Source organism: Macrotis lagotis, chromosome 1 (assembly GCF_037893015.1).
Source record: "Macrotis lagotis isolate mMagLag1 chromosome 1, bilby.v1.9.chrom.fasta, whole genome shotgun sequence".
NCBI lineage: Eukaryota > Metazoa > Chordata > Mammalia > Peramelemorphia > Peramelidae > Macrotis > Macrotis lagotis.
Window position 1 is genome coordinate 41510667 of NC_133658.1, and position 60948 is coordinate 41571614.

The 60948-nt window shown below is 42.0% G+C and overlaps 2 protein-coding genes across 4 annotated transcripts in view; both read right to left on the reverse strand.

Annotated features, from left to right (window-relative positions):
• The window catches only part of CFAP20 (cilia and flagella associated protein 20), a 13038-nt gene extending 11102 nt beyond the window's left edge, over positions 1-1936 (reverse strand). Inside the window, exon 1 of the mRNA XM_074198907.1 lies at positions 1340-1936. Within this exon, the coding sequence (XP_074055008.1) occupies positions 1340-1423 (84 nt within the window). The 5' untranslated portion in view covers positions 1424-1936. The remainder of the gene's footprint in view (positions 1-1339) is intronic.
• Positions 1937-20127: 18191 nt separating this feature from the next.
• CSNK2A2 (casein kinase 2 alpha 2) lies at positions 20128-59943 on the reverse strand. Of its 3 annotated transcripts, none has more exons than XM_074198919.1 (12): positions 59804-59943; positions 59259-59370; positions 50417-50518; positions 48255-48305; positions 37060-37119; positions 34014-34097; positions 33417-33527; positions 33158-33259; positions 31349-31449; positions 30552-30700; positions 28672-28765; positions 20128-22154 (listed from the first exon to the last, which is right to left on the reverse strand). In XM_074198919.1, exons 1-11 carry the CDS (start codon positions 59905-59907, stop codon positions 28689-28691), a joined length of 1053 nt encoding a protein of 350 aa, XP_074055020.1. In that variant the 5' UTR covers positions 59908-59943; the 3' UTR covers positions 20128-22154; positions 28672-28688. The 3 variants fall into 3 exon arrangements, with proteins under 3 accessions (XP_074055020.1, XP_074055036.1, XP_074055026.1); XM_074198925.1 differs by lacking the exon at positions 20128-22154 and adding an exon at positions 22161-23805; XM_074198935.1 differs by lacking the exon at positions 50417-50518.
• Between the last annotated feature and the right edge of the window lie 1005 nt (positions 59944-60948).

Here is a 60948-nt window from a genome sequence, read left to right on the forward strand (position 1 = left end):
TCAACCAATGGATTCAACCCCATAGGTCCAATTACATACCTTTAAGCATGTCACTTTGGAGTGTGAAAGTCTGATGTAACTGGATGCACCTACAACCTATAAGGCAGGTCTGAGTCCTCTCTGTGAAAATAACATTTGAAAGGAGTCCAACTATATTGAACTAGAATACTCAGTGTCCCTAAATAAATCCCTATTCAACATGAATTTGCTAAAATCTATAGAAAAACAAGATTATTCTGCTTCAGCAAAATCAGAAACAATTAAAAGAAAAGCAAGATATTCAAGAGAGCAAAAGAAGTTTCACATTTCTGATGAGAAAACTTGCTGAGTACAATTACCAGGAACGTGCACATTCACCTCTCGGTGATCCCTGCTAATAGAATTGATACTGTTATAATCGAAGTCATTTTTGACTTCAAAAGGTTTATTTTCTATTTACATTTGAATATGCGTTTGATGTTTTGGGAAGACATATTCAAAAGAAACAATCCATAGGGTGAAAACTCACCCAAAGAAAGTCAGAGCTTAAAGACCGGCTTCTACTCCACCATCCTTCCAATATAATGGAATAAGCAGTTGCCATTAAAACAGGGTCTTCCATTCAGCTCAGAATGTATGGCCTGGGTGACTTTTTCTGTCACCGTTTTCCCTTAAACACAGTAAATGGAATAGTTCAGCCCAGATCTTAAAGCCTATAAAATCAGAGCTGGTAAGAGTTACCTAGTCCCCTCGTGTTAAGGATGAGGGAACTCAGCTAATGGACTGAAGAACTGGAGCCTGACCCCAGGTTTCCTGAGCCTGGCTCCCTCTCCCCAAGTTCACGCTAATTCCACTTTCCTTCGGTCTCCCATCCTCTACCACCCCTGACGGTTCTAGTCTGGGATTATTTGCAGAATCGGTGGAAAGCCACAAGTAGAGAGGAGTCTGACTCCAGCCTGTAATCTTACAGAGGCGGGGGGCTGTGCTGGCTCCGGGCTTGCGGGGGGAAGCCCAAGGAGTGGATAACTAAGAAAAACACTTGACCTTGCCGAAGTGCAAGGACCCTCCCGGGCCCGGGTCCGTTTCCGCGGGCCCGGGTCCGCTCCGGCCACAGAGCACTAAGGACCCCCGCAGGCTTCCCGGAGCCCCTCGGGGGGAGGGGGAGCGGGAAGTCGGGCCCGGGGGGAGCAGGGAAAGGGGGGCAGGCAGCCGGCGCCTCGGCTCACACGGGGTGACGCGGCGGGCCCGGGCCAGCCCCCGGACCGTAAGCCGCAGCAGACGCCGGGGCCCCGCTAAGGAGCCCACCTCCGCCCCCCCCGGCCGAGGACCCCCCCCCAGCGGGGCCCGGGGGCGCCGGCACCTTCTTGTCCCAGATCTGCAGGGGCTTGCTGCCGATGCTGTAGAGGATGGAGAGGAAGCCGCTCTGGAACGTGTTCTTGAACATCGCGCCCTCGGCCCGAGGCGGCCCCGCGCGGGGAGCGGGAGGCCCGGCGGGTCGGGCGGCCGCAGCTGCCAAGGGCCTGGGCTCCGGGCCGCGTCTCCTGCGCCGCGCCGCGCCGCCGCCCCGCAACCGCTCCGCGCCGCTGCGCACCGAGACGCTCCGGGGGCGCGGCCGCGCGCCGAGATCCTTCCGCCGCGCCACTTCCGGCGCCCGGCCCCGCCCCCCGAGAGAAGCCCGGTTGCCGGGGAACTACTTTGTTCCACTCTGCCCCCGCCGGGGTCCCCCGAGAGAGGGCGGGCTTAGTTTGTTGTCGCGCCTGCGCGGTGCCATGGGAACCAGAGCGGTGGCCACGCCCCCAGCGGGGGAGGAGAGGGGAGGAGCCGAGAGATCCTGCGGGACGGGGCGAACTGGGAAGGGTCCGGAGGCTGCGGGGCCCGATCCGGCCGCACCCCGGGGCGGCGGGGCCCACGGACCCGTCAGCTGGCGGCCCGGAGCACCCGAGTTCTAATCCCGTCCCCAAGCAGCGCCCGCGGCGGGCACGAGCCTCGCCCAGCCCCGCTCTCCTGCGGAAAATGACGGCGGCGGCGCCGCGCGGACGGCATGCTGCAGCCCGGCCCCGGCCCCGCCCCGGCCCCGCCCCGGCCCCGCCCCGGCCCCGCCCCGGCCCCGCCCCGGCCCCGCCCCGGCCCGGCCCCGCCCCGGCCCCAGTCCGGCCCCAGTCCGGCCCCGCCCCGGCCCCACCCCGGCCCCAGTCCGGCCCCTGTCCGGCCCCAGTCCGGCCCCGGCCCCGCCCCGGCCCCGGCCCCGGCCCCAGTCCGGCCCCGGCCCCTCCCGGCCCCAGTCCGGCCCCGGCCCCTCCCGGCCCCAGTCCGGCCCCGGCCCCGCCCCGGCCCCAGTCCGGCCCCGGCCCCGCTCCGTCCCCAGTCCGGCCCCGGCCCCGCCCCGGCCCCGGCCCCAGTCCGACCCCGGCCCCGGCCCCTGTCCGGCCCCAGTCCGGCCCCGGCCCCGGCCCCGCTCCGTCCCCAGTCCGGCCCCGCCCCGGCCTTCTGTTTGCCTTTCAGACACATCCCCAACGGATCTCATTATTGCCCCTCCCCCAATGGCACAGGCCCTTGGGGTCCCAACCGAGGGGTCCCGGCTGCCCCTCCCCCCCGGCCGCCCCTCCCAGGCTCCGCCCCGACCTTCCAATGGGTGCTGGTGGGTCGGCTGCAGGAAGTCTCCCCCATCCACCCTCCATTCCGTCCCAAAAAGGATTTTCCTACAATACAGATCCGATCATCCCCGCCTCACCTGCTCAATAAACGAGTCCCACCAAGCTGAAATGCCCCCCTTCTGCATCTCCACCCTACTTCGAGTCCCAATTAAATTTTCTCCAGAAAGCTTTCTCCAACCCCTTTTCTATTATTTTATTTTTCCAATTATTTGCACAATTTTTTTAATTTTTTTAAATTTAAATTCGAAAACTGTTCCTTCCCTCCCCCCTTATTGAGAAAGCAAGCAATTCTATATAGGTCATACTCGTGCAGTCATGCAAAACATTTCCATATCGGTCGCATAGTTAAGAAAACACAAGGTCAGTGAGGTGGTGACGTGAACAGAGCACCTGCCCTAGAATCAGGAGGACCTGAGTTCAAATCCGAACTCAAACGCTTAATTAAATTAAATGCTCACCTAGCTGGGTGACCCTGGGTAAGTCACTAAATCATCAAAAAAAAAAGACAAACCAAGAAAAATAAAGTTAAAAAAAAGTAATCTTTGATTTGCATTCAGACTCCATCAGTTCTTTCTCAGAGGATGAACAGCATGAGTCCTTTAGCATTGTCTTGTATTATATTGCTGAGAATAAGCACCATTTCATGGATATAGTATTGCTATCAGTGTGCACAATGTTCTCCTGATTTTGGCGCCTTCCTCCTTTTAATTTTGTCCTATTTATTTTGTATTTAGCTTACAGTTTTTGCTCGATTGCTGCTTCCTCTATCAGATTATGAGCTCTTTGAGGGCAAGGGACTGCCTTTTGCCTCTTTTTGTGCCCCCGGAGTTTTGCACAGTCCCTAGCAGAGTGCCACTTAAACAATGTTTCTTGACAGACTGACATTACTGTAAGGTGTGACCCCCATTTTATAGATGAGTAAATTGAAACAGAGAAAGTTTAAGTGTTTTACCCAGGGTCATACCACTAGGAAAGTATCTGAAGCCAAATTTGAACTCAAGTCTTTCTGACAACACTCTTATGCACAGCTCCACTTAATATAGTACCCACTTCACAATATTACATCACATAAGCTTTCTCAGGCCCAGTTTCCTCACCTGTAAATGGAATAATCAATCAATAAATTTATTAAGTGGTGCTAGGGACGATACTAAGCACTGAGGAAACAAAAAAGAGGAAAAAGGACCATCAAGAAGCTTATCACCCAATAACATATTTCTCAGGGCTGGGAAGTAAGATTTAAAGCAGTTTGCAAATTTTAAAGTCTATAGAAATGTTACCTCTTATTTTTACAGAGGAAACTGAGACTCAAATTAAACACCAGCCTTTAATTCAGCAACAAGCAAGTATTTAATCACCTTTAATAAATAAGGTATTGGGGCGGCTAGGTGGCACAGTGGATAAAGCGCCGGTGCTGGAGTCAGGAGTACCTGGGTTCAAATCTGGTCTCAGACACTTAATAATGACCTAGCTGTGTGGCCTTGGACAAGCCACTTAACCCCATTTGCCTCGTAAAATGCTAAAAAAATAAAAAATAAATGAGGCATTGTACTTGGTACTGGCGTTTCAAAGAAAAAAATAAAAATAATCCCAGACTTCCAGGGAATTTTTCATTACTACTGAGGAGATCCCCACACGGAAGCAGGTAAGTTAATTCTAACCAATTTGAGAAAGAGGAAAGTACTAACAATGAGAAGATAGGGGGATCAGGGAAAACTCAATGGAGAAGGTGGTGCTTGGCCCTATCTTTGAAGGAGTTGATGGGAGGCAGGAGGATATCTTCCTGGTGTAGCTGGAAGTCAAGAGCCCCAAGCTCTGACTGGTTGTAGAGGACCACCTTAACTCAATGCCCCAAAACTTTGTATAGAAAACAACAGAATAGAGTCCCAGCAATCCATCAACACCAAACACATTTCTCATCCAAATCAGGTCATTTGGGGTGGTCCTGTCCTCACTCTAGGGACTGATACTGGTTCAATGAACTTGGGACATGAATTAGAGGATGCCAAGAGGCAACCCTCCTTCTGTACTGTTTGAATAGCTCATGATCAGGTTTGCTTCCCTACATCATGGCTCTGTCCTTGGCAACATCCCTCAGCCCTGAGACCACATACTCAGTGGTCTGTCCCTCACAGCTCCCCGCTTCTGTCTCTCTTCTAGCCTAGGCATGCCCCCTTCTCTCTCTCTAGAACACTGGGTCCCAGAATTCTTGACACTTTTCTCAGAAGTCTGGAGGTCTGAGAAGTGCCCCCTTACAGGCAGGTTCCTGGCTCCCCACAGCTCAATCTGGGAATTTGAGGAGCTGAAACATCTGTTGCTCAATCATTAGCCCTGTCTGCTGCAGACTCACAGACTCACAGACTCTGCCAGGGCCTCTCCACAGCTGTCATGATGGACTGAGGAGGCGCCAATTGCAACTCAGCCTTCATCCCTAGGAACCAAAATTTGCTCTCATAATTCTGGGCTCAGCTTTCTCTGCATCATTCTAAATGGTCTTGTTTGCCCCCTTCTATAGAACGAGGACAAACCTGATACCCAGTCCATGGCAGTCTGAATCATTATCACATTATTCAATGGTGGGAAACTTGTCAACATTATTATTGCTAGTACTGTCTTTGATAATATCCATTGTTAACATATCCCTCCCACTTTCACATTAGGGGACTTTAATGGCTCTATATTAGTGCTCTTCCTCAAGCTTACTAGTCTCTTAATTCCTGAACCGACTTAAAAACCATGACCTCCAGCCCTCCTTTCAGCCTCAACAACATGGTGGGATGGTCCCATTCTAGATCTTATCGCTACCCATGGGCCTTCCACTGTCCATAATTACAGACTCTGACACAAGTCTCTAACTAGGGAAAGAACTTTCTGGGTAACTCTCCATTACTGCAGTTGGTTTCAGCTCCAAGAAACATTTTTCCCCCCTTATCTCTCCAGTCCTTAACACAATGACAGTAGTGTTCATTGAATCATCCTATCCCAATTTATCTGCCAAATTTCAGCCCTCAGTTACTGTCACCATTCTACTACCCTTAGTCCCCTTCACTTATTTTATTTCTGCCTAATTGATTCATCGCCAAAGAAGCTATTCCAAACTTTCTCTTCCCCCTAGCAACCCATCGTGGACTCTGCAGGAAGACTGAAGACTTTCTGTATCTGTTTCACTTAAATCCAATACAGTCCAACGTCAAGACATCATCCTCTTGATATTAGTGGTCCTCTTCAGGAATGAAGGGTGAATAACAGCAACACTCCCTCTTGCCTCTATCAAAACTGAGCACCTTACCTTTTTTTTTTTACTGAAAAAACGATTATTGTTTGCTATTGTTCAGTCACTTCAGTCATGTCCAGCTTTTTGTGACCCCATTTGAATTTTTCTTGGCAAAAATACGAAAGTGGTTTGAAACTGAGGTAAACAGGGTTAAGTGATTTGCCCAGGGCCACACAGCTAGTGTGAGGTTATATTTGAACTCCAGATCAGGTGTTCTAAAGAACTATGGTACCACTAGCACCTACATCCTAAATTGAACGTGTCCAAAACTAAGCTGATGATTTTTCTCCCCTAAACCCTCCTTTCTTCTATTTCTATTAAAGTCACCTTCTTGCAGTAATCTGGGCAACCTCTTGTCTGAATTATTGCAAGTCGTCTAATTGATTTCCCTGTTTCAAGTCTCTCTCTCACTTCAGCCCACCCTGTCCCTTCTGCTAAAGTCATTTTCCTTAAATGCAGATCTCTCAATCCACTCCAAGGGCTTCCTAGCATTTCTAGGTTAAAATGCAAGCTCTGTTTAGCTTTTAAAGCCCTAGATAACCTGGCCCAAACCTAATTTTCCAGTTTCAATAGACATTCTGGTCCTTTCCATATTCTGGGATTTAATCAAACTGGACTTCTCTTTATTTCTCACATATAAGACTCTCCATCTTTTATTTCTATGCTCCTCACCATTATCTCAGAGGGTTCTGCTACTTTCCCTCCTTCTCTCTCTCTCCCTCCCTTCCTCCCTTCCTCCCTCTCGTCCTTCCTTTCTTCCTTTCTTCCTTCCTTCCTTCCTTCCTTCCTTCCTTGGTCCTCCTTCTAATTACAGGGCTAGTGCTCTATCCATTACACCACCCAGCTTCCCTTTCTTACCACCAGCTGCCCTTGTCTTAAAAAATAACTCAAGCCTTTCTGTGCCTCCAACTCCAGATCTCTCCCAAAATCACCTTGTCCTGAAATCCTTTGTATGCATTTCTACTTCTTCACTTTAGATTTGTGCCATACATGTTTTACATAAACTTGTTGAATCCCCTATCAGAATTTAAGATCCTTGGGAACAGGGATTGGTTCATTAATAAAAGTTTGGTTGATTGTAACAAAGTTTTTTTTTTTTAAAGCAATTCAACAAAATGAACCCATTATTTGGTACTTTCTTCTCTGGATGGGGAAGGGGATGAATACTCTGTGATTTCCTCAGTAAAAGGAACTTCAGTTAGCTTCCTATACTAGGAACTTAGGCTGTCATGTTCTTTTCACTTTGTAGTGTGAGAGTTGCTTGGGGTCCTGAGAACTGAAGAGAGTGACTTTTGATCACCAATCAATATATATCAGAGGTAGGAAGCCAGATCTTTGTCTCTTCTTCCTTTGATATGCAAGTCTGAGTTACTGCCTCTCCTCAAGAATTGATTATTAGTGACTCCCTATTGCCTTCACTTGGGCAGGAGGCCTAAAGTCAGGAAGATTCACTTCTTGTGTTCAGATCTGGCCTGAGACACTTACTAGTTGTGTGACCTCGTTTGCCTCAGTTTTCTCAACTGTAAAATGAGCAGGAGAAAGAAACCATTCCAGTATTGCTGCAAGAAAATCTCAAATGAGGTCACAGAAAGTTGTACACAATTGAAATGAATAAATAATAAAATTGCCCTCAGCACCTAATTGTAGCCAGCCAGATTTATTTCAAATCTATTGCCTTCATGCACTCCCATTCCAAACAAAATGGTCTATTTAAAAAATGAAGGTGATATCAAAGCAAAAAAAGTCAAAACAAAAAAAAAAGAAAGCTATGAAAAACATTGATTTCACCTTTCAGTACATGTAATGTTTTACAACACACCCCTGATTCCCCACCTCTGCAATGAAGGGAGCAGGACAATTTTCTCTTCTTTAAGGTTAAGCATGGTCTTTCAAAATATGCAGCAGTCAGAGGTTTGGGGTAACTGTTCTTTCCATTTATATTCCAACACAGATTAGTCTTAAAGGCCCAAAGTTCTATCAACAGAATCATTTAAAAAAATTTTTTTTCTTTAAGGCAATGAGACTAAGTGACTTGCCCAAGGTCATACAACTAGGCAATTATTAAGTGTCTGAGATCACATTTGAACTTAGGAATTCCTGACTCCAGGGACAGTGCTCTATCCACTGTACCACCTAGCCGCCCCTAACAGAACCATTTAAAAAAAAATCCCAACATTTAGTGGTTTCTTCACATTAGTACTGCCCCAAGAGCCTAGAATAATTGGATAAGGGGGTTAAGGGGGCAGGGAAGGAGAAGAGGAGGTAGAACAGCTAAGTGGTGAAGGGGAGGAGAGCAGCTGACAGTGGAGTCAGGAGGACTTGAGTTCAAATGTGGCTTCAGACACTTCTTAGCTATGTTATACTGGGCAAGTCCCTTTAACCCTGATTACTTAAAAAAATTTTTTTTTAATTAATACTTACAAGAGACTTCAGAGGTTTGGCAACCTTCATTTTATAGATGAGAAAATTAAGGCTTAGCAAGGTGAAGTACCTTATCTCAAATCATGCAGGTAGTCATCCTCAAAGGGTGGGAACAGTTCCTCAGGTTCTAGCCCCATCCAGAAAATTTGGAGATCATCTCAGTGAGTGTGACAGTGCTTTCCATGGAGAGATGAAAAGTTGTGAACACCTAGTGGATCAATCCAGGGTGATGCGAGACCACTGTTCCTCCAGAGATGTTCCTATTATTGAAGAAGTAGGTTTTTGCCTATAACCAAAAGTCCAAATAATAGTTTTATCCCTTTAACCATAACTAGTCAATCTGTCTCCCCTCATCTGCCTAGTCACAGTCTATTCAAGAACAGAAGGTAAATGTTGACTTCAGCGAATAGAAAACCAGCCAGTTCTGTTGGACTGAAGTTAGTGCATTGATAGTCTAAAGTCAGCATGGGAAGGCCATAGGAAACCTTGAGCAGTAGAGTGATGAGGTTAGACTCATGTCTCAGGAAGATTATTTTGGCGGTGTGGGGAAGAGAGATGGGGAGAGGCGAGAAGTATAAAGATCAACTGGCTGCTGCAGCAGTCTAGACAAGGGGATAAGTCTGAATCAGGGCAATGACTCTCATGAGAGGAGTGAAGGGGACAGATGTGAGAAATACATTGGACGTAGGCTGGAAAAGATGAGGCAAATGGTTAGATGTGAGGGCTGAGGGAGAGGGAAGAGGCAAAAATGATTCTGAAATCAAGCCATGGTGACTAAAAGATGCTGGCACCCTCCTACAAACAGACAAGTTTGGAGAAGGAGAAGGTTTGAGAGGGAACATTTTGGATCACTTCAATTTAGGTCATCTTTGTATGTAGGATATCCAGCAAGCAATGGATGAAATGGGACTAGAGAGAGTTTAGGGCTGATAGGGTAGATGTGGTCATCACTGAAATAGAAAGGAAAACTGAACTCAGGGGAGCAGCCAAAATTGCCAAGAGAAGGAGGAGGAAGAAGAACAGGAGGAGAAAAAAGGAGTGAAAAGAAGGTCCAGAATGGTGAGTTGGGGGAACATCAAGAGGTAGGGATTGAGGTATGAATGAGAATTATTCACCAAAGCAGTTTCAACAAAAGCGTTTCAGATATGTAGTGAAAGGAAACAGAAGGGGGGGGGGAGGAAAAGGAGAGACAAAGATAGAAAAACAGAGAGACAGAGAGAGAGAGAGAGAGAGAGAGAGAGAGAGAGATAAGTGTCACAAAAGTACAGGGAGGGGGGCAGCTAGGTGGCACAGTGGACAGAGCACCAGCCCTGGAGTCAGGGGGACATGAATTCAAATATGACCTCAGGCACTTAATAATTGCCTTGGGCAAGTCACTTAACTCCATTGCCTTAAATAAATAAATAAGTAAAATATTTTAAAGTAAAGGGAGGAAAAAGTATTTGGGAGGCGAGCAAACAGTATCCAAAGCAGCAGAGATAATGTGTATAAAGTGGTACACAAACTTTAAGTAAGGGATAATATAAATTCTAGAGGTCAAGAGGGGAACTGGTAGGCAAATGAATTAGAACTTAAGTGTCCTTAGACAGCTAGTTCAAGGATCTTTCTATCATTTTATCTGAAACATTGCAAAATCACCAACATGAGTGTTTTGGCAAAATAAAGATAATTATTATTATTACAATTACAATTGCGATTATTATTATTATTATTATTATTATTATTATTATTACATTATCGGGTTTTTTTGCAAGTCATTTGGGGTGAAGTGCTAGTAAGTGTTAAGTGTCTTGAGGTCAAATTTGAACTCAGGTCCTCCTGACTTCAAAGCCAGTACTTATTTTTAAGGTCTATTATTTCCTCCCAGAAGTTTTCCTTGGTGGATCCTGACTTCAGAAAGGGGAAGAGTTCAGCAGAGAATTCCAAACTGAGGACCCTTTATTGTGTCCTCAATATAATTTTAAAAATTACTAGCTATGAATATTAGAAGCTATATATATGAGTTCAAATCTGGCTTCAGACAGCAGCTGTGAAATCCCCAGCAAGTCCCTTAATCTTAATTTTATCTGTAAAATGAAGTAATGGCAGCACTCTCCTCCCAAAACGTAAGGATCAAAAGAGATACTGGCAAAGCTCTTTGCTTATATTAATTTTTTGCCATTGTTCACTCATTTTTAAGTCCTGAATGACTTATTATGATCCCAGTATGTTCTTGGCAAAGAGAGACTGGAATGGATTGCCATTTCCTTCTCCAGGTCATTTGACAGATGAGCAAACTAAGGCAAGTAGGTTTAAGTGACTTGCCCAGGATCACTCAACTATTAACTATCTGAAGTCATATTTGAACTCAGGAAAGATGAGTCTTCCTGACTCAGGGCCCCTGCACTCTATGCCACCTAGTGGCATACTGTACAAATACTAGTTATTATTAATAATAGCTATGTATTTCTGTTGACTACCTTGTTATGGTCTCCTAGATTAATTTGGGTTCTCTGTGAAGGGGCAGAACCATCCTTTTTGCAGCCTAACAAAGCTCACTACACTGTTTAGAGAATAAACTACCCGGCAACTGTTAGTTAATTGGTTCAGGCTCTCATCACTTTTTTTGCCTCTGAAATGGTTCCCCTGCTTTCTCCTCTCTCCAATTCAGCCTCCATTCTAGAGCCCTGATCTGATCATGCCATCCCCCTCTTTCTAAGGAAGCTCCTATGGTTTCCCTTGGACCTCAGTGATCATGTATGTACAAACTCCTGTGCTTGCTAATTTAAAAATCTTCACAATCTGGCCCCTACCCACTTTTCTTGCCTTGACCCTCCTGCCCTCCAAGGTCCAATCAAACTGGTTTGGTTTAGTTTTCTATTTTCCTCAAACAGAGCACTACATGGGATTGACCCATAGAGTTAATAGAGTAGACAGCTTTTCACTATAGGATCAGTGAGTCAATTGAGTCATCAACATTTATGGGTCATTTATCATTCATTATGTGTCTACATATGTGTTCTAAAAGCTGGATCATAGACATTTAGAGCTCAAAAGGGACCTTTTTGTGTCATTTAGTCCAAACCCTTCATTTCAGAAAAGGAAATTGAGCCCAGCAAATATTATTTATCTAAGGTTATACAAATATACACAGTGGGGACCCGCTTGGAGTATACCCCAAGGAGCAGGCACAGGGATAGGCCAATTGGTAGAAGTCACCTTATGAAGTTCCCCTGGCAACATTCAGTGCTGAATGATTGGCACTTTGTCAGCAAATTCCAAATGGTCCTTTGCTCCTGGGACTTTGTTTTTGTTGTCGAGTTGTTTTGGCTGTGTCTATATTTTTTTTTAATTTACATTGTACATTTAGTACTCCCCCCCTTTTCAGGGGGAGAGACCCTAGATGTGAGCCAAACCTAAACCACAAATTATTTTCTCCAGGGTTCCAGAGTAAAAGTCTAATGATCTAAAGAAGAGAAGAAAAAGAGCTCACACATGCAATTCTGATTGAGGGGTTTTGTAAATGTCCAATTTTTGCAAACTGAATTGATACATTGCATAGTTTCCTATCATTTCTTTGCAATTTAATTGACACTAAGTCTGGGCTCCTTGAGGATAACCTTTCTACTATTTCTGGTAGCAGAATTGCTATAAGTAAATCCACATGATTAATCCCTTTGTTCAGGGCCCACAGGTAGCCTCTAAATGTATGCTGCAAGAAAAAAGAAGTGGCTGTTGAGTGACAATGTCACTTCAGCATAGCTTCTTTTTCCCTTTCTTCCTCTGCAAAATGAATTGCTAAATTAGATAATCTCTCTTAATATCTATCCTGCCTCTGTTTAGCTGTGATATTCTGTGAAATCTGTGCCTAGGCACATAACCAGTCCATCTGCATTTAAGTTTCCAAACAGTTTTACAAAATATAGAATAGAGTCAATTCCTTCTCCCTATCTGATCACTCCTTCCGGGTCTTCTTTGTGAGATCTTTGTCCAGGTTACTCCCACTGAACATGGCTGTTCCCCAAGCTCTATCTGGCCTCTCTCATTGCTCTTTTCACTCTACTTTCCCTAGGCTGTCAACTATCAGGTTTTGTGTACTCAACCATCATCTCTATTCTAATGTTTCCATATGTCTATATTTAGCCCTAATTTAATATACTAAGCTAATTATCTGCCTGTTGGACATCCTGAATTGACAATTTCAGTAGGTATCTCATGCTAAAACATCCAAACCAGAATTTATTCTTTCTTCTAAACCTTTTTTTCCCAACTTTGTCACCATTGTCAAGTGTACCACCATCTTACCCAGTCATCCATGCTTGTAATCCTCAATTTTCTGTCACCGCACAAAATTTATCATCCGCCCTTCTGTCTGCATTATTTCTTGCCTCTATTATTGTGGCCTTCTAACTGGACTTGTCCTTAAATCTCTCCCCACTCTAGGTCATCTACCACTCAGCTCTACATCACTACTTTCCCCCACATACCAGTGGCTCCCTATTACCTTACGATCAAATATAAAATCCTCTTAAAAGTCTTCATCACCTGATCTTTCCTTGTCATGCTCCCAGACCCTCTGTGAAACTTTCCCTTACATGGAGCCAAATCTGCCCTTTTTGTAGCTGCTGTTTGTGGATGCTAGTTGTCTTTTGGGAGCTGATCAGAATAACCACCCTTCTTCCAGAGGACAAGTCTTCAAATATTTACTAGCAATGATCACGGCCACTTTGCCCTGTTCTTCAAGCTAGTCATTTCTCAGATTTCTTTCAAAAAATTTCTTTTATTATGAATTTAACAAGTATCAACACATATGAACATATCAATATACATAGAAAAAGAAGACTGTATATGAAATAGAAACTTTTATTACATGAAGTTTATCTCTATTTTTTCAACTATTTCTCATATGACATGGTTTGAATCCTCCAAACAAATACTATTTTTCTATTTACTACTATGATAAGGTTCAGATAAGAAAAAAAAACACCCACAACAAGCAAGAAGTAATTGTTTGGGGCAATTTCATTAACAATTGCAACCTGTTCCCAATTTTGAAAATCTAACAGTTTCTATTAAAAAGAAAGCATTTTTTTTTCAGAAGGAGAAACCGAGATTGATGAACATTTGACAACCTAAATGAAAATTATGGCTTGAATGGATTGAAACAAAATGAATGTCTTTTTTTTTAAAGCATTTTCTGTGATATCCCAAGAAATTGCAAACAGTAAAACTTAATCCTGAGGGTAGTTTTTTCTATCAACAAACAGAGATCATTTCCTCTTCAATTATCTTTTATGATTTATTCTTTGTGATATTATCAGGATGATTGTGATATAAGAGCATGATGAATGACCTAGGTACTCTGGTCAACCTCATCAGCTCCCATGGGGTCTAACTATCATCTCGAGCACACATACACACACACACACACACACACACACACACACACACACACACACACAGACACAGACACACACATCTATCCACACCTGAGCATTAGTCTCCTTCTCACCCATTACCTACTGGATATTTTGAACTGGATGTCTCTAAAGCATCTTAAATTCAAAGTATTCAAATTGAACTCATCTTCTATTGCCCTCTTCCTCCTCTTCCAAACTTTTTTTTATTTTTGTTGAAATCTCTCATCTTTTTACCAGACTATTCTGCTGCCATGGGGAGTGAAGAGAGAAAAGGGAGGGTAGCAGAAAAAAATGTAAAATTCATAAATTTGCAAGTGGATAAATGTTGAAAAACTACCATTGCATATAATTGGAAAAATAAAACGTTGATTTAAGAAAAAAGAAGAAATCTCTCATTTTCTAGTCTCCCAGGTTTACAATTTCAGAATTATCTCAAACTCTTTTCCTCACTTCCTCATATCTGATGAGTGGCCCAATCTAGTCACTTTTTTGGGAGCCCTCATCCTCTCTTGCCTAGATTATTCCAACAACCTCCAAATTGGCTTCCTGGAAACTGCTACTAAAATAATTTCCCTCTAAGTTTAGCTCTAACCATGTAATTCAATCAACTCCAGTGTCTTCCTGTTGATTCTAGAATTAGATAAAAAAAAAACTCCCTGTTTATCTTTTAAAGACTTATACAATCTTCAAACTATCTTCAGGATCCTACACTCTAGTAAAACAATTGCTGATCCTTGTATGTAAGGCATTCTATCTTCATTTTCTAGGAATTTACACTGGTGGTCCCCTTTGCTTGGAATATGTACCCTCTTTTCACCTCCATCTCACAGAAATTCCCCTTTCCTTTGAGATATCACTCAAGTGCCACTTTTGCTGGAAGCCTTTCCTGATACTCCCTCCTGTTACACAAACCTTGTATCTATTGCAGCTTTCCATCAGTGTCTCCCACATTTGAGTAAGGTCAATCAGGTATCACATAAAGTCACAGTGGGAAGAGACCTGAGTCCTTGGACAAGAAATATGCAGGAATTCAAGTCCAGTCTTCCTTTGAAGACCCACAGAATTAGAGAAGCAGATTCCATTTTTGGCCAGCTCTGTTACACAGTATCTGTTGTATTTTCTACCCACCCTGTACTGACCAGCCCTTCATAACCTTGAAAACAGTAATCACATCCTTCCTGTCTCTTCGGGTTGTCATTGACTATTTCCCCAAACCCATATATTTATACTTTTTTCAAATAGAGCAAGAGATTTTGTCCATGACTTCAGTCAACCCTGGTTAAACTATATCTACTACATTCCCTAGAAAAAAGGATTCGAAAGGGGTTGAAAAAGGAAATGTGGCTTGTCTGGCATAATCTGTTGTTGAAGGCATATGGCATCTTTGTGAGTGCAGCTAGGCGCCAGTGTGTCAGGAAAATCAGGCCTCCGACATTTACTAGGTATGTGACCCTGTGAAAGTCACTTCACCCTTTTGGCCTCAGTTTCCTCATCTGTCAAATGAGCTGGAGAAGGAAATGGCAAATCACTCCAGTAGCTTTGTCAAGAAACCCCAAATAGGATTGTAAAAAGGTGGACATGACTGAAAATAATTGAACTGAAGCCCCTGAACCTTTTGTGTGATATGAATACCATTGGTGAGTGGGTGAAGCCTATAGATGTAATCTTTCTCAAAATTATGTTTTTCAAGGTATAAAATATATAGGATTGCAAAGAAAACCAGTTTTATTGAAATAGTTACAATATTGTGCCTGGCTTATCTATCAACTCCCTACTATTTTTGGTCAATTCTTTCCGGTCCAAAGGCCATTATCTTTGGAAAGAAAAACAAAATGCAAGTTGAGAGGTTTGGTTTTGTTCCAGTCATCTCTCATTATCCTGCTCACCCCCCAAGCAACAATCCAATTGCATCATTACTCCTCCTTTCCCTTCAATACAGCTTAAGAAAAAGAAAAAAGATAGACATAGTAGATAGAGCACCAGCCCTGGAATCAGGAGGACCTGAGTTCAAAGCTGGCCTCAAACACTTAATAATTACCTAGTTGTGTGACCTTGGGCAAGTCACTTAACCCCATTGCCTTGCAAAAACCAAAAAACAGAAAGACCATTTTTACCCAGTCCTTAAAATTTCTTTTGCCAGTCTTGGTTGTCTTTGAATTATAGGAATTCCGACAGGATTCTTACAAAATTGCCTGCCTTGGGCTCCTCTTCAGCATCTATCTTCTTCAGTCCTTTAACAAGCATGGGTGGTTGGGTTTCTTGTGCACTCACAAAAGACTTGAAGTTCAGACAACTCCCCTTGTACCTCCCTTGCTGGAATGGGCTCTTTGTGTTTTTAAAGTGCTCCTGCATCCTGAAGAAGTGATTTATTCTGTAGAATTTGGAATATGGGAACCTGCCTTTCTCTGAAATCCTAATAGTAATGATAATGATACAGATGATATTATCAGCATTTAAAAAGTGCCAGAGGGGTGGCTAGGTAGTGCAGTGGATAGAGCACCTGGAGTCAGGAGTACCTGGGTTCAAATCTAGCCTCAGACACTTAATAATTACCTAGCTGTGTGGCCTTGGGCAAGCCACTTAACCCCATTTACCTCGCAAAAACAAAAACAAAAAGTGCCAGAAATTCTTCAAAGTGCTTTTTACAAATATTATTCCTTTGATCCACATAACTATCCATTTAGCAGAAGAGAAAAGGAGGTAGGCAGAGGTTAAGTAACTTGCCTAAGGTCACACAATGAGTAAAATGCAAGGAGGATCCAAGCTTAGGTCCAGGGCTTTGTAAACACCTCCCCACCAGAGCATTAAATCCTTAAGAACAACAGCAATCATTCATCTCTGTAACTCCCCAGTGTCTGGTGCAGGCCACATTAAGCACCTGGTGTTTGCTGATTCTAACTAAAATTGTGGAACTAAATACAATCTAGAATAGTGGAAGATGCAGGTTCATATCCTGCTTCAGACATTCCTTAGTTGTGGAACTGAAAGTATATACTTTCTTGCTTGGAGCCTCAGCTTCCTCATCTGTAACATGGGAGAGTCTAACATTGGCCGTCACTTACCTCACTCTGGTAGTAATGGGAAAAGCAAAACTGTGTAAGATTCTCATTACCACAATTGTCAAAGGGGGACCCTCGATTATAGTTGGTTTTTCAATTTTACTGAAAAATGCCAGAAATCATATAGGCCTTTGAGTTCCATTTTTCAACAAAGAATTGTAGGAGGATTGTATGTAAGCAACCTACCTACTCTCACAACTTATTTTCTATAAAAACTGAGAATTTTGCTGATGTAACTTCATTTGTCACTGACCTTAGCAAAAAATTCTTCATTTTTTTATCTAAGGAATCACAAAGGTTTGGGTTTTTTGTTTTTTTTTTTTTACCTCCAAACATCATCAGGCATATATTTTACTCTCCTCTTTATAGAATGAGAGGTAGTTTGGTAGTTGTAGCTGATAATGCTGAACATGGAGTCAGGAAGACCAAATTTTAAATCTCATTTGGACACTACCGTGACTCTGAGTAACTCATTTGAACCTTTGTCCTCCTCAGTTTCTTTATCTGTAAAATTAGAATAATGTGAGCATTTATCTTCCAGGGTTGTTATGAGGATTTAATGAATTAATATACACAATATAATGAAATAATAAGTCTTAAAGTGCTATATGTTTGCTAATTTTGTGATAACCAATTATGGGCAAAGTTGGGATTGACTCCCTCCCTAAATGGGATGATCCTAATGGAAAAGTTTCAATGGAATGAAGGTGGAATTGGATGATGACTGGGTCATTTGATCTGGAAGTCAATTAAGTGGCATTAAATGATTGTGGTTCTCCACTGCTAGTCCTAGGTGATTTATTAGCAGGGGACTCTGAGTTTCTAAGGATTTGTAGACAGGTGCTTTTAAAACTTGCAGCCCTTAGCCCTCTCTTGGGGAGTATGACCCCCCCCCCAGGTAATCTCTCACGTTCCTATGCCTTTCCTTACTTATCATCCTCTCAAGGAGGCTTATATTACAGCTGTCACTGATACAGCTGCTAATCCCCCTTAAGGGATCAATGGTTTCCAACTGTCTTTACTTCCTTTTCCTTAGTTTTGGCCAATCACAGTAATATTTAAATAAACCAAAAAATCCACAACCTTAAAGTAATGATGCATTTAAGTATTCCAACACATCTCAAATCAGCAAAATCCTCAGAAACAATTGAGTTTTAAACCTCAAACTTACTGTGTGACATTAGGTAGGTCACTTAACCTGTGGATCACAGTTCCCTCATTTATAAAATGGAGTTAACAATGGTACCTATCCCCAGGGTTGTTATGAGGATTAAATGAGATATTTGTAATTTGCTTTGCAAACCTTCAAGTTCCATATAAAATGCAAGCTATCATATTAGCAGTGTTGGACCTTGAAGTTAATAAGACCAGGCTTTGAATCCCACCTTAGACACTTATTATATGACTCTGAGGAAATTGCTTAATCTATTTTCTATCTCCTCATCTTTAAAATGGAAACAATGCAAATAGAATCTAACTCTCCAGGTTCTTGTGAGACCAAAAAGAGATCTATCTAAAGAGTTTTGCAACCCTGAAAGCTTAAAAATTTTGTTTTTATTGCTATAGTGATATTGTGTAAGATATTGCTCACCCAAGAACTTTTCATCCTCTCATTTCATTCATCCTCACCAATTCCTTGGGACAAGGAGATCAGTAGCTCTTATTCATACTGTTACCAATATCTGGACGGTCCCACTTTTCTCCCTCTTCCCCTCTTGAATTCCTATCAAATTTGTAAAGCCCAACTCAAAGGTCACATTCTCCAAAAACCTTCCTTGAATCATTCCAATGGGTAATGACCTTCTCCCACCTCCAGAGAACACTTTGTTTTTGTATTTCGGTAACACTATGGTTGTATGTGGTTTGTGCTTTCTGGCAAGACTCTGAGTTCCACAGTGACAAAGATTAAAGTATTTCTCAGTTTTATCTCTCCCCTAAGACCCAGCACAGTTCTCTGCATAGAGCCAGGGACTTAATAAAATGTTTAATGGATTGACAATATAACAGGAATTTAGGAAGAAATTAAAAGTTGTTGCAAACTCTATCAGTAAGGTTACCAAATTGAAACTTGAGGGAATGATGGGATTCCTTTTCCCACAGTCAGGAGCATGCCTCTTTCTTAAAAAACAAATAGGAAGAAGTGCCTTTTATGTTCCTGTTCACTTGTGGTTGTTTGAGCATGGATCTGGGGAGATTTGATGAGTACTAAGTGAAGGAACCCTATTGAATGACCAGCTACCTGAACAAATAAACCTCAAGACCTCATTTTCAAGCCAAAAGACCAAAAAGGTAATTGCTCTTACTAATAAGCATTTTCCCAACCACCTGAAATCTCCCCATCTGACATCTGCCTTCATGTCAACATGGTTCTCTGATACATCTGGGCTTCCAGGAAATGGAAGTTCAAATTCAGTGAACTCTAACTCTGGAGGGTCTCTATTACCTCTAGAACCTGCTTCCTTCCTTTCCAATCTTCTTATACCATGCCATGTCTGAAACCCTTTCCCCTCCTAATCTGTTTCCTAGCTTCAAAAAAGTCTTATTTTCTGCAAGTTGTTCCCAAGCTATCTTAATGCTAATCCCTTCTCACTGATGATTATCTCCAATTTATCCTGTGTGTGTGTGTGTGTGTGTGTGTGTATATATATATATATATATATATATATATATATATATATTTATATATAAAATCTTATTTGTACATGGTTTTTTGTATTTGCCTTCCCACATTAAACTGGGAGCTGAAAGCAGGGACTAGAACTTTTATTTTTTTTGGTCTATCTTTGTATTTCCAGGGTTCAGCACACTGATAATCATGGCCCAGACTGAAAAGTGATCGTGGGGCCATAGAATGTTAGGGTTGAAAAAGATCATTTAGTTCTAGTGGGAGATTGTTTAGTTCAGGGGTTATCTTTTATTTTATTTTTCATTTTTTTTAATGTGAATCATTGGACATTTGGGTAGCCTGGTGAAGCCTATGGACCAATTTCTCAAAATAATATTTGTAAATAATTTAATAAAATACTAAATTTCAGTTTGAGATTAATGAAAATAAAGACATCATCCCCCCCCACCCAAGATCATGGTCCCACTAAAATCTATTCATGAACTAAGGGGTCTTAGAACCTTAGCTTAAAAACTTGTGATCTAAACCAACCGCCCCTCCATTTAACAGGTCCAGAAGCTATGAAAGACCCTGACCTGAATTAAAAGGACAGAGTCTATATTAAAGATCCACATGGTGCTTAAAAAAAAAAAAGACAACCCATAAGCTATACACGCCAGCTATAACAGTATTCTTTGGATTGATACATATATCCACACACAGGCCAACACACGGATAATAAATACATGTTTTATATATACACGCATATACAAAGAACCACATCTGTAAGGTTTAGAAGGTAGGAAACGTACGGTACAGGGAGGTACTTGTTATAAAGAGGTACTATAATGCATTTTTAAAGAGTCAGGAAATCAAAAAATAATGATGAGCAGAACCTTGAATCAGAGGTAGCCTTACAATAGAGAACTTGAATTTGGGGGATGTTAGAAGAAAACGAAGCAAGAGGGGGTGCCAGGAAACACAAAATTCAGTTGTACAGAGTTCTACTAGGTTAATACTTTTGTTAATATCCCAGGTTTTAGTTCATTAGCTGAAAATGCTACAGCCTCAAGCTCCAATACTTCTGAGAAGTCACAGATAAGAAAGGAACCTACTCATCTTGGCAATTAACTCCCCACCCCCTATATGTTGGGGGGAAAAAGGGTATACACACCTGTTTACAGTTACATTATTTCAAGATAAGCACTTGTTGAAACAAAGAATAATGCCGTGGGAACAGACTAGTAATGGAGACTGAGGTTACATCATAACTGATCTGCTTCAATTAAATACTCAGGAATTTAAATTTTTTTCCTATTGCTCCTTATAACTGGGGTGGAAAGACAGAATTAAGGAAAACAGATCATCTCCCATTTTCACCAACTTTCTTTTCTATTGGATCTGTTTGTGTTGGAAGGGTGAGGGGCAGGAGAGAAATAAAGGCCTTGACTTGACTTTTGCTTAAGGCAAAAAAAAAAAAAAAGGGGTGGGGCTATTTTAAAACAAATTTTCCAGTTTTGTCCCCTTCTTCCATGTGGAACAGTCACTTATTTTGCTGATCCATTGTCTTATAATTCTACTTCACTGAAGTCTTCAAGCTTCAGATTGTGTTCAAAAATAGGCAGGCCCACAGATCTGAGACCCCTATCCAGGATAAAGGACTTATTCTCTCTAAAGCTTCTAACCCTTATGGCAAAACTATTTCAGAAGTATTAGGGGTGTGAGGCGAGGAAGAAATAGGGAAGATGGAAGGTGTGGGATGGCACATGTGGGATGGAAAGGAGGATGAATGGGAAGAGAAGGGAAAAGCTAAATAATCTTCCTGAGTTCACTGTTCAGAGCAAAGCAAGCTTTATTTGCTAGCTAAAATAATAGCCAGTGATACAACCTGCTGGGGAAAGAAAAGATTCTTCCCTATGATGAGACAGGCTGCTCTTATTCATCAAGGCCTGTGAAGATTAAAACAGGGGGAGTTTAGAGAATAAAGTGAAATGTGTACATTTCACTGAATGTTCCTGCTCCCCACTCTCTGAGGTGAGCCCAATCCCTAGAATGAGCTCACCAAATACCTCTCATGCTCGACATCTTTCCGAGGAGTCCCTTTAGACAAAACTGTTCTGTCACAATCTTTTCCTAGATCTGTCCTTGTTCCATTCTGGCCAAGAACATGACAGGACCCCGTCCACCGGGGTCACTATTTCAACACAACCATTTCAGGAATTCTCAGCTGCCCCTCTGGGTCTCAGCTCATAGCTCCTTCCATACTGAAAACTCTTCATACATTTCTTTTAAAACTTTTATTCAATAATATATAATTTTTAATTATAATATATAACTGTCCATCATGCCATATAGTTCCCCCCATTTCCCCACTGTGGAGTTTGTGGCCAGCTAGTTAATACAGTTTGCTGGGGAAGTGGGGGGAGGGGGACCATGGGGCCAAAGGTCAATGGGTTGAGGTGAGGATATAGGAAGTGGGGAGCAACATTAACCAACAACCATTTTGCATACCCTTCACATTTTCCATGCTTTCTGGGTCAGAAGGAAGTCAACAGGAAGTCAAAGGCGTATGAACCTTTTACATTCAGAAGTAAGGTTTGTTTTATAAACTGTTGGTTGCCATTCAGCTGGTGTGGTTCCTGCTCTCGTAACCTGTCACCATGACGTGTCTGTCCGCTGCATGTGGTCTCTGTACACACGTTTTAAGACATTTGATTTGGTTCTTGTTCTGCTTATGGAAAAGTGGGAGAAACAGCATCAGACCTGGGGAGAAAGATAGGAGGAGGAAGAGATGAGGTTAGTGAGGCTCATCATACTTCAAAGGGCATGCCTCCACCACTATTTAGGCTGGTTGATCGATGGAATATCAACTTTATATTCACAAAACCAGCTCCAAGTGCAAGTTAAAGAGCATACTGGTCATTTTGTTGGATGAGTGTAGGATCGCTCCGGGCTTTCTTCTAGTTCCCTCTGCCCTCTCCACCTTGCTTCTCAATAGCAAGCTTTGCGTCAGCATGCCCATCATTAGGATAGGGTTCAGTGATTTGCTGTACTATGGATTGACAAGCCTCTCCATACCTCTTAACAGCCCTATGATCTAGGCTTCTCCAGATTCTAGAGGCTGTTTAAGGGGTTGTTTGGGGGTTACCATCAAGGGAAGACTGGCAACCAAATAAGCAGCCAAACTCTGGATCCCCTCTCTTTAAGACAAGGAATCCCCAGAGAGAAAAAGGAGTTAAGTCTTTTGGGTTGTAATAATCTATTCTTTTAAAGGAGAGGGGGAATTAAGAGCAAGAATTTGGTTTTGAGGTCCAAGAAGTAAAAGAGGCATATTTTCTCCCATCCCTCTAAACTCATGTGATAAAGTCGTACAGCCAGAAACATACCAAAAAGCTCTTTAAAGTTGTCTCACAACTGAACCAGAAGAGATGATGACCCTCAAGGTTCTCTGAGAAATTCGTGTCTGCAGTCAATTCATTTTGTAAAAATTTTATTTTTTAAGATAAAAAATTAGTATGGCTTCTACTCAGATAATGATGAATCTATAAAAGCAGGGGTGTAAGAACTGAGGAGAAATAATTAAGCCTCCCTAAAACTCCAGGATGTGGGAAGGTAGGATGAATAATCCTAAAAAGTTCTTTGCCTTGGGAGCTTTTCCTTGTGAGATCTGGATGGAATGAGGATGTGCAGGAATATAGAGAAGAAATTGAAAGGAAGCTGAACTTTCAGGATTCTGACTTTGAAAGGGAAAAGTGTTTTAAGAATTATGCATGTTTTAACTTAAAAATGAAAAGCAAAACCTACTGCCAATTTATTGCCCATGCTCTGAAAGCAGCATTGTAGGCCACCCATATCACTCAAAAAGTGAGCAGCTGAATAAGACACTCAATTTGAAAAGGTAGGACATGCCCAAAGATTTCTTCCAAGTGATGCTGTCTACAGCAAAAGGGCAAATTCTGAACCGGATCCCCTCCAACTCCTTCAAATCATGGGAATCAAATGCAAACACCATGTACACGATCTGAAGAATTAGACTCAAGAAATGGGAAATGCAAGAATTAAGGTTCTCATAGCGACCAGCAGCCAAGTCTCCCACATCATTTGGTTGTTAAAATTTTTATTTATGAAAACATGCTTGATTGAACATGGAGTTTTTCTCCCCTTTCCTCTAAGGGCAGAAGTAGCAGCAGCACAGAGATCAGACAGTGATATGTGGCCACGGATCTTAAGGAGTCATTGGTCTGAACTAGTTCACAGCTTGGGTGTGATTTTTCGGACATCAGGTGACAGTCAGCATTTCTAGTTCTTGATGGCTTATCCAGCTTTCCAGGTGGGCTTCACAATTTGTCCCCAAAGTCTTAAGCACCATTTTCAGCCAAGACGGCCAGCAGGAAAAACTGCCCTTTTGTTGGTACTGTAAAAAGACGACTTTTAAAAAAATCCCTACTCAATTAAACCTTTATTATTAGCTACTATTTCTCTCCCCAAATAGTATGCATCACTTATATGTTCCTTCTGAGGTGGGTTTCCACTTTCCAGGGTATGGGGGTGGGGGACTTAATCCATAGTTAATAACCACAGTTAGTATAGCAACTATTGGAGACTAAATACAGGACTATATTACCTCACTACATTTCCCATTCATCCACCTCTTTCTCCAACAGAGCAATATTTTTTTTCAGTTTCTAATAATTTATCAAACTCAAGAGTTGGAATTTTTGTCTGTAGTTGAGATTAGGCTGTTGTGACAATTTTAACAAGTGTGGTTTGTTTTAAATGGCCTCTAGGGGTGGCTAGGTGGCACAGTGGATAGAGCACTGGCCCTGGAGTCAGGAGTACCCGAGTTCAAATTCAGTCTCAGACACTTAATAATTACCTAGCTGTGAGGCCTTGGGCAAGCCACTTAAACCCATTGCCTTCCAAAAACCTAAAAAATATATACATATATCTATCTATCTATCTATCTATCTATATATATATATATATAAATAAAATGGCCTCTAGACTTTAAAACTATTAGCCATGTTTATAGGCAGGCAGGGTTCACAAAAGGTATCACAGGTCTGTTCTAAACATAGGTTTCATCAGATCCAGCAACAAGTCAAGTTAACCATCATCACCTGGGTTTTAAATTGTTACCTCCCCACCCCTCCCACAACAAGATGCTCTGGTCATGCCCTTCGTAGTTTGGCAGCAGTAACCCCGGGTTTCCATCCCATACTTCAGACAGATCTGTCCAGTCTGTTCCATGGGGTCAGTACCAACTTAGACTATTACTTTACCCACTTGGGTTCTGAAAGGATGACCCTCTACTTGTGGCTCACACTTTCAGAACCCACCTGTGCTGACTCAGTCCCAAGTTTGCTTTCTTTAAAGAGTATTTTCTGGCATCCCTCTCCTCTCCTCAAGTGCCTGCTTCTTTACTGATTTGGTTTGTAGGACATTGATTCTTTTAATACACACATTCCCCAAACCATGGCATGCCCTAGCACACCATGCAGGACCTATGCCAAAGGTCCCCACATTTCCTTAGTTCCTCTCCAAACACAGCATTCCAGAAAAACTCATTCTGATGGCCTTGCTGGCCCATCCAGACCACCTTTATGATTCACAAAGCACTCAGTTTACATCGGTTATCTCATCTGATGAGGAAACTGAGACTGATGAGTGTGCAGGGACTTGTCCAGGGTCACACAACTAGGAAGTACCTGAGGCAGGGTTCTCAATTCAGATCATCCCTGACTCCTAGTCAATTCTCAGTAATAAAATCACTCAAAACCTAACATATTGCCATGGTCAAGGTCCTTCTCCTTCCCAGGACTCAGTATCCTCCTCTGTAAAAGCAAGGGTTTTACTGGAAGGCCTACCACTGGGATACTTTCACTAATAAACACTACCTGCCCCAGGCCTCCCCAGCATTCTGAAGCACAGAATCCCTTGACTAGGACACTCAGCTGAAGGACCCCCATTTCATCAAGAGGTTGACAAACTGGGCTTGACAAACTGGGCTTCTTAATTCTCTTTTACTCTAATGACCCATGGTGGTGGTGGGGGCAGGAACAAAGATGAGGATGGGTCTCACTTTATTACTGTCCAATTCCAGGACAGGTGAGGGGGAAGCATGCTCTTCTGTAAGGCTAATTAATGTCTATGAGAAGTGAACTATTACAAGTACTTCACTGTCTTTAGCAGCTCCAAAAAACTTTTGAATAAAAAAAAAATTTGCTTTGAAATGATGCTTATTCATTGTTAATAAACCATCACATATATTAATCCCACCCAACTGGGCTTAGGGATATGGGTAGTACCTGAGATAGCTGTTAAATACTAACTTTAACAGCAATACCATTCCATTCTCTCCATGTTCTTCTGCCCTTCTTTAGGAAAGTATAGATTTACTCTCCATTGACCAAAGGCACTTTGCTTCTGTTGCAATTTATCAGCTAGAATTTCAATTTAAAATGACTGGGAGGTGATCTAGTCCAAGAATTACCACTGACTAAGGATATCCTATAGATCACCAAGGTTTTTTCTAAGATAAGGTAATAAGTTACATTAAATCAAGTAATGCCCTTTGGGGCAGCTGTGATTAACCAGAAGAAAAGCATCTGACCCTACATTAAATTTAGTGCCCCAACAGCTTAGGGCAGTTAGCTTTTTGTTTGTTTTGAGGTAGGGGTATGTAAATATGCAGACCATATTGACTATCCTGCAGAACAACCAAACTGTAAGGGAAAGCAGTGGAAAGACAGACAAGGCCTGCTGGGAAACTGCTCGAACAGAAAGGGTGGATGGCTCACAAGCTTTTTCTGTGCTCTTTCTAATAAGGATCTAATCCGGTGTCAAAGCTGAGATTAAAAATGCCACCAACAGGCCAGTGAAGTGGGATTGTAGATACTCAGGAGTGAGTCAAGGCAAGGGAAGCACAGAGAGATCAGATCAATCAGGTGACTTTCCTTCTGAATATGGTTCTTTACTTTGGAGAGAAAATAAGGAAAAAAAAGGAAAACGAGTACTGCTTCAGGACTTGCCTAAGAAACTCCCCCCACCCCATCTTAAGGGTGGGCTCTGCATGGTTCCATAGAGGATGCTATTTCCGGGGCAGGGGGAAGAGCAGAAAGCTAAAGAAATAACTCATTTCCCTTAAGGAAGCCTTTATTGGCTCTGGAACTGCCCTCTAGGAAAAGGTACAAGAGCTGGCTATAGGAAACTTTTGTATTCTGATACAGGATGATATATACACATACACACACACACACACGCACACATATATATATGTATGTATGTAAACATCCTATAACTCAGTTAATTTATATTTTAAGGTAGAGTTGGGCATATAGGTCAATATGCAGGATAGGCAATGTAGACCTGAGAGTGGTAGTATGAGAACCTTATCCTTTTGCATTTCCTGGCTATGGAATTTGTTTCCTCATCTGTAAATTCACCTTGACATGAATGGAATTTGTGTTTTGGGGTTTTGTTTTTGCTTTTTTGCACTTTAAATTCCCACAGACCAGAAGACAAAATAGAATTTACATTTATAGATAGGACCTGCTACCAATACCAATATGTCTTTATTGGAATATGGAATGTAAACAGATGTTTCAAACAAACAATCTAACCTTATATAAAAAAGTATGGCATTATTAAATAGTTAATAAAGAAATCCTAAAGGGTGGTAGACACTTCTAGATCTAGCCTAAATGTGTAAAGTCTCCACAGCTGCTGGCTAGTTTTTTCCAGCAGAGACCTACCTACAAGAGGCAGCTGTGATCCACAGGGCAACCCATGTTACACAGTGCTGGTGACAAGTTTCAAGGGCTCGCCCATAAAATGCATCATAGCGCTCAGGTTCCTCTGCTAACACAGGTGGATTAGCCTTCTGGATTCCAATCTGTTCACACCTGCTCCAATGGTGCCACTCTTTTCCTTAACTGAAGTCCTACATTCTCATGCCCACCCCCCCACCCCCACCCCAGGCCCTTCCTCAGTAACCTAGTTATTTCAGGGCTTTTCCAATACTAGTCCAGATTCTTGACCTATGAATGATATTTTTATCTCATTCAAGTAGAATACTGTAGGTTTATGCATCTAATACATCAGAACTTGAAAGAATACATTCCTCTGATTTCCACAAGAATTAATTTCTTTCACAGGGGAAAGGAGGAAAAGGGGAAGATGTTCCCTCATCAATACTTTATCCAAAGTCTTTTCTGAATGAACTAAGGTGGCACACTCTTTTTCCTTTTATAAACCAGGGTGGCCACTAGTTTTAACCTAGTTACCCCAATTACGAGGCACTGTTTTTTCTTCCTCGACAGTGCTAGCTGTAAACAATAAGCCTATGTTTCAATATTAAAATATGTGTACACTGAGAGCAAGGAAATTCTGTGAGATTCTCCTACCACTGACACAGAAAAAGGCTAAGCCAGGAAAAAAAGAACAAACCCCCAAACCCACGGATTTTACAAGCATACAAACCAGTGCTGGATGCAGTGAGCTTTGGGGTATACACACTTACACATATAATTTTTTGATGGGAATGACTGCCCTGGGCAGTGACATCAAGAGACCAAAAGTGATGACAGATGAGACCCAAGAGGACTGTTTTGCAGCAAAGATCTCAGTTCATTCTCATTTCTTGGAGACTTAAAGGAAAACTGCAGTGATGAGGGACAGTCCTTGGAGAGCTCAGGCCATTAAGAAAATGTGTAAAATATGAATTTGTAAAAGCTTAAAAAAAAAAAGGAAAGAACGATATTGCTGCCCCTTTCAGTATCTCCTTTGCATCAGTGGTGGCTGCCATTTTGCTAAAACCTGAGCCTGGATCTCACCAAAGGAAACCAGGATCACCTTGGAATAGATGGGAAGGCAAAAAGTCAGAGTTTGTTGGCAAGGCAGAGCCAAGATATTAGAGAGAAGCCAGGAAGTTGTCTGAGCTCTCCCCAGTTTCCCTTTGAAAAGTTAAATCAGTTTGTTGGCTGGGTTGGTCAACTGAATGGTGTTTTCCTGTAAAATGAAAAGACATTACCAACAACTCTGAACTTCTCATCTCCCATTCATTCCAAAGGAAAGAGGTCTTTCTCTAGATCTTAAAGTATGCCAGACTGTAGGCTATTCCCTGTTTACTGGGAATTCTTTTTTTTGATAAACTAAAGAAAATTCTTAACTCTTCTTTGCGTTTAGAAGGAATGATCAGAATTTCTCATATCACACTGTAGTTTTCCTTCAAGATTTTTTTGGTTGGATGTTTTATTGGTTATCATCAATCTTGAATTACCCGTCGTTTTCCAGTCTTCATCGTGCTGCTGTAAGACCACTGGAGAGCACAGAATTTTCTGAGCTTGGCTGGGACTGCTCCTTCACCACAGGGTCTACAAAAGAGTAAAATTAATGTCAGCCAAGGGGAAAAGGTAAGGTAGGTGGCCAGGACCTCTTAGATATTTTTTTTTCATTTCAAATGCTAAGAGATCCAGAAAGATAGGAAAAAAGATCAACAAGCAAAAAATGAATGTGTTGTTGAAGAATAAATACTATTCAAAGAAAAAAGAAAACTTCACAAAAACAGGTCAGAAAATTATTCTTCAAATCAATTAAAAATATTCAATTTAATTTTCAGGTACACATTATTCTTTCTCCTACCTATCTACCCTCATCCTCAGTAAAGCAAAACAAATTCCTGCTTTGGTCATGTCCAAAAAACAAACATGCCTTTGCCTCAGTCTACATTCTGAATCCTTCACATCTCTTTATCAGGAGGAGGACAGTCCATTTCACCACAAGGCCTCTGGAACTGTGGTTGGTCACTATAACGATCAGAGTTCCTGAGTCTTTCAAAGTTTTTTTCTTTACAGTGTTGTTACTGTGTAAATTGTTCTCCTGATTCTGTTTACTTTACTCTACATTAGTTCATTCAAGTCTTCTTAGTTTCTCTGAAACTATCTCCTTCACCACTTCTTATAGAACCATAGTATTCTATTACATTCATATGTTCTAACTTGTTTAACCATTCCTACCATATAACCATTTGATCCGTTATTAACATTTCCCAGAACTGCTGTGACCTCTGAATATAAAGTAACCCAAAGGCCAAAGGAAACCCTGGCTCCTCCTCTAAGGCTAAGATCTCATGACTCTACAGTCAAGTTTGCTGTTGGTACTGTTTACCAGTCAAAAATACTGACCTATAGATATGACTTTAAGCTTTTACAAAGTGCCTTCAATGTAATATCCCCTTTGATCTTCACAGAACTCCTCCCAGGTTTGAACTCCATTTTAAAAATAAGGAAAAGGAACTTCAGAGATTTGAGAGCAGTACCTGAGGAAGGATCCTCTCAGTTCAGCTCCTGCCCTGAGTGCACAATGCTCTGCCTCATGTCTCTACTCCTCAGACAGTCTAAGGCACAGAAGTCACTCAGAGTGACAGAGTGACCAGTGGCTTCAATCCCAATTTAGTGAATTGAAGCACAATTGGTTTCCCTAGACCCTGAGCTCTTTGTCTATCATCACAAATAGCAATCCCAATCACAGAAGGGATAATTAAAATTATCTAGTACACCTTGAAATTCAAATGACTATAAAAATTCACAACAGTGAAGCCTCCACCTAAACTGCACAAGCCTTAATATTAAAAGCTTAAGTTAGACCAGAAAATCCAATTTGCTTTCTTTTTTTGCAAATACTCATTTCCTAGTGTTACACTTTTATATGACTATTTTAATATATTTTTAATAAGCCCCGATCCTGTCTCAGTAAGTCAACATTAACTACGTTCCATAACTTAAAATTTATTTATTTGAGGCAATCGGGTTAAGTGACTTGCCCAAGATCACACAGCTAGACAATTATTAAGTGTCTGAGCTGGTTTTGAACTCAAGTTCTCCTGCCTCCAGGGCTGGTGCTTTATCCACTGAGCCACCTAGGTGCTCCATAACTTTTAAATTAACAGCACACAGGCAACAAATTCTATCCAAATTAATGTTCTCCAGTTCTGTAAATAGTCCCATTTCTTCAAGGGGAAGTAGACATCTTACAGACTTCCCTAGTATGAGACAGAAGGGACTGGCTGATGATGGTTTCCAAGGACAGTTGGACATTTATCCCTCAAGCCTCCAATGCTCTCTAACTTTATACAAACTAGAGAGTGAGCTCTGCACTTACAGAAATAAGGGTGTTCCATGGCCTCTTTGGCAGTCAGCCTTTGTTGATGGTCATAGCGCAGAAGCTTGTCCAGAAGGTCTAGGGCCTCGGGACTGACGAGATGTCTATTCTCACTATGGATGAAGTTTTCCCAGCGTTTTCGAGAGTGTCTGAAGGATGAATAAAGCCTTAGTGTCTGAACTAAAGTAATTCCCAAGTTCTACCAGGGCTAAGACTACATCAAAATAACAAACCCCTTTCATTCATTAAACCTTTCAAATTTGATTTAGAGTTTTTCTTCTATATCCCCCAATTCTTTATGCAATTTTGTGATGAAGCAATTTCAATAAATCAACCCTGATTATTACTTTTAGAATACATGCTTTGGTGTGTGTTCCTAGAAGGACTGTGCAATATTTTATAAACGGTTACACTGTAGTAAATAAACCTCCTCCATGAAGTGCTACTAATTTTACAATAATACTTTCCATTGTTTCACAAAGCTCTTTTCCTGGAAAAGACCTGGTTTTCCCCCTCATTCTTCACTTTTCTACATTTTACCTTTGTTTAACTCTATAGAGTTAACCAGGATTATTAATGCTGACTAATCAAGATATTCATATTGTCTGGAGAAAAAGTTCTGATTTACCGACAAATAAAGGATATTTACATGGCTCACAATGAAAAATTAAAATGTTCAGTTTTAGTTTCAATGTAACTATAAAGCAGAAGCCATTTTAAAGCTGCACTTTTATCAAATCTTGTCATCTAGCTCTGAAATCAGCTCAACCATAAAGTCCTCCCACTCTCTTACTTACTGCCCCAGGATATCATTGAAGTGTGGGTCCAGGTCTATGTGGTATTTCTTCAGATATCCATATAACTCATCTGTACCAAGGACTTTGGCAATTCGGACAAGCTGAAACACAACACAGATGTAACAAAACCACCATGCAGCAAATTCCCACCAGCTTTTGGGGAAGCTCTCGTAGGATTGCCACAATGACTGATTGCTATGTTGCTTCCAAATTAAGTCTTTATCCTCGACTACAATGAGAATGAATTGGGCATCCAAGCTTCCCAGTGTGCTACACATTATCATTCATTGTAAATGTGGTAGTGGGAATGTCAGGAGAGAATATCAGAGGATTGGATTTGGGAGATGCTGCAAAGGTGAATTGACAGGCCTTGGGTGAGAGGGGGGGAGGAGCCCAGAATGACGCCTAGATTGTAAGCCTGAGGGACCAGGAAGATAGTACTGCCCTCTACAGTAATAGGGGAGAAAGGGATTGGGTGAAAATAATGAGTTCTGTTCTGGAAATACTGCATTTAAGATGTCTACTGGTTATCCAGTTCAAAAGGTCTGAAAGGAATTGAAGATGCGGACTGGAGATCAGCAGAAGTTGGGGGCTGGAAAGGTAGATTTGAGGATCATCCACATCGAGACGCCCAAGGGCAACATACAGGGGAGGAAGAGAAGAGGGCCCAGAACAGAACCCTGTGGGACACCTACGGTGAGAGGGTATGATCTGGATGAGGATCCAGCAAAGGAGACTGAGAAGAGGCAGTCAGGTAGAAGAATCAGGAGAGTATTGTCCTGAAAACCTAGAGAGAAGAGAGTATCAAGGAGGAGAGGGGGATCAGTAGCATCCATGGTGGCAGAGAGTTCAGGGAGCCTGAGGATACAGTCCTGGTGGAATGATGAGGTCGGCAGCCAGATGGGAAGGGCTTAAGAGAAGAGTCTGGAGAAAGGAAGGGGAAGGGGACTGTGGCAGACTGAATAGCTGGGAGCTGCTAGTACACAGAGACTGGGAAGTAAATTGAAGGGTGATCATGAAGGCTCTACTTCTATGGCAGGGATGGGGAGGCAAGTGATCCCTACATGCCCAAAGGACACTTATCAACCACGGCACCAATATCATGTCATTTTCCCAGTGAGCCCCAGTTCTCCAAGAGATTGGACCTCCCCAAGCCTGCGAACTCCAAAGGAGAGGTGCCAATCTGCAAGAGTGTCTGTCCAGGGGTGGCTAGGTGGTGCAGTGGATGGAGCACCAGCCCTGGAGTCAGGAGGACCTGAGTTCAAATCCAGCCTCAGACACTTAACAATTACCTAGCTGCGTGGCCTTGGGCAAGCCACTTAACCCCGTTTGCCTTGCAAAATTCTAAAAAAGAGAGAGAGAGCCTGTCCAAAGTCCCCTGGCTTCCAAGAAGGCAGGAACCAGGGGTGAAGGCTAAAGACTCAGCCACTCCCTTCCCCACCCTCTAATTCAGGGAGGAGTGGCAGAGATGCCCCTCTGGCTCTCTCAGGGGGTACAGGCAACAATGGACAGAATGTTGAGCCTTCAATTCCCCTACCCCTACACCTGTGATGGGACAGTCAGGGGAAAATTAAAGACAGGTTGAAACTTAGCCCTGCTTTTCTTGAGCTCCCCCTCTGTAGACCTGACAGCCTATTGGGGCCATCTAAACCAGAGAGGCTGCAAAGTAGAACAGAATGGACCAGCCTCTGGTCTCCCTCAGGACCCAGGCAGTTCTGGCAATAATGGAAGAGGAGGGGGAGAACAGCTCCCCTGGTACAGCTTCTTTGAGTGCAGAGCACAAAGAAAAGTCTATCAATGTCTCCTCACCTGGTCGTAGTTGTCTTGGCCATGGAAGAAGGGCTCCTTTCGGAAGATCATGCTGGCCAGCATACAGCCTAAGCTCCACATGTCAAGACTGTAGTCATACATCTGAAGAGACCAGGAAGGCCATAGTGAGTGAGGCTGACACAAGCCTGCTTGCTGTAGTCCAACTCTCCCAGGTTTCCCCGGGACAAGCCCACTCAGAAGTTAGCCCAATGGACCCCAGACCACCAACTAGGCCTGAAGAGTCCTCCTGAAGTTGTACCTGGTAGTCCACAAGGAGCTCTGGCCCTTTGAAGTACCTAGAGGCCACACGCACATTATACTCCTGAGCAGGATGGTAGAATTCTGCCAGACCCCAGTCTATCAGTCGAAGCTAAAGATAAGGACAAAAACAAAAATGCATCAAAAAATGTTTTGATTTCTGCCCCCATGTCTAAGATAATGGTTCAACACATTGGAATATGCCACATTTTCTAATCATCTCAATTTTTTTTTATAGTGCTCTACTTAAATGCTATTAATTTTTATTAGCTAGATGTTTTGGTTTTTTTTAGGACAAAGGTCTCGGGATCTGCTATTTTCCAGCTTTTAAAAAAAATTATACTAGCTTCTCCTTTCCTAAGATTGTCCAATCTACTACTAGCTGACCAACCTCACGTACTGTTAACATCACCCATCCTACAGATGGCTGGATATGCTGACTCAAGAAGTCTGGTTTGGACTAACGTGCTTAAAAGATGGGACAGAACCACAAAATCATGACTGTCAATCAACAAGAAGCTGTATCCTCCTTGGGTTTGAAATAGTGACTTCAAAAATGCCCCCCCCCCCGCCCCGCCTCCCATCAGCACAGTGTTACCTTTTTCTGTTGGTGATCTATCATCACATTGTGAGGTTTGACATCTCTGTGCATGATTCCCATGCTATGACAGTAATCCAGGGCCTAGTCAACAGAGAACACAGACAAAACTGCTATAATGATGGATCCCTCACAGTCTGGTCCTAGCCCTCTCTGCCTCTCCTGGGCCCCTCTGCCATAATTAAGTAGAAGCCAGGGCACATCAGCTGAGAACAAAGATGTCCTCTTGTGGACAGGAAGTAGAGAAGATTAATGTACACCTCTCAGAAGCCACACTCTAGTAGTTAAGAGTAGTTTGAAGGTCTAGCAGAAGAGAAAAAAGCACCTCAAACCTCATGGAGAATTTAGGACTGAATGATGCCCACCCCCACCAGGTCAGAAGTGAGTATGCCTCCCCTAGCCTAGGGTCACAGTCCACTCTTTTGTGCTCCCCTGAAGCATGTGTTCATTTGTTATCCCCGATGGCAAGCTCTCTGAGGGCAGAGGTGCAGGCTTCTTCAGAGCACAATGTCTGAAAGCACACAGTCAATATTCCCTAGAACTTTAATCTTCATCATTTGCCAAGAATCCAAGAAAATTGCCAACTTCCAAGCATAGATTTAGAACAGGAAGGAAACTGAAACCGGCCATTGAGTCCCTTCTCTTTTTACAGCTGAAGAAACAAAATACTGGGTTCACACTTGCCCAAAGTCAGAGAGGCCCTCAGCAGTCAAATCCTCCTCTTAAAGAGTCCCAAAGGACAATTCAAAATGCCAAGCTATCATAAGCTAAGGAAAATTATCAGAGAAGAAATGAAAGCTTTGAGGCTTCCCCTGCTTCTCCTGCAATCCTTTTTGAAAAAGGAATACTCATTCTGATCCCAAATATTCTTCTGCCTTCTCAATTCTCTGTTCCTTCTACATCGTTTTTTAAGCAAGTATCTTTTTTAAAAATGATTCCATTTGTTGATTGAAGATTCTCCCTAAGTACAGTTCAAGTAGCCAGCCTCGTGTGTAAGGAAGGCCATGAGAAGGTAAACAAATCAGGACTCAACACCTTTCTTGGCTGGGCCCTTAGGTGTTCTGAGTAGAATTCCAGGCTAACATTCTGAGAATCACTGCTTTCTTTCTATGACTACTACTATGAAGGGGCTCAAGATATTTTAATTATATTGCCCAAGAAAGGGAAAATTGCTCCCATGGGAACTGTGTCCTGAGATAGTTAAACTAAAAAACCCTTAAAACTAAGATCCTTGTAACTTAGTAAAAAGGGATGTCAAACACTGACATGGCTCAGAGGCTATTCCACATAGAAGCACTGACAGTACACAGCTAATTTTGTTGATGAAAGTCTCTTGCATTCTCTCAGCACCTATGTTTTCAGGCAGGAGCTGTATTGTTTTTCCTTTGCAGAAACACTCCCACTCATCAGCTATGAAGTGCCCTGCTGTGGTCAGAGAGGCTGGGCTCACAGGAGTGGGAGGAAGCTCCCCATTCTGAGTTGCTGCTGTGGCATAAAGGATACTGCAGACCAGACTAAACTGTTCAGGCATTTCATTGTTTTATTTTAGGGACTATGCTGCCTAGAAGAAAGCTTATATTTTGCATCAGAAGTCTTCTTTTAGTGATATTTCAATGTTTTGCTGAAAATATCTTACAAAATCAAGGCTCCTATGGAAAGGATTCTGGATTTGAATTAGGAGCTCATCCCTTAACATGCAACCAACTCTCAATGAAATACTGAGCAAATTCACTGTTTCAGTTTTTCCCCATCTGCAAAACAGGGTCAGCATTTCTTATTCCTACTCTCCACCCTATGACTTTCTTCACTGCTTCACTGAGATGTTATAAAGGCTTAACATTTTTCTTACTGACTCACTATACAGCATTTCTCTCTCTCTCTCTCTCTCTGTTTTTTTGTTTGCTTTTGCAAGGCAATGGGGTTAAGTGGCTTGCCCAAGGTGTCTGAGGCCAGATTTGAACTCAGGTACTCCTGACTCCAGGGCTGGTGCTCTATTCACTGTGCCACCTAGTTGCCCCTATAGTATTTATTACTTGTGTTAACATGTTTGGTTTTGTTATTAGTCAACCTTAGCAAAAAAAACTAACAAAAAACTCCCAAACCTGATTAGGAACAAGCAGGATTGGGATTTAAGATTTTGCAAGGTAACAAATGAAATGCACATAGGTAATTGTTGATTTTTTCTAGTTTGACTCCCTTTGGAATCAGTATTTTGCCAGATCTTTACTACTAAGCATGCAAACTTGGATTTGTTGTACACCTCATCAGCAGGAGACATATCAAAGAGATGCCTCCAAAAGGTTTGGCATATGACAAAAACATTAAGGAATGAAGGGAGTCTTCACAAGCATTGCTTTGGCTGTCCTGACATTACATTCATTTCAGAGCTCCTTCTAAATCCTTTTCCTTAGAAAGTGCAATATTCAACTCCGGGATTTTGCTTTGGAAATTGTGGACAAAATATTAAAACTATTTTGCTCTGATAATTTTCTTTCATAGTGACAATAACCCACTGACTCATAAGTATTTTATTCTGTTTATGCCCATTTGTTTGGTACTAAGGAACTATTTAATTTCTTTGTAAACTTTAGAAATATTGCAAAGTTTCACAAAGCTTGTGGCTCTCAAGTGTCCACTGTGCTTCCTCAGTTCCTTCTGAGGATCAAACTAGTGTCTGGTTAGAGAAGAGCTAGGGCCAAAGGTCTCATCCTAAAAAAGAACTTATTTGAAAAAAATCAAAGAAGCATGAATAATTATCGAAAGTAGGAGGGTTCAATTGCTAGTAAATGACTATAATCAGATGACTATAATGTCATCTGATCATCTTTCCTTGTAAAACATAGGTAACTTGGGTCCCCTGAAAGCAACAATCAAAAACCTTAATTTCAAGACATTTTCTGAAAACTTGTCTAAAAGTATATTCAGGTAGGATGTAAAAAAAGGTTCTGAGAAGTTCAGGTTCACCCACTCAACCTTCTCTTTCAGTGTATCAGTTTCCCCAAAAAGTTGGTTTTAAAATTCCTGACTACTTATGAATGTCACTTACCTTAAGCAGTTCATACATATAAAACCGGATATCAAAGTCTGTAAGGATCTGGTATAGTTGCTGAAATAAATTATGGCAAAAAAGAGTCAGTTCAATCATGACTTCCTTTTGTATTCCCCCAGTCTGTTCATTTTCTCTGTCATCTTTCCTTCAGGGACAAAGTTTCTACAAGATTTATCACCAGGATCTAGAGAGCTTCCAGGGAAAGTTCAGAAACCCAACAACAAAAAACAAGGGGGGGGGGGGGGGAGAGAGAGAGAGAGAGAGAGAGAGAGAGAATGAAAACAGAAAGGTCTGGGGGAAAAAGAAAATAAACTGCCAAATTCATGTAGGCCCCTATCTTCTTTTTCTACCGTCTTTCCTTGTAAAACACAGAGGTAACTCTCCCCCTCCCCAAGCAACAGTTCAAAACACAATTTAAGAGATTTTCTTAAAACTTGTTTAAAAATATATTCAGCTGGGTTGTAAAAAATGTTTTGCTTTTTTTTAAGGCTGTTTTTTTTTGCAAGGCAAATGGTGTTAAGTGGCTTGCCCAAGTCCACACACACAGCTAAGTAATTATTAAGTGTCTGAGACTTGGATTTGAACCCAGGTACTCCTGACTTCAGGGCCGGTGCTCTATCCACTGCGCCACCTAGCCACCCCTTAAAAAATGTTTTGCAAAGTACAGGTTCATACCATCTTCTCTTTCAATGTATCATTCTCCCCCAAAAAATCTGTTTTAAACTTCCTGACTGCTTATGAATAGTCTTTCCACAAATGCAGTGATCATAAATTGCCCCACAATAAAGACAGCATTAAACCTGCCACCTAATTCTCCTAGCTAGCAAACTAGCCCTATGTGGCAATACAATTCTTTTAAGAACATTCATACTGAGGTTCTAAGTAGATACTTGGGTCTTGAGGACCCCTCACTGGTTTATCTGGCACTATGTTAACTAGCTGGTGAAAATGCAAAGCTGGGGCTGCTTTAGGGATTCAGACTGGAACTGCTGTGTTGGCAAGGGTGAAATACTTAAGGCCCTTTCCCAAAATTTCCTTCTCTCTCCTACCCAAATTATTCTCTAGAGAGAATGGGATGTTGAAGTGGCTGTAGATATGAAATGAAGATGAATAAAAGTGTTTCTGGTAGAAAAGGGTTGTCAAAGAGGAGCCCTCAGAAAAGATTAAGCAAGCACACGTTAATGATATAAAAATGGAAACTAGTATTACAGGTAATACACCAGACACTCTTCTGCCTATAATAGAAAATAAATTGATTCCAGATTACCAATGGAAATATTAGTCTCTTAAAGGCTGGGAGAGACCAAAGAAGCATTTAGATTCAATTTGGTCTAGTCACCACATCACCCCTTATGATTCCCACCTCTGGGTAGGTTATTCTTCCTGTTTAGGCCTTTCCTTGCCCCTCCCACAAACCCAATCATCAAGACCTATCTCCCATCTCAATTTCCCAGATATTTTTCTCCCTTCACTTTGCTTGCTAAAGCACTTACTTAATGCCTGAGGTATCTCAAACTTGGCACATAATATATTTTGATTTTTTTCATGTGTATCATGTTAGAGGAGGGAAAAGGCCTTCTTCCTTTTGTCCCCCAGGGTCTTGTATATCTCAGTATGGTTTCATGTCATTGCCTTGCTGATTCTCTTCCAGTCTGTCTGGGCAATCCTTGGTGCCTCTGGTGAATGTGAGGGTCCCAAGTGCTCTCTAAATTCTTTACCTCTACTATTTTGCTTGATAATCTCATTGGCTCCCATGGATTCTCTACACAGAATGATTCCCAAATCTATTAATCTAGCTCTAACCTCTCTCCTAAGCTCCAGGCTTGGAACACTGGTTATTTTGAATCAGATGTCCTATAGAAGTCTTAAGCTGAAGACATTCTCTTTTCCCTTAACCCTTTCCCCCCTTCCTAACTTTCCCTTGAGTTCCCTAGGTTATTCTCAATTGCCCATTCTCTCTCTCCACTTTATATCCAATATCTTTAGTCCTCTTTAAGATCAAAAGAAATGTAGTGAACTGGGAAACAATCTTTACAACTAGTATTTCTTTCTTTTTCTTTTTTTTTTTAAAGGTTTTTCCAAGGCAAATGGGGTTAAGTGGCTTGCCCAAGGCCCAAGGTAATTATTAAGTGTCTGAGACTGGACTTGAACCCAGGTACTCCTGACTCCAGGGTGCTTTATCCACTACACCACCTAGCCACCCCAACAACTAGTATTTCTAACAAAGGACTCATTTCTAAAATATACAGAGAACTGAGTCAAATTAAAAAAAAATCCATTCCCCTAATGACAAATGGTCAAAGGATACACAAAGGCAATTTACAGATGAGGAGATCAAAGTGATTCATAGTCATATGAAAAACTGTTCTAAATCATTACTTATTAGAGAAATGCAAATTGAAGTATCTCTTCAGTACCACCTCACACCTCTCAAATGAACCAACATGACCAGAAAGGACAATGATCACTGTTTTTTTTTGGGGGGGTTTTTTTTTTGCAAGGCAATGTGGTTAAGTGGCTTGCTCAAGATAACATAGCTAGGTAATTATTAAGTGTCTGAGGCCAGATTTAAACTCAGGTAGTCCTGACTTCAGGGCCAGTGCTCTATCCACTGCGTGACCTAACTGTTCAACAATGATCATTGTTGGAAGGGTTGAGGGTAATCTACACTAATACATTGTTGGTGGAGCTGTGAACTCATCCAACCTTTCTGGAGAGTCATCTGGAACTATGCCCAAAGGGCAACAAAAATGTGCATACCCTTTGATCCAGCAATACCACTACTGGGCCTATACTCTGAAGATGGAACAGGGTAAAAACATCACTTGTACAAAAATATTCATAGCAGCCCTGTTTGGTGACAAAGAATTGGAAATTAAGTAAATGTCCTTCAACTGGGGAATGGCTTAGCAAACTGTGGTATATGTATGTAATGGAACACTACTGTTCTATCAGAAACCAGGAGGGACAGGAATTCAGGGAAGCCTGGAGGGATTTGCATGAACTGATGCTGAGTGAGATGCGCAGAACCAGAAAAACACTGTACACCCTAAAAGCAACATGGGGGGGGATGATCAACCTTGATGGACTTGCTCATTCCATCAGTGCAACTATCAGGGACAATTTGGGGCTGTCTGCAATGGAGAATACCACCTGTATCCAAAGAAAGAACTGAGAAGTTTGAACAAAGACCAAGGACTATTACCTTTAATTTAGGGGAAAAAACCTGATATCTTATTGTCTGATCTTGCTATCTCTTATACTTTATGTTTCTACCTTGAGGATATGATTTCTCTCTCATCACATTCAATTTGGATAAATGTATACCATGGGAACAAGGTAAAGACTGGCAAACTGCCTTCTGTGGGGGGTGGGGGGGGAGGGAAGTAAGATCAGGGAAAAATTGTATAACCCAAAATAAATAAAATCTTAAAAAATAAATCAAAAGAAAGATAGACCTGAATATCCCCAAAATACATCCAACATAAATGTTATTGAACTTTAAAAATAAAAAGTCTTCTTTAAGTCCATCTCTATCACCATATCCCTCTACCACCTCTGGTGCAGACCTTCCATCACCTCATTTCTGGACTACAGGAAATACAATGGCCTGCTAGGGGGAGTGGGGGAGTAGGGGTCCTACCTCTCCCATCCAGGTGATCCCTTAGTTCAGCATCCCTCAGGATGCTGACCTTCCTGAAGCCCAGGTCTGACTGCTTCCCACCTATTCAATAACTCCTTATTTTCCAGATCAAGCCCTTCATCAGCTGTCCAGCATGCTCCTACCTTCCCAGCCTTTTACACCTTAATCCCTCGATGTACTGGGCAATATGTTTTAATTGGCTCCTTTCCAAGCCTGGGACTCTCTCCTTCATCTCCATCTCATGGTTTCTCTAACAGGCCCATTAAAAATCCATCTTTTGCCAGTTGGCCTTAACCGTTCCCCCTACTACTAATATTAATTTTGACCATTCTACATCCATCCATCAATGTCTGCATGGTGTAGTTCTCAGTAGAATGAGGGCTCCCTGAGAATGGAAATGACTTTTGCCTTTCTTTGCATCCCCATCACTTAGCAGAAGGTCTGACAAGAAGTACAAACTTAATAAATATTAGCTTATGATAGTTGAGTCATTGTTCAGTGGATCAACAGAAAGAATAGCATTCTGTTCCATGACTAAAACTACGTAAGAGAAGGAAACTGCTTTTTATTTTTAGATCTAAGAAATTCATTTAAAGAGATGAATAAAGATAAGAATGAAGGTGAAAAATACCTACTGTGCAGACTGTGATGTACTTGAGTACATACATATAGGACAGACACTGTAGTTGTACAAATGGGTCTCAAATTGAGGACAGTGAGCAGTATTGTTTCTGAGGAAATTGCACTAGCTGGGCCCCAATAAAAACTTATTTTGGGGGGCAGCTAGGCGGCACAGTGGATAAAGCACTGGCCCTGGAGTCAGGAGTACCTGGGTTCAAATCCAGGCTCAGACACTTAATAATTACCTAGCCGTGTGGCCTTGGGCAAGCCACTTAACCCCATCTGCCTTGCAAAAAACCTAAAAACAAACAAACAAAAAAAACTTATTCTGGGGGGGAAAGCAATTGGGTTAAGTGACTTGCTCAAGGTCACCAGCTAGTAAGTCTTTGAACTCAGGTCCTCCTAACTCCAGGACTAGTGCTCTATCTACTGTACCACCTAGTTTGCCTTACCAAAAAAAAAACAAAACAAAACAAAACCTAAAAAAAAAAAAAGAATTCAATGAATGACTTTGGGGCAGCTAGGTGGCGTAGTGGATAAAGCACTGGCCTTGAAGTCAGGAATACCTGGGTTCAAATCCAGTCTCAGATACTTAATAATTACCTAGCTGTGTGGCCTTGGGCAAGTCACTTAACCCCATTTGCCTTGCCCCCCAAAAAAGTATACAGGATGAGACTGTGAGAGTAGGTTATAATCTCTACTACCAGAGGGTATAGCCATACGGAAGAGTTTAGTAGCCCAATTTTACAAATCAAATGTAAGGCAAAATGTTTAATGGCCACTCCAAACAATAAAATAAAAATACAATACAACATAATGTTAACTTGTGCTTTCCTAAGTCATTTATGTCTGACAAAGGAATCTATTTCTATTTGACTTTGAACCACTGATCAAATGGACTATGCTGATCAAAAGTCTTTTAAATTCCATCAAGATATATATTTAGTAAAACCAGGGACTGACATTTTCTGAGTCAAGAGTTTACATTTTAATTTTAATTTTGTAATGGCCACATTATGTAATTGTTATCTACCTTTCTTGGAAAATAAGAGTCAAGTCTTGCATCTACATCATAAGTGACTAAATAACTCCAGAGTAAGTTAAATGGCCACATGTCTGAAAACATTCAGCAGTTCTTTTTTCTAAATGCTTAAAACTTTCTTTGAAATTTAATCACTGATCTAGTTTGCCTAAGGATTTGAGGGAAAGACACACTTCACTCAGCAAATCAGCCCTACAATTTATTTCTATCAAAACAAAAGTTGTAATGAAAGACTAGTGAGAATTCACATATATATAAGCCATAAAGGCAGCCCTGATTCTCAGCCTTTTCATGGGCCTGGGCTCCAGTGAGTGCTGTGAGGGAACCTTTATAAACACAGAACAAAAGGAGCAGAAACAATGGCAAAGCTGAGATTTCTAATGGCAAAGGTTTCTGTCCCAAGCGAAATATGTTTATTCTTCCTGAAGGGTGTTACCAAAGAGGAAGAATATAAAAAAGGGTATAAAATGAGATATATTTCCTATGCAAATGTAAGTTGCTCTTGCCCATTTCCTTGGAAAGTATGGGAAAAGAACAAATTAGAGCAATATATTAGTCCAAATAAAGGCCATACCTCTCCCCCTTAAATCTAGGTTGTATAAAATATGATTGTGATGATCAACATGATTTTGATACTGAAAATGTGATACTGCTGCCAGATCAAAACAAGATAACAATTATGAAAATAGAAAGAAGTTAGAATTTAAAAATAGAACTTTATTTGAAGGGAAAAAAATCCAAAAGAAAATTCTTGCATGTTAGTTTTGAATTTTTCAAAGGATACCCATCCATCACCTATCAAAGAAGCATCATTAGAAGCTTAGACCCACACAATCTAACAAATAATTGCTGAAGGAGTGAGAACAAGGGACAGGAGTACTAAGATCAGAATCTTTTCATCCAATTGTCTTTCAATCAGTTTCTAGCTATGTCTAGAATGGAAGGGTGAGATGGGAGAGAGAACAATGGGGACAGAATAAGAGTGGTCTCTTACTTAGAGGCTTCCTCCTCTATGAGAAAAAAAGGAAGGGGTATGTGCAACTGTAGTTGACTTCTTAGGGTCTCTTCAGTTTTCACTAGAAGTTCATACTGAGATTCAGTAGTCCTCACAGCCCCATGATGCAGGAAGAACATGTATCATCTAAATTTTACATATGAGGAAACTGAGGCTTAGCCATTCAATGACTTGCCAATGGTAGAATTAAGCCTCTGGGGCAGAATTCACATGCTGCCATCCAGACTCTCAGCGCAACCCTCTGCTTCCTAGGCCACCACATCTGACTTAAACACCCAAATGTGCAACCCAGAGCTGTTCTGTATTTCCAACTATTATCAAACACTGGCTTTCCGATACCAGGCTTGTTTCAAAGGCGTACTGACACCAGGGCCTCCCTGCAAATCTCCATTTGATCCATAGACTCATACTCAGGAGGCTCCTTAATTCAGAACGGCAAGCCCACAACAACCAAGGAGCAAACACCAAGTTTTTTAAGTGTCTCTCTCAGTCATGGGTTAACTGTCCATTCGATGGTAAACACAGAAATATCACAAAACCCCACATACTAAAGTTGAAGCTCTGCATCTGTCTGTTTCTCTCACAAGTGCATACAGATACAGAGACATACACCCACATGCAATGGGCCTGGGGAAGGGAATTAGAATTTAAAAGAATTGCAGCTGGAATAGTTATGCAATCAAGCAGTCCATCTGCAATCCAAAGAACCAAATTAATTCCCAGGTCAATAATTCTAACTTAAGGAAGCTTAACAAAATCTAATTTCAGCAGTATTAGAAACATTATTGTCCATCTCTTAAGTCTTCAACCGTGTTTTAAGAACCTTAATTTGAAATGTTTCTTGGTCCTACTGACATCTTAAGAAACTTTAGATTCCATAACTTGGAATATGCTGACCATGTTCTTGGAGTTTAATTAGTTAATATAAAATTCAAACAAATCAAATTTGCTATAATAGCCTAAAAATATTACTCTTTTCCTTAAAATCCTTTAAGAGAATCACAGGAGTGACACCAAAACTATCTTGAAAACTATTGTTTATTACTTCATTTTACACTTTGAGTATGTATAATACATACAATAATAAAGTACACTTTATTTCTATCTTGCTAGCTTATCTTCACACTACAGCACATAAAAGATCTGATCAGGATGTAAAACTAGTTTACTCTAGGTACTAGCAACAGAAGCATCAACACCATGTATTTCAGTGGGGCCGTTATATACTCTGTTATCCTGATGGTGAAGTACACTCACACATCCAAATGAAAGCTTTCCTTGTTTTATTTTATGTTCATTTCCTCTTGTCCAATTTTCCAAAGATGGAAAACAACTGACCAATATTCCCATAAAAACCATAAAACTTCATAAAAACTCTTCTCATACCTAAAAATGATAAAAAAAATCACTTTCTCTTCTCAAAACTATTAACTCCAAATCCCTGATATTTTTATTCCTTATTGCTTATTTTTTGAGTCTGCCTAAGTGTCTTTATACTTTGAAGAAAAGTTGTTTGAAAAAAACAAGATTTAATCTAAAAATTATAAAATCTAATAATGATAAAAAGTGGGCCGCACCCATTTAAATTAACATTCCAATAATACTGCTAACTTACCTTCCTATTCAATGTCCCAGAGATGCTGGCACTGCCTAACCTTCAGTTCTTTCACTTCTACAATTCTATGCTCAAGCCAAACTATCTCATGTTTTAATTATTGACTTTTATTCCTATCATGTGTTTTTCCTAATTTTATGCAGCATTTGTTGGACAGTTTCTTTAAACTGGTTTTTAGTTTTGAAGTCCACCTAAGAGCATTAAGAACATAGTGTAACAGTGGTCTCTGCAAATTGTGGGACCACCTGATTATTTCCCTTTCAGCTGACAGTGAACCACTGGTAGCTTAAGCGAGTTTTACATTTTTTTTTTAGGTTTTTGCAAGGCAAATGGTGTTAAGTGGCTTGCCCAAGACCACACAGCTAGGTAAATATTAAGTGTCTGAGACCGGATTTGAACCCAGGTACTCCTGACTCCAGGACTGGTGCTTTATCCACTGCGCCACCTAGCCGCCCTATGAGTTTTTACATTTAAAGATGAAAGAGAAAGTAGACAAATTAGATGCTTGGTTAAGAGATAGCCAGAACAAATGAAATCAGTCTGCCATGATTTGCTCTCACAAATCTATCTCTACAACTTAGTATTTTAGTTTTCTAGGTGATGAAACATTGACTGATGACTTATTTTAACAATTTCCCAGGTACTGATGTTAAACTATGAGTTGTCATTTCAGTGTAAGGATATCCAAGTCAGGTACTAGGCAGAATTAACACTAAAGAACAAATCTGAAAACGCTTCTAATAACCAAAATGCTAAATTATAATTAGATCATAATGTTCTCAAATGATGTGAATCTTTAGCCCTGTTTTCTTCATCAAAACCAACTTAACCCTACTGAAATTATTCTGTTTAACTCTGATCTGAGGAAGGAAGAAGGAAGGAAAAAAAAATTTACTGCTTCACACTAAAGGTAAAGAGATCCTGGAGAATTCTAGGTCTATAGTTTGTCTTCTGTTATGAGAATTTTATGAAAATTCATACCATCCAGAAAATTGTCCATATGTGTTAGAAGACTTCAGTAATTATGAAAGAGCAAGGTGATTGATTCTCGAGTCACAAAATTCTGAAGTGCACAATTCATGTGCCATATGAACAAGATCTCATCAAGAAGCCACATACAGTTGTTTGTGGCATCTTAATCCTGGAAGACTGTGCTTCAAAGCTCCTGTTTTTGCCCACCTTTTAAATGTTTCAATAAATGACTTAGTATCATTAAAGGAATTATATACAATGAATGGGACCCAAAATTTAATGGGTTAAGAAGGGTCTAGATTATTTTTGGGAAATCATGTAACATTTATTGACCCCAAGCTTCTCCCTGAAAAAAAAAAAGACTTATTTTTGAGATAAACATTTTTCCAGTCTAGGAGTAAATGGAATACCACAATTCCTAAAGACTTATGGTTGCAAGTTAATAAGAGGTATTTTGACTTTTCAATGATGCACATTAAGCAAACTGCAACATAGTAGATCAAAGCATTATTCAGGAAGTGTAAAGGCTCTCATCTAAGAGACTGAGAACTAGAAAAGGAGGAGGGCTAGTCCTGGAACAAGAGGAAAAGCCAAGTATAACTGATGGCTAGCCCACCAGGAAATGTTTCCACTAGGTCAGATGAAAGCCTTCTGTGCAGATATGGGTGATGACGATGGTGTGGCCAGGCTGGATCTCCCCAAATCCAGCATTCACTTACTTAATGGGACTCAAAAGGCTCTTGAAGGCCAGGCTCAATAGATCTAAAACATCCAGAAACCTGGGTATCTCATGCTATACATTGTGGCTAATCATGAATCAGTAAGAATACTCTAAGGTTTCTCTAAGGGAAGAAAGGGGAAGGGGCAAGCAGAGATCTCGTTATTTTGGAGGTATTGTTCACTACTGAATGTTTCACATTTTAAAAAAGCCATCTTAAATGGAAAAACTGGTTATATCTGGAAAAAGATGCATTGCATATTATGTGAAATTTGCCAACAGGCTAATATGTGGGTCTTCTTCCTTGCTTTTTGTAATTGTTAACCTAACTCTTATAGAGACAACTATTCTAAGGAAAATTCAATGTAAGGAAGAAATCATTTTATTCTCCCCAGAAATCAACGTTCTCAATAAATACCATTTTTTTCAACTGTTGATCCATTATTAATCCCCTTTCAATAACAGCAACCACAACAAAACAGAATTTTCATATTCACTGATATAGGGTTAGCAGAATAAACTCTTTTTAATCACTTATGATTTTGCCATTTATCTCCAAAAACTGCCTTTTCTTTTCAAGATTAACCCAGGGCTCTACAAGATCTAGAGGTCTAGTCTACTCCAGACTTGTGATTTCAGGGGCTTTGGCAACAACACTAGTCAATGCACAGGAGCAAATTATATCTTACAGGTTCAAAGTTGCTTAGGGAACTGCTAGTTAAGTATGCATAAGAAGTAGGTCTTCTGATTCCTCTATGCCAAGTGGCCTCCATAATAGCTGATTAGACAAAGGGGCATCACAAAGAGGTGTGTGTGTGTGTGTGTGTGTGTGTGTGTGTGTGTGTTTGAGCTAGAACCTCCACTTTCTGCTCCAAACATACAACAGAAAGGTTTGGGAATTTAAATAAACCCCCCACACCAGCAATTTACAAGTTCCATAACTTCTAAAAGCTCGAAAACTATGGCCTTAAGGAAAATATACTCCACATACCTACCAATACATTAATAATTGCTTGAGTTTAATACATAATATATTCGTGCTAATCAAAAGAGCTCCATGTCTGTCCATGGTTATCAGCACTCCATACTAGCCCCACAGGATTTCTGTACAAATCATATCTATATCTATTAACAACTTGGCCAGAAATAGACAAACCATAGCAGAGGGATTATCTTAGGCTGAAGATACAGCAGAGCAGGCAGGGCTATATTAAGAGAGTGGGAGGATGAGAGTAATTTTTTGAAGGGCAATAACCCTTCTGACTTTTCTGCATCTTCTAACTGATCACTTAAAGGAATAATAAACTATTTCTAGTTTTATTTGCTATTCTGTGAAGATCTTAATCTGTTAGCCTGACAATACCTAAATGTGGTAATTCATCAATTTTATTGTTTCCCTCCATCACCAATTCCAGACTTTCCAGTACTTTCAACATTTGAGTTTAGGGATACCCAAAATAAATCCTGCTAAGTTGTAATACCTAAGAGATAACAAATGTATTTATACTAATACTTAGAAAGATATATATGCACACACACACACACACACACACACAATGTACTCACCTTAAAATCTGTATTATTGATGTATTCAAACACCAAAGCTGGAGTCTTTGACTGTAAGAGATAAAAGTGATTTTAAAAAATATATAAAGTTTGCTTTTGCTATATATTCCCAAGTTCCCACTTAGATTCAAAACCAAAATGTTTAGGAATCTCATTGAAGAATACATGCCATCACCCTCAGCTTAACAATTCTGATGAGAAACTGGGCTTAATTGGGCCAAAATGTGCTCAAGGCAAAGACATAGATGAGTGATTAATGAAACCTGCCTACTTTTCCTGATTATCAATAGGCTTGGCCCATTAGATTAGAAATTGCACTTCTCAGCATTACTACTTGGTGACCAGAAACGGTATTCTAAATGTTATATCTTGGCCTGTTCAGAGTTAAGTCAAAAAAGTTAAAGTTATTCTGGATTTTGACTAGACTGTGTTCAGTAAGCTAAAGCAAAAAATTATATCCTTGGTTGAGAGACACTAGATGGTGGACACCACTGGACTTCATATGGCACAAATGATGTGGTGATGAAAAGCGGCATATATAATACTTGTAAATGTTGTATTGTAGTTAATTAAACAAGTATTGAGAATCTTTGCATAAAATTTGGGGTGAAACCATGCCAAATCTATTGTCTAAATCCTATGTTCTTGTATTAGATTTGTTAATAAAAGAATGGTCAACTTAGGTCAAGTTATTTCTCAAATAAAAAGAAAAAAGCAGGTTACAGTTCAGAGAGGGAGAGAAGAAAAGAAAGCAGTCATGAAAAACTTTACAGCTAGTGTTTTAACTGAATAGAAATGGACAGTAGTAGCCTAGAGATCTTAACACCCTAGAAGTACAGACTAGGCCCAATCTGTTTTAGCCCTTAACTGACCCACCAGAACCATCTTTCTTAGGTACCCCAAGTGCAATGACCAAGAGTTTCCCTGAGTCAAGTCAAGCATGTGGGCTGGGCACTGAGGGAAAAGGGAATATCCCAAGGATCATTTACCTTCCTTCAGCTCATGCCAATGGCTCCTACCAAGGATGAAGGAGAAACAAATATACTCTTTAGCATTCTGTATATGGCTAAGAGCTACTAAGGTGTGTTCACAGGAAAAAAAATATAGCGAAGGATGGTTTGCTAAGAAAAAAGATGTCATTTAAATCCACATTGTAAGACATGGAACTGCTTTCATACATAACATCAGTAGGCACTGATCTTTGAGAAGTATTACAACTAGGGATTAATAGTAACCATTCTCTCAGGGAGACAGCTTTAATTCAACACTGCAGGACAAAAATCCCAGCTATACATTTGGTCATTTTAATTCTCTAAACTCCAAGAAGGCAGGTACAATATTTTAAATTAATCTCTGGATCTTCCTAACACCCAAGCACAGTGCTCTATACACAAGGAAGAATTCACAAATGTTTTCTGGACTGAATTAGCCCTATCTCAGGCCTTTAAGAAAAAAATGATCAGATTCTTTCTTAATTTGTTTAGTGCACATCGGAGATGAAGACTAGCAAATTTCTTCAAAGAAAATTTGGTTAATAGAGAAAAGGAGAAAGTAATCAGGGTTATCTGGGAGGGGGGGAAGAAAAGCCAAAAAAAAAAGAGGAAGAAATGAGATGAAAGAAAAGTGAGGGGGCTTCTTCAACCTGAAACAGTCAGTCAAAATAGCTAAGTTATTCCACTAAAGAAACTAATTCAGTTACATCAAATCTGAAAGTTAAAAAAAATCGGGGGGAATTTTCAGCAAGAATTTCAATTTCACCTGTAGAACATATAAACCCTGAAATATACGCACTATTTTTATAGTATTAAACCTTTAGTATGAAGTTCAGTGGTCTTATTTTCATTTGAAGGTGTTTTTAAAACCGCTAAGCTCTAGGGAATCCAAGAATTCCAAGAAAAATTAGTGGTAGGGGGCATTTTGAACTGCCACAATTCTTTTTGGATTAAAAAAAAATCATTCAACACCAGAAAACTATGATCAGCACCCTCCTTAAAGGGTATTTTTCACTACTGCAATGTTCTCTTTGGTTTGTAAAATAACTACCACAACAGCAGGTTGATGAGGGCACTAAATGAGGCAGAAGAAACTAGTCAGATAACAACCACAGTTTAAAAACATTTCACTAACCTATCATGGGACCCCAAAGCCCCTCAGGCACTTACCACCGGGTCTTTCACAGTGTCAATGAGCTTAATGATATTTGTTCCACCTCGAAGATTTTCCAGAATCTTAACCTCTCGTTTTATCTTCTTTTTCTTCACTGGCTTAAATACATAAGAGCAATTAGAAGTGAGACTCCTTTTGAAGTTAACTGTGGTTTACTTGTAAGCTATACAACTAGACTGTTCAACAAAATGTTTCTCTAAACTTCTAAAAGTAAGACAGGAGATTCAACAGCTTTGCCCATCAGAATGCTGAGTTTCCGTTCTAGGTCTTTGTAGTCTCGAGGAGCTCAGGTGCCAAAGATAGTTAAAACTCAGACTATTCAGGTCAATCTGCAGACTGATCTCCACTTCTTGTTTGTTTGCTAGACAGATAAGTTTCAACAGCAAAATTTGAACATTGCTACAGTTTGAACTAGCAGCTGTCCATCTTGTTGTCTCAGACACCCCCTCCCCACCAAGACTGAAACAAGGTAGGAAGACACCTGTTCTTGCACTGGTTTAGACATGAATATTGCATCTTCCAGCAAGGGGAGGCTAGTCTACTGCAATCCAATTTCAAACTTGGGTGAGTCTCAGCAGCTGGCTCCTATGGCCTTCAGATCTAGCATCTGAAGTCAGCAGCAGGCCTGATAAACTCTTACACTGGATCCCATTTCTAAAGAAACAGATGTTGGAGTAGCAAAAGAAGAGATCAGCTTTAAGCTTACACTGGACCCCATTTCTAAAGAAACAGGTGTTAGATCAACCCAAAAAAAAAAAAGATCAGCTTTTGCTGTGACACTGAAAAACTGCTTCACATTTAGGATTCAGCAGGAGGCTGCCAGCTGACTCAAACGGGGTTCAGAAGAAAAGCAACAACCTCTGCTACACTTCCCCTTAGGTGACTGACAGATAAGTTCTCCAAAACACATTAAACAGGACTACAGAGTGAAAAGCACACACCACAAGGAGGGGCACAGTCTCTAAATATGGCAAACAGAAAGTGATGCCAACTGGCTATCTGTCCACAAGGCAACAAAATGTAACTAAAATCGTCTGTTCAGGTGAACTTGGTACATACATATTTGCCAAAAAAGACAATCACCAATGAAATGTATCTCTGGTGCCCATGCTTTAGTTTATAGAGCTAGAGCTGAAAAGGACCTCAAAGACTATGCAGCCCACTCTCCTTCTGGCCCAGGCAAGTTCCAGGCCTAGCCATAGGTCAAACCAGGGATTAAGAATCTGAAGCCAAGTTGGAACCAGGCTCCCCAGCCTCCAGAGAGCTGGTACTCTTTCACTGCAGCCTGATGCCTTAGAGACTCTATGTCTCTATAGTTTATTAAATCAACAAATAAAATTCAGTCACACCCCCCCCTTCCCCCACTCCACTCACAGACAGAGGAACACCTGCCTCCAGGGATCAGGGTTTCAATGAAAATGAGCTCCTCCTTAGAAAGGCTGAGGCCCAATGATCTACAGAAAGGGGCCTTCCACCTATCAATTATTCAGTAAATGCTAACAAACAAGGCTTTTCAAAGGAAAGCAACTTGTGGAGTAGTCATCTGGCAGGAGAAAGCAGCAAGGAGCCCCCTAGAAATACAGCAAAGGAAAAAAAGGGTCTTTGCATCAACCTTGCCAGTCTATAATATCACTAAAGAAATATTATGCCAGTTGTAGGCAATGGTCCATTGGATGAGATACCTAAGCAAGGTCATCTCATACAAATAAAAAGATTATTTATAATGCAAACCAGATATTCTGAGGTATTCTTTGGAAAGTCCCTTCCAAACCCTCAAGGACTCCATTATTCCCTTAGTTAGGACAGCCACAGGACTCCTAGATGGCCCAGTTTAGAGGAACACAAATGGTCCCTTCTGTCTCTGGTGTGAATAAAACTTATTCACGTGTTAGGAATTTCACTTTCAAATACTATCCTGGCAGGTGGTGATGGCAGCCCCTGCCTGGAAGGCTTGGGGTGCAAAGGCAGGCCTGCCTTTCCTTGGCTTTTGCCTCTTCCCTACACACTATGAAATGTCCTGTAGTCCAAACTAAAAGCCCCTCAAGCTCAAAGGCCATGTCTATTGAAAGGGCAGGCACCTAATTTTTGGCTTGAATTAACCTGAAACTCCATCTAATCTTTACTCAGCCCTTTCAACTTGGGAGATGTTCCAGTAGCTAAACCACAAATGAGCTCCTTGGGAATGCAACTTTAATTTTCCAAATGGAATTGGAGAGCATGACCATAGAAGTTAATGATTTTGCATTTCATTATTTTATAGAAGGTCTTGTAATGGAACAGAGGGAGCTATAAAATTACTTTCTTCAGCTCCAATGAAAAAGACCCTGATCTGATAAAGTACATATAGAAAAGCTGAATAATTTTGGTATTTTCTTAAGAGGTATGACTCAACAAACCAATATATATTCAAAACTGTCACTCAAATTTGAGACTATATACAAAGGTTTCCATAGCAATCTCCTATTTCCACCCCTGAGTTTTGGAAAATATTCTTATTTTAAGTTTTGTTACTCCATGTTTGATCTCAGCTCACAGAATTTGTTTACAAAGTCTGAACTAAATCAGTCTGGTAACTTTAAAATTCCACGAAGCTTTCACTTAAATTGTAAAGGATAAAATTAGAAATAGGTAACTCAAGTATCTAAATCTAAGAACTTGAAACACTGAATCTAACTTCGTAATTGGAAAATTCAGAACAAAATAAGCTCTTAAGAGCAATATGCTTAAAGAAAATATGACACAGTTTTAACTTTATGGAAAAACTCTGAGAATGAGGAGAACAAATATTTCCTTTTTGTATCACCTGTCTGCCCTAGAGTGTTACAAAGAAACATCAAATCCAAACACTTGGGCTAGAATCTAACAGCAGGTAGCCCAGGACAATACTACTCCTGCAGCTCTTAAATGAAAACTGAGACCTACAGCAACAAAACACAAATTTAATGACAGGTTATTAAAAAATGTAAAGGTTGAAATTCTTCAAGCAATCCTAAGTAATCATTACTGTCTGACAAATTTCAACCCATTGGATATGTTCAATTAGTTAAAACCTCCAACCGCACTTTGGTATCACTGCTGTCTCTAGGATAAGAGGGCCCTCCCAGGCCCAAAGGTGGTTCGGCCCCACTTTGTGTTCCAGTCTTCTGTCCTGGGATGTGACAAGTCAGTCATGCTCTGAGGCTGCCCAAGTTGTCTCCCACGTGGGGAGTGTGATGTCCTCAACACACCATCGATTCCCTGGTTTCCTCTAACAGGGAGTTGGGAGACTTGCCCCAGTAGTTTTTACCCTCCTTCTGGGCTCTCTTGAAATGACTTTGTATTCCTTGCTATATACTTTGTCTTTACTTGCTGGGCAGACATAGAGTCGCCCCCAGGGAGTGCTTCCTTTCCGAGCTTATAACCCCAACACCTATCCACGATCACGTGACACGCTATGGCTACCTCCAGAGAAGAACAATGATCTTGCACGCGTTGGAGTGCCTTGGCTGACGTGACCAGAGTCGACTAGTCTTCTCACAACTCCACTTCTGCCTATCCTAAGGGCACGTCCACAAGGAAGGCTGAGGAGCTGACTCAGGCCCTGTCGAACTCCAGCAGCCAAGGCACTTCAAACCAGTTGAATTACTTTTGCTATGAGCCGCTGATTACATCACCGAGGCACTCAATTCATCACAGGCAAGTGGGGAACACAACGGCGATTAGGATGAAGCCTAATTTCAGTTCATTGCACATTTGCTAATTGCATAACCCAACTAGTTAACACGAAGTCAGGACAGTTTGGGAATGACCAAAGACAAGTTTACTTTCACAAAATAAAATAAAATTTATTTTTGAAATCTGCACTAAAAAAAAAAAAAGCCAAAAGGATTACGATTTAACTTTATAAAGGTAATCCTGAACAAGTTAGGGAAGAGAAGGAGAACCAGGTGCCTCTGCTCCCCACAGGTCAAGGGAACCCTGGGCACAGATCCTCCTTTCTAAGACAAGGGACTTAGTTCAGACGAGCTCCCAAGTCTTTCCCACTATTCTGAGATGTCAGGTCTGACAGAATCAGCAAGAACCGCTCTAATAGGGGGCAGCTAGGTGGCATTGTGGATAGAGCCCCGGCCCTGGAGTCAGGGGGACCTGAGTTCAAATCTAAACTCCGACACTTAATAATGACCTAGCTGTGTGGCCTTGGGTAAGTCACTTAACCCCACTGCCTTAAATAAAAATAATTTTTTTTAAAAAAAGAACTACTCTAACTCCCAAAGGAATTAGCCAGGTAGAGTCAATCATTTTAAGAATCTAGACATACACCATAGTTCTTATGTGTGATTCCATATTCTGCCAAGTTGCAGCCATGAAATGTTTTTTAAAAATATCCAGGGCACCATCACTCTGAAGTCTTGACAAGGATAGTATTAGGAAGATGAGGCAATGTACAGTCTTAAAGAGTTGCCTGGAGAAAATGATTTTTTGAAAAAACGAGATTCCATAATAGATTCAAATAGATAGATTCTGAATATTTTGGGGGAGATAACTTTTGATCTATACAACTAGTTGCCTTTGTGAATAGAAAGAGATCAGGGAAAGTAAAAATAAGAGGAAAAGGACCCTGCAAGAGCTCAGAAAAGAGAAATGGTTTCAATTGGCCTCAAGAAGTCATGCATCCCTGTGCTCTACAGCCTCAGAGAGGGAGGGGGCTTCTAATCCTCTAGGAGGAGTCCCCTTGGATTCCTACCCTCTCTGCAAAAACTGTCCATGTGCTCAGCAAGCCAGGAGAAACATTAGTCAGCTAGCTGTTAACAATCAAGTATTTTTTAAAAAACATTCTCTTCCCAATATTCAGCAAAGACAATATCTTTGTCAATGTTCTGTGGGAAAACAATTCACATGGGTAGTGCTCAATACATTTCAATTAAATGAAATCCAGGGTACACATTTCCCATGACTCCTTTATGTATATCACCTCCCCCCATCTCTCTCATCAAACCCTTCTGGAATCTTCCTATGCTTTGTGGGTTGTAGAAACTTGTTGAGTTATTGATTTTTTAAAAATCATTCTCTCAAGTTTTGGTCCACACATCTTCACTAACTGATTAGGGGAGAAAGCAGTGATCTTTCATTCTAGCAGTTCCAAATCTTAATACTTGTTTAGGAGCTGCATGAGAAGACAACAGGTGAGAATTAAAACCAAAACCAAACTACACTTGTGATTTCACAAATGCATAGAGAGAACTCCTGGTGCAGAAATTCCAAAATCAGCACCTGTTTTTTTAGCAACTAAACAGTAGAGTCAAGTGGGCACAAGATGTCCTAAAAGCCCTACTCAGAGTCACAGGACATGTCCAGGGTGAGACTTCAATCCAGGTCATCTTGATGGAGGATGGACTTTGGAGGGCTAGACTAAGTTGAGTGTGAAAATCCTGAAGAAAATCCACTGATTCTGTTCATTATGACAGCTCCCATTTTATATGACACCCCAGTTTGAAAAGCACTTTATGTAATTATCTCATTTGATCCTATCTACTCTGAGGGAAATTGCTATCATTATTTTGCAGATAAGGAAACTGAGGGTAACAGGTCAAGTGACTTCACCCAGGGCCAGTCAATAAGCACTGATTAGGCACCTACACTGTACCATCTCTGGGCTAAGTGTCCCTGCCCTTAGGGAGGTCACAATGTAAAGAAGGAGACAAGAAAACACCAGCCAGCTAATGTCTAAGGCAGAATTTGAACACCGCTGCTTACTGATTATGCCTCTTAAAAAAAAAAAAAGACTAAGCAACACTGTCATTCACTCTCTGGATGACTTTGGGGAAATCCCTCTTCTCTAGGAATCAGTTTCCTCATGTGTAAAATGAGGGTTAGATTCCATGGCCTCTTGAGTTGCCTTCTAAAACTCTACAGTTCTCTTTACTTTAGAGAATACTGAAAAAGGTAGGTTCTTAAGGAGTTTACATATTATTTTATGCATCCCCCCCCTTGAAATGACAGCAGGATTAGCTTTTGACAGAACTCCCAATATTAAATGCAGTTAGTCATTTACATTAGGCTGAACTCTCTTCTAAAAAATTATCAGAAGGCACACCAAAAATGGAGAAGTGTCAATTATCCTTATCTAATGTTGTAGAACATTTCAAAAACAAAAATTTTAATATTTTCAAGTCATTTAAATCCACTTGACTCTAGCCTATTAGATGTACAATGAAAAATCACCAACTTCATTGTAGTTTCTCATCCCATGTGGGTATGTAAAGTATTGATTTGATTGGTATTCACAAGGGGAGGCAAGGTGATCCTGACCCCATGCTGATGAAAATGTGATTGTCAAGAGATTTTCACCCAAAGGACACTTTAGCTAATGTTCCCACCACCTACAACACCAGCTCCAAATCTGATACTGTCTTCAGTACCACTTACTGTTCTGCTCCAAGGTCTGGAAGCAAGAGACACTGTAGCTTGACAAACAAAGTAGTAGTTTTAGTAGACTAAAACCCAGCAAATCTCACTATACTGATTTCTTTCAGGTACACAAACAGTATCCTTTGGGAAATTTTTCCACTTGTAAAAATAGTGTGTACAATTTCCATCTCACTAAGCTGTTCTGAGAATGAACAGTCAAGTGTTAAGTTTTATTGGGGGGTGGGCATAACTTGTCCAGTGAAGCCACTACTCAGAATCACTGAGGTGTAACTTTTGAACAAAACTAATTTTAAAAATAAATATTCCTCATTTTGCAGGCAAAAAACAGTTATAATCAACTACTAGACTCTTCAAAATAGTCAAACTTATCATACCATATACATACTCTAATCAAGTTGCCATTTGTTTAAAACATTTTTGGAAACTAAAACAAGCTTTCTGAACAAATATCATCAATAGTAATGAAAATAATCAAAAAAGTATTTGGATCCCATTCAAATAAATAAGGGTGGGTGAGCAAGTTGGACAATAGTATTTTCGGGTGAAAAAAATCTTAAAAAAAAAGAGGTAGAAAAATGAGGATGACTTTTATCATGCTCATAGCTGGTTCTGGATGCAATTTCCAAGAGGAAGGAGTTTTTAATGTTTTGAGCACTGAGAGTATCTTTAGAAAAAACACCTATAATTCAAAAGATTATTTTTAAGAGGCTAACAATTACAAAAGATAGCACATTTAAAAAAAAATTCTTTGTGTTGGGCGGCTAGGTGGTGTAGTGGATAGAGCACTGGCCTTGGAGTCAGGAGTACCTGAGTTCAAATCCGGCCTCAGACACTTAATAATCACCTAGCCGTGTGGCCTTGGGCAAGCCACTTAACCCCACTGCCTTGCAAAAACTAAAAAAAAAAATTCTTTGTGTTACAGTTATCCATTGTGTTAACTGAGGAGTCAGCTCCCATCTATCATAGGCCCTCCTCCCTGTTCATGACAGAGCACACTTTCTTACTCCTCCAGCAGCAGGAGGGATCACTGTTGGGAAATTGTGACCCATTCCCTCAACACAAAGGAGAAAACTCAGGAAGACAAACAAGGATCAATGTTCTTAGATAGTATTAATACTATGTAAAATATTGAAAAAAATGTTAAGCCTTCTCCATTCTGCAAATCTACTCAAAATGCTACTAGACCAGGAAGGCACAGGTAACAGCCCAGCTCATTTCACTTAATTCCCTTTATTTTTCATAATTACTTGAATAAATCAAAACTGGCCTGCCATGAGGACCCAGAGATTCCAAGAATTTTTCTACTGTTCCCCTTAAACATCATTAGCAAGAGGCAGTTCCAAATACACCATCAACTTGGGAAATTTTTGCTTGTTATGGTTATGTCAGAGTTAACAAAAAGTTCCATGATTATAAGAGCAAGCCACTACATCCTACATTTAAAATGCCATACCCAAATTGTTATTTTTTTTGGGGGGAGGGGTTCTATTCTTTTATAGTATTGATTTCTACCAGAAAAACAGCTACCACAGAGGCCATACTGCATTCCAGAGGCCTCCTCCTTCTGTAGTCACTGTCAAGACTTATTCCAAATGAGTTCTTGTTGTACTTTTTCTGAGCAACTAGCAAATATCCCAACACACAAGATCATAACCTACCGGCACATCACCCCCACAGTCAAACCAACAAGTTAAGAGTTCTGTGGCATTCACTCCTCCTTCTGACATCACAGCACCATTCAACCTTTGAATCCATTTCAATGCCAGATGAAATTTCCTCTTACAAAGGATGGACATCTATCAAACGTGAGCACTGAGTATTGGTTCGAAGCAAACCTGGCCCCAAAAGATGGCCCAACAAATAAGGAAACTAGTTTCGGAGGGCAGGTCTATTGATTTGGTGACTATAAATTAAGTAATGGAATCCAGCATTTGAATCTAAATAAGTAACAGGTCCATTCCTAACACACTTGTGTCTGGATTTTATTGTCAAAACCACTCCCAGTTTGTCATTTTTTTTTGGTGGTGAATAGGAAATGGGATGGGAAAAGACTAATGGAGGCAGATTTTGGATGGAGAGCAAAGGTGAGTTCCTCTGCAGAATAAAACATCACTTCTTAGTCTGGAACGTGGCAGTAAATGGTTTCCTTTTGAACTAGAAAATGAAGATGACATTTGAGATAAACCTTTCAAACCTAGATGGGGATGTGGATAGAGCACTGGACCTGGAATTAGGAAGACTCAAGCTAGACTTCTGCCCCAGACACTCGCTAGCTATGTGACCCCGTGAGGGTCGCCTAAGCTCCGGGAGCCTCAATTTCCTCCTGCACTTTTGGGGGTGGTGAGGCTCGGATGAGAGGAGCCGGTCCACGGCTTCGCAAACCTTCAAGCTACGGTTCTCACCGTGGCAATCACCCGGGCACTGACTCACCTTGAGGATTTTGACCACCACTCTCTCATTGTTGGTGATGTTAATGGCCTCAAAGACTTCACTATACTTTCCCCGACCAAGTTTCCGAACCAGTTGGTAATCGTCCTGATTACTGTGAAGAGCAAGAAAGACGTCTGAGTGACGGTGGTTTGGCGCTCCCCGATCCAGGCGGCTCCGGGGCCGCGGGCTCTTCCCGGGCTCCCCCTAGCTTTGTCCCAAGCCCGGGTGTGCCGGCCCCGGCCGGGGAGGCAGCCGGGGCCCCTTCCGCGGGGGGCTGCCCGGCCCCGAGGGGCCCCCCGTACAACCCTGGCTCGAAGCCTCGGCTCCGGGGGGGGGTGGGCGCTGGGCTGGCTGGGGGCCACGGGCCGGGAGGGTGCAGGAGCCCCTGCTCTAACCGACCCCGAGGCCCCGAGGGGGGAAGGGGCCGGGCCCTCCGCCGCGGGCACGCAGGCCCCGGCGCCCGGGGCGGGGGGCGAGGCCGGGCCCCGGTCCGGCGGGGCCGGGCCTGCGGAGCACATGGGCCCGGGGCGCGGCGGCGGCTTTACCCCCAGCTCGGGACGTGCGCCTCGTAGTCCCAGTACTCGCGGCTCCTCAGGCTGTTCACCTCGGCGTACACCCGGGCCCTGCTCCCGGCGGCCGGGCCGGGCATGGCGGGCGGCGCCGGGCGGCCGCGGGGGGCGCGGGCCGGCGGGAGCGGCGGGCGGCGGCCGCGGGGCGCCGAGCGCAGGAGCCCCCGCAGCGGCGAGGCGGCGGCGGCGAGGACGGCGCAGGCGGGCGGCGGCGCCAGGCCGGGTCCGCGGGGGCGGGCGCGGGGGCCGCCGGGCCGTGCCGCCCCGGGCCGGCGGGCGGAGGGTGGGGCGGGCGGCGGGAGGGCGCTCGTGCCGCGGCCCGCGCTCCTCGGCGGCGGCCGCTCCGGCGGGGGGGGGGCGGCCGGGGCAGGGGCGGGAGGCGGCCGGGGACGCGCGGCGACGGCGGCCGCGGCGGCGGCGGAGGCCCAGGAGGCGGCGGCGGCGGCGGCGGAGGGAACCCGGAAAAGGGGCCGAGCTCGGCAGGAGGGGCCGCGGCCGCCCGCCCCGAGCCCGGCCCCGCCCACAGCGCCGCCTGCAGGCGGGGAGGACGCCGCGCGGCCGAGCCCCGCCGAGCCTGCGCCCCGCGGCCCGGGGGCGGGGGCGGGGCGGGCGCCCAGGGGCCCCGCCCCCACCTGCCCCCTCCCCGGACGCCCCGCCCCGCCGGCCCCCTCCCCGGATGCCCCGCCCCCGCCGGCCCCCTCCCCGGACGCCCCGCCCCGCCGGCCCCCTCCCCGGATGCCCCGCCCCCGCCGGCCCCCTCCCCGGACGCCCCGCCCCCGCCTGCCCCCCTCCTCGGGACGCCCCGCCCCCGCCTGACCCCTCCCCGGACGCCCCGCCCCCCGGCCCTCCCTGGCCCCGCCCCCGCCTGGCCCCCTCCTCGGGACGCCCCGCCCCCGCCTGACCCCCTCCTCGGGACGCCCCACCCCCCGGCCCCTCCCCGGACGCCCCGCCCCCCGGCCCTCCCTGGCCCCGCCCCCGCCTGGCCCCCTCCCCGGACGCCCCGCCCCCGCCTGACCCCCTCCTCGGGACGCCCCGCCCCCGCCTGACCCCTCCCCGGACGCCCCGCCCCCTGGCCCTCCCTGGCCCCGCCCCCTCCTGACCACCACCTCGGCACGCCCCGC

Coding starts and splice junctions, on each gene's coding strand:
- CSNK2A2 (XM_074198919.1), bottom strand. CDS start 59,907: ATGCCCGGCCCGGCCGCCGGGAGCAGGGCCCGGGTGTACGCCGAGGTG. Junction 30,701..31,348: donor TTCAATGATATCCTGGGGCA/GTAAGTAAGAGA, acceptor TTCATCCTTCAG/ACACTCTCGAAAACGCTGGG. Junction 28,766..30,551: donor CATGGAACACCCTTATTTCT/GTAAGTGCAGAG, acceptor ACTCTTTTGTAG/ACCCTGTGGTGAAGGAGCAG.